At 27.2% G+C, this 60948-nt stretch overlaps 1 protein-coding gene across 1 annotated transcript; it reads right to left on the bottom strand.

The window, feature by feature from the left end:
* Positions 1 to 7919: 7919 nt before the first annotated feature.
* Positions 7920 to 41038, bottom strand: LOC145833840 (DENN domain-containing protein 5B-like). The gene is made up of 29 exons (XM_082941047.1): positions 40892 to 41038; positions 39896 to 39981; positions 38383 to 38548; positions 37675 to 37868; positions 36651 to 36873; positions 33929 to 34116; positions 31265 to 31390; positions 30802 to 30862; positions 28169 to 28227; positions 26344 to 26484; positions 25525 to 25650; positions 23953 to 24136; positions 23170 to 23306; positions 22774 to 22878; positions 22288 to 22418; positions 21680 to 21836; positions 19287 to 19380; positions 18898 to 18996; positions 18560 to 18623; positions 17930 to 18058; positions 17296 to 17417; positions 15314 to 15462; positions 14973 to 15083; positions 14510 to 14652; positions 12838 to 12990; positions 12182 to 12261; positions 11583 to 11676; positions 10767 to 10935; positions 7920 to 8427 (listed from the first exon to the last, which is right to left on the bottom strand). Exons 1-29 carry the CDS (start codon positions 40998 to 41000, stop codon positions 8275 to 8277), a joined length of 3753 nt encoding a protein of 1250 aa, XP_082797173.1. The 5' UTR covers positions 41001 to 41038; the 3' UTR covers positions 7920 to 8274.
* Between the last annotated feature and the right edge of the window lie 19910 nt (positions 41039 to 60948).

Genomic DNA, 60948 nt, shown 5'->3' with positions numbered 1-60948 from the left:
ACGAAATGTACAAAGACGTTTACGAAACGCAGGAAGAATGTCCTGACGAAAATGAGGAAGAAAGGTATACTCTTTTTTTGTGTACTTCATCTAAACTAGACATTGTAAATATGTTTTTCTATATACTCATTTTCATAAATTTATCTGCATTTCTTGCATGGTTCGTTATCTTAATATTTTTTTGTTACAGAATTGTAGCTTGATAATCCGTTCAGCGGTAAAACTTAGTTACTTAATTTGTCTTAACTTGTAGTATACATATTTTTCAATACTTAAGCCTTCATCTTTATTCGATTCCTTTGTTACATATGTTCAAACCAATTGTTTCATTGTATTTTCATACTTAGCTTAATCAGTCAGCAATTTAACAGGTCAGAAACGCAATCGGTAGGTTCAGAATGTGACAAGGGCAGTTGTGCCGATTCAGATAACGACAGTGCTGGAGAGACTCATTGTCAATCTGACGAAGACATATGTGGAGAGAACAACTTTTACGATGAAAAAATCAATGAAATTTTAGGGCAGAGGTTAGATTTAAATTTTTTGTTTATCAATTTTGATTGCCAATACTTTTTCAAATGTGACGATACAGTGCTGTTTTAAAACTCGTTATGATTATAACTATTTGAATAGATTTGTATGCGGTAAGCCGTTTTTTTGCTTACAATTTGCGTTTTCAATGTTTTTTTTGCAAATGCTTTAACATTCAGTATAATTTATTCTTATTTAAATACTTTTGAAACGAAAAACGAAAACAATGTAAATGATTTAAAGTAACCTTTCACGTTGTTTACTTACACAGATGGCCGGTTAGATCTATTGTAGAACAGTATGAAAGTTTCAACGAGGATTTTGAAAGCAACTGTAAGATCAATAAGTATGGAGAAATGGAAGAAGACTATGACCTGGAGAGCGATTGGGAAGTCAAAAACAACGAAAGTAGCGACGCAACATGCGAAACCGAACGACAACCGAACGAAACCGAACGGTATTGTTACTTTTATATACCTCTGAGATCCACTTTGTTGTTTTAGGAACTTTTTCTTTTTAAATACAGCCATTTCATGGCAACATACTTGTACCATTTGTAAGCACGAAACCTAGATCTATATCAACTGAATTAAAGAAAAATACGATTTGTTTTGATGCACAAGTTTTACACAATCAGATACCGTTTTATGTGTATTTATGCTTGTCTTGATGAACTTTTGTTTATTTTTAAACTTCCCAGAGAGCCAATCACTTCATTTAATGATGAAGACTGTGACTCGAATCAAGATTCGAACGATGAGTTTGAGAGTTCCCGCGAAAATTTGCAAGAGTATGAAAGCACTAGCAATGAAAAAGACGATTGCAGCGATCTTGAACCTTATTGCAGCAAAATGGAAGATAACTGCAGCAATCTTGAATCTGATTGCAGCAACCTTGAATCTGATTGCAGCAATATGGAAGACAATTGCAGCAACCTTGAACCTGATTGCAGCAATATGGAAGATAACTGCAACAATCTTGAATCTGATTGCAGCAACCTTGAACCTCATTGCAGCAATACGGAAGACAATTGCAGCAATAATGAACCTGATTGCAGCAATATGGAAGACAATTGCAGCAATCTTGAATCTGATTGCAGCAAATCCGAAGATGAATGCAGCAACTTAGAATCTGATTGCAGCAATCTGCAATCAGAAGATGAAGACGAACTTTATTGCAGCCGGTTGGAAAAGATTGACTTGAATGAGTTTGACGAAGAAGATTGGATCTTCAACGATGAAGACTTTCAAAAGAGGTAGTTTTAAAATGTCCCTTTTATTTTTCAAATTACCTATTGAAATCAACAAGCGCTTTTTTAGTATCAGTATTTGAGGTTTAAGGTCTGAACTTTTTCCCATTGAAAACTGGCAATAAATAGAATAGTTTATTTAAATTTTATTATTATTAGAAATAGCTATCGAAATTTACAAAAGTTACTTTTTGTTTTAGTAGTTTTTAAACTGCTTTTTGAATTAAAACTGAGATGACTTTTTAAGCCTCAGGACAAGCAAAATATCTACATTCGTTAATTAAAAAAGATATGCTAAAACTTTCTAAACCAACTTTCAGGTACAGAGTCAGTTCAAGCAGCGAGTCGGAAAAAAAATGCAACAAAAAACCAAACAACAACGAAGCGTGTGTTGAGAAGAAGGAAGACAGCTCGCCGGAGAGCAGCCGGGACAGGGCGAGCAAAGCGGACAACGAGCACGTGAAGAGCTTCAGGCAGCACAAGATGCAGGCTGAGAGGCACAAGAGGCTGAGGCAGGCGAAAGAAAAGAGGCTCAGAAAAAGGTTGGAGTTTTCAAACTTATGAAATAAATTATTTAATACTTATTGAACTTTGCTGTTTAAAGGTCGGTGAAACCGATAGCAAATAAAGAAGCCAACAACTGTGAAGATACGAACATTGAATCAAAAGACGGCAGTGGAAATGTGGAGAATAATCAATTTAAATCAGATTTAAGCGAGTCAGAATGTTATGGCAGCCAAGAAAGAGTTAACGAAGTAGACAGTGAGAAGTTAAGAAGTTTTAAACAATATAAAAAGAACGCTGAAAGACATAAAAACGCTGAAAAGAACGCTGAAAGACATAAAAACGCTGAAAAGAACGCTGTAAGACATAAAAACAATAGATACAGGCTGTCTATAAAAGATGGAAGACTCAGAAAAAAGTTAGTGTTTTTAGTATAGTAATAGTTGTCATTGAAAATTTTTTCAAACTTACTGAATTTTACTGTTTAAAGGTCGATAAGATCAATAGTAGAGGAAGAACCCAGCAAGTGTGAAGATACGAACATAAAATCAAAAGACGACTGTGAAAATGTGGATAATAATCAATTAAAATCAGATGCTAAACGGCTAGAATTAAGTGGGTCAGAAGATTACAGTAGTCATGAAAGAGAAGTAAAAAGTGACCAATTAAGAAGTTTTAAACACCACAAAGTGAACGCTGAAAGAAACAAAAGAGCTAAAAGTAGATCGTCTGTAAAAAATAAAAGGCTCAAAAAAAGGTTGATAAAGATTGTAATATTTTTAGGTCAATCCTGTTTAAAATTTGTTCAATTTTAAAATGCTGAATTTCGTTTAAAATCGATTACCATACATATAAATCAAACAACATAAAATGAAACATACTAATGGTGAACTGTTAGTAGAAGTTTAACCATTTTAACGGTATATTACTACTTAAATTATGGTAGTGTTAAGATATTATAGTTTGTTGAACGATAAAAAACGCTCAAAATGTTTGGTCCTAGGACCTGGTGCACGAAGAACCTTTCGGTTACCGAGTCGTACACCACGGATACTTTAAATGTCTTGTCAAAGACTAATTAATAGTTACTGTTGTTTCGTTTAAGTACTACGTATGATATATTAAATTATTTTGTTAAAAGAATCTGTATAGTAAATGATAAGCATTTTATTAACTCAACGTGACATAAAGTTTGATCAAGGCTTTATAACTCACATATAAACAAGTTAATAAAACTTGACAGAGTATTTAGTTTTGTCATATATAAAACTTAAACTTTTTCTACTTTATCCGTTGAAATTGTACGACTACAATGCAATAATTTTCAAACACAAAAATCAAAACCTTGCTGAAATGAACCATAACTAGCAATTCTGATTTAACAGCACCGATCAACCAGAAACCAGTGAAAACGAATCACAAGATAATTACAAAGAAGTAGGTAGTAATAACCAGGAAAAAATTAACAAATACGATAAGATCATTGAAGATTACTTGGATACAAAAAAGTTGCCGTCCAAAAACGACAAACAATCATTGTCAAAGTTGATTTTTTTTTGTTTTATTTTTATTGTCTTAAAAACAGTTACCAAATATTTTTTTCTACAAGAAGGGTATAAAATTAAAAATAAACGTTTATATAGTTCTATTTACTTCGATAGAAAAAGTGTTAGCGAGTACTTCAGAAGAAAAAAATATTACAGTGCATATTTACGGTTATAATTATAACATATGCGATTACCATGTAAAAAAAAGGTGTACAACGTTATTAATTTTATTTTTTTTACAGTAAGCAAAACAAACTTATGTTAGAAAAAAGCTCAGAACGAAAGAGTTTTAAAGAATTAAACAAGGACTTTATTGAAAGACTAAACAAAATTTCATCACAGAAACTTGATATCGAAGATGATGATATATTAAAAAGGTGTAAAAGAAAATATTTTAATTATTTTATCTACGTTGCTTCGCATTAGCTTAACTTCAATTGAATTAGAATAAACATAACAAAATAAGTCAATAGAAATTTAACTTGGGTTAATTAGTTAATTAGACTTGGGTAAATTAGGGTGTCTACTAGCATAAAGCCTTACAGCTTGTTAAGAAACAAACTTATAAAAGTATTTAAAGCTCATGTTATTTTTTATGATACAGCAATATGCCGAAACCATCGGACAGCTTGGAAACTTTTGATAAGAGCTACACGCAACAGAAGAACTATTCAGCAGAGAACTATGATGAGTCGAGAGAACTGATCAAGCAGTTCATAAAAAACAACTTAGACGAAAACAGCAAGGAAATTAGTGAAAAGCAAAGTGAAAGGAATACTGCAGAAGAAAGTTTACCAAATAGGTACGTTTTCTAAATGAATTAAACACTTACCCAGATAAATTTTATAAGCTGTATTGATTTTACAGCAATGATATGAAGCTGAAAATAGTCAAGGAAAAAGTCTGCGACAAAGAAAAGTTCAAAATAAAATGTTTTGAAAACTCTGAACACAATATCAACAATCTTGATGAAAATGAAGCAAGCGACTCTGTGAATGATGACGATGTTTACAAGTACGACAACAGCGAGTTACAAGAATACACCCAGCAAATTTCTGATGGGAAAAAGTCAGCTTTTGTTTTTTTTTTTTTCCTACAGAAAGTTATTCATAACAGTATAAAACTTAAATTTTCAACACTTTTATAAAAATGTTTCATTTACTTACAGTATCTCTTGCTAAAAACATAAGTTTCCTAGAAAACTTTTCAATATTTTTTGCTTTTTATACTAAATCATCTCATTTTTCAGTAACATTAATTCCTTTTTATTCTTAACATATTTAGTAAACTAACACCATTATTGAAACTTATAAAAACTCAACAAAAATATTTATTAACAGAAAATCAACGAGAATTCACATCACAAATGAGTCGCATCCTCCGAGCGACCAGTGTTCGATTATGTAATAAAAATTAAAACGAGTTTTTGTGTGCATGATTTATTTGCTACTATAAAAATTTTCAAACATGTGATATGCAAACTAATTGTACCACTCTGTTATTACTAACAAAACAATATATAAGTTTTAAATATTTTAACTGTTAACTTGTTATCAATATTATATAAGTAAGTGTATTTTAAAATAAAAAAATTAAACATATAGTCTGTTAATTTATTAACAGTGTTATCTAATTAAGTGTTAGAATGCTCGAATTAAAATATTTAAACATCTAGTCTGTTAATTTTTTGCAATATTCTATTAAATCAAACGGTTTATTCTCAATAAAAAATCATTTCTATAGTTTTCATCAGTGTTGTATCAGAGTTACAATGATAAAGAAACTAATTTCAGATTTTAATTTTTTTTAATAAAGTCAAAGATAGTCAATACTGTTATATCGAGCCTAGATTTTTAATGTAGAGTTTATAAAAAGTTCACACCGTTTGTTGATAACAGAAAAAATTTTACAGTCGTTTTTTTAAGTAAATGTGTTTTTAGAGTCAACTGAGGTTAGTAATATTGGAAAGTACGTCGGTCATTCGGCAGAATACTAACACTTACTATACAATATTTTAAGTTATAATACTTTTCTAGCTCATGTTAAGAATTGCTAAACAGTATGTAGAAAAAAACTTTTTGAAACATTAGTTTAAACTTGTTTAATTAATAAGTTAAAATAAAATCCGCAACCTTTTAATACCTGACTAACTACTTTACTAACTATTAAATATTTTGACAGTATTTAATAAATAAACACAACTTATTTATAAATTAAGTTTTCAATTATACTGTAGTAACAAATTATTGTTTTTTTTTAAACTGTTTTATTACAACAAGACCACAAATAACTTGAAACTCAAAAAGGTGTTCTTTTTTACTTTTTGATACTAACTAAATAAAACTAATTATCGCTAAAGATATTTTTGTTGAAACATAAACAGTTTACTTTATACAGATTTAAACAAATAAGTTAATTTTTTTTGGGAATAAAAAGCATTTTCCTAACCTTATGATCTAATAAGATAAAACTGAGTGAATAGCCTAGTTAAAAGTTTTTCAAAAAGATTCGAATAATTTTGAGTTAGAAAGTTGTAGTAATAAAACATAGTTATTTTTTCGTTTCTGGTTTAAATACCACGGTATTATATTTAATTTGACTACTTTTTCACTGCGAGACGTATTTTTTTATGTTCAACAACACACAGTACTTATACAGTCAAGTTTATCAAAAAGTTATTAAAACTTTAATCGATGTACATAATATCTTTAAATCTTCAGTTGTTTTTGTTTGATTTAAAAAAGAAAATAACTGCTTTATAGATTAAGTTCTAATATTGTTGCGTCAATGTTTAAAATAATGTATCACCGATTCACCGTATTAACTTTTAAAGAAAGAATGCTAGCTAGTAGAACTTTTATCAGGGTGGCTAATAACTTTTTTGTAAATTTCTTTTTAGGTTTTCTAAATTTCGTCCAGATTGAAAGAAAAAAAATTTGTTTCATTTTTAGTATAGAATAAAACTTAGGGTAACAAAAACTTTCTTAAATACTATAACATAATGGAAAATATACTGTAAAGCTGCTTTAAGTGTTTTTTTAATGGAAAAACTTTTAAATGATACAGTTTATTTTTGACTTTAGGATAGATTTTTTGTACCTTATCGTAATTTCGTTACTTAACACGTAAAAATAGTTTGAAATTCTAGGTTCTTTAAGTTTTTTAGCGATTTTTCTTCAAAATTCCAGGTTTTTGTTTTTAATTTCTCATTTTCCAGGTTTTTTTATCTAAATTGTCAAGTTCTAGGTTTTTCCAGGATCGGTGGTTTTTTGGCAACCCTGTTTTATGAAACTAACTTTATACCAATTAAAAAAATCTACATATTTAACGCTTTAGAAATTCTTAAACTACTTGATGAACAAAAAACAAAATGTTTTAGTATCTTAAATAAGTCATTGGTTTACTTATTATACTCATAATCAGATAAAACTTTTTTTGAAACAAGTTTATTATAAACACAATTAGTAAAACGACTGTGTGAAGACAAAATAATAAATTTGCTTTAAAAATATAAAAAGCTAAATATCAAAACTGTAATGGTCAGCGAACAAAAATGTTGGCAAAAAAGTTCAAATATTTTTAGTAGAAAGGCAGCAAAATATGTTCATATATAAAGAAGTACCTAGGCAGTTTGGAAGTGTAGAAATTTGTTCACAATTAGAAAAAAAAATTGTAAAATTTGATGTACTATCTTTTAACGTGTGAAGAAATTAGAACAAAACTTAAATTTTATGCTTTTCAACTTTTCAAAATATTCAAAAAAAAAAAAGAGGTATTCAAGAAAAAAAGTGTAATTCTACTGCTACAAGATAAAACTTTTGTTCGGGCAGAAGTAATATTTAGTACGAAGTTTTATAATATTTAGTTGAAACTGAAAAAGAAATCTTAAAACTGTACTCATTAATAGAACGAAAGCTTTATAACAGTGTTTAATAAAAACTAGTGTAACTTTTGAAAAACGAACTTAAATAAAGGAAGCTTTAAGTTTTAAAGATACTTGAATTAAAGTTTCAAAACAAAAAAACAAATTCTAAAAAAAATTAAACTTGATTTGTTTTCAAAAATTGTGAAAATAAAAGTTCAGTCGAAATAAAAACGGTCCTAAAAAGTTAAAACTTTGGAACAAAATTCAAATGTTAGTAAAACTTTAAAAAGCATCTAAAATACTCAAAGCTAAAATATAAGTTCGAAAACATTATATAAAAAGTGTCTAAAAACCTGGTACATTAAAATCAACTCCTTCAAATTTTAAGTTAAAAGAAAAAAAAAAACGGTCTCTAAATTTTTGAACACAATGTTTTAAACATAAGTCATTGTTTTGAAACATTTAAAACTAAATTATAAGTTTAAAAAAAAAGCCTTAAAACTTGGTACATAGAAAAAAAATCACTTTAAAACTGAAACTTAAAACCAACAAAAACAATATTTTCAAGAGATCAACACTCAATGGAGCCTGAGTTGCTTTTTCAAGCCCCTGCTCATGACGCCACTCAGCGGAATGTCGTGAAACTCGAACATGGACAAAATGTGGCGCAGAAAATCCACCGCCTGCCAGCTCCGCATGAATGCGTTTGCATTGTATATCGAGTCAGGTTGCTGTAATAATAAATATAAATAAATAAAATAGATTAAATTAAACAATTTTTAATGTCGTGTTTGAATGAAATATATTTACAGTTAGTTGTCTTGATATTGCTTTTTTAAATTGAATCATTTTAATTTGTTTTAATACAGTTTCTAAATTCTACAACTGTTTATATATAAGTGGATATCGAGACACGCTTATATTTAAAATAGTTTTGATATACTTTTTATATATCAAGCAAACAAAAAAAAATCTAAAAACCAAGTACACAACTAAAAAAAAACTCTTAGTAATATACTTTTTGTCTAGTTTAAAATACAGTGATCTTTTTAAAAGTAGTCTAGATTTACTAATGAATTTTGTTATAAGTATTGCAAATGCATTTCATTGTTTAAGAAATTAATCAAATGCATTTCAACACAGTATTTCTTCTTATTAATATTGCCGGTACAAACAGATTCAATTGTTTGGTTACTATAAACTGAAGAGGCTGACCACAGTAGGTTTAAACCAAATATCCGAATTATTAGATAATAGCTATTCATTTAAAACTTTATTTCGGCACGTACAACTACTACAAAAGCCTCTCTAGGTTAATTATGTTTTTTTATAAATTTTAGTTTTTGACAACACTTACTGTATTTTTTAGATGGGTGCACGACAATTTAAACTCTTAATTTTTTTTAAGGGCCAAACAACAAAAAGTAAACTATACTCGAGAAAAATAAAAAATACATGTTTAGGTATAGCTAATACCTACAGACAATTTTTTTCTTAATAATTTTTTTAGAAACATTTTTTGAGACATGGCTAATATTAGTTTTAAAATATAGTAGTCTTTAGTAGTTTAAAAATTCTTTTTAAGTAACTATTTTCAGTAAATTTTTGCTTTCATAAACTTATTAATTAGATCTACAACCAATTTTTCTGTTTCTTTCAAATATATATTACTTTTTGAGATATGGTCCCAAAAGCATTTTTTTGAAACTAGTAATTATATGATAATAAAATATTACTACTATTAACATTGAAACACTAAAACTTAAATCATAAAAGTTATCAAAACTATTTTAAATAGATCAACAATGAGGTAATAACTTTTATAAAAATACAAACTCATATTTACATTAAAACAAAGTAAATTGTTTACAGTATATCAAAAGAAAAACAGATATTTAAAATGTAGCCTTTACTACATGCCTTTGATAATTTAAAACTCATTTAACAATAAAATTGACTACACAAATATTTACAAGGTTTGATTACAAAACTGTATGTAAATATAAACATTATATATTTTTTGATTACAGCACTAAACTATTTTTTTTTTAATTCTTCAGTTAAGCATTTTTTTTAGTATTACTAAACGATATAAATTTTTTTAAATTACACTCTAAACCTACTTTTATTTTACAAACAATTACCTTATAAAATAAACACTTGATCTACAAAACTTACAAGTAAACAAAAGAAAACATTATATTTAGTTTTGTTAAGAGTTATCAGCCAAAAAATTACACGAAGTTTTAAACATACATCACGAATAAAACATTTGATTTAATTTGAATATATTTTTAGGTATACTTTGATACTACTGATGTATAGATACTCAGTTTAAAAAACTACTAGCCTTAAAATATAAACACAATCTAATTTTTCTGAAAGTCCTTTTTAAAAACAGATGCTATGTTTAATAAAGCACCGAATTTTTTTAAAAATAAGTTTTATACAGATAATGGTCTAAAACAGAGTTTGCCAATGAGGTACAAAATCATAGTAAGGAATTTTTAGCTTGTTCTTAATATATTAATAACTTAAATTACATACCAAAAAATGAAAGAAATTTACAATAATCACATATTTATTCTTACCAATATTAGACTTTTACTGACTATTGGTTTTCATTAAAATATCATATTTACACTAAACATACAGCAATAAAATTAACTTATTTTAGTAAACAAATAATCATACCTGATAAATGAATAATCAAAATTCTAATAAATTGACAATATAGTTACATGGTTGTCTCTACCAGTTTGCTAATAAAAACATTTTATCAATATATACAACAATGAAATATTTTAGCCAATAAATATTTAATTACTACCTTATAAATAAATATAATATAATAAATACCTTAAAACTTAAAAACAACCTAGTTTTCCTGAAATTCCGTTTTTAAAACATATGCTATGTTTAAATAAAACTTGTTTCAAACTAAATTTAAAACTTTTTAAAAACAATAAACAACTAATCAAACTTGTGCGAACAAAATACAAGTCAACAAATAGGACATTAAAACTAATTTAACAACAACTTTTACAAATTATTACCAATCAAATCGTACCTTTGCGATCAGGGACATGGCGGGCAGCCAGTTGCAGATGGAGTGCTCGTGCAAGCAAACGGTCAGCAGCAGCCTCATCATCTCGTCCTTGCCGATGTGGGGCTTGCTCGATCCGATCACGTGGTAAACCTCCATGAGCCTCTGCAGCGACTCGCGCTCCTTCATTATGCTGTGAGTTGCGTGAAATTGTGGGTAAAGTTTAAATGAAAATTGGAATGAACTCTAGTAGTGGTCTACCGAATCCGAATCTTATTTAGAAATTGGGATTCAGCCGGATCCGAGTCTTATTTAGAAATTAGGATTTGGCCAAATCCGAATATTGGATTCGGTAGATCACTAAAAATTTAGCATTTAACTTTATTTTCAAAAATTTAACTCTACCTACTATATTTGAATACGATACGCACGAGTAATTTGTTACTGCTAAAAATACACATGTTTAAGCTGAAGCTGATTTTTTGTGCCAAAATGTTAAAAAAGCCTATCAAACACACCATGAAAGTATTTTACAGGTTCTTCTCAAGGGTTAATAAAGCTTATTTTGAAAGTTTTAAACAAACAACAGCTTAGCTGCATCAATCATTTACAATATGCGGGGAAAACAATAACGCCGTTTAATTAACAAACATCATCGCAAACAAAACTAAATACTAATCTTTAATGGAATGCATGGCAAAGTCAACATAACACAAACGCAATTCAGTGAATGTTTCTAATCATTTAGTAAACAGTTGTTTAACTAACAACCAGATTAAAATAAACGTTTCAAATTATCAACCTAGATATTTACAATTTTTAATTAGTTATTTTACTAACCTCGCCTCCGATCTTTTACACCAGACGGAATCATCCTCTCCAGATAAAAATCCTTCAACTCTTGAGCTTCCGTTCAGCATGCTTGCCTTCTTACCTGATCATATAATGTTTTATGATACTCTATAAATTTTTAGGAAACTGGATATATTGAAAACCATATTCTAACTTACAAAATTAATGCATTAAATTAAATTGTTATTGTTTTTAGTTTTCTAATAAAAAATAAACTTTAAGTAAAACAATATTTTATTTTTTCCTGATTTAAATTTTAACAATACTCTGTTTTCTTACCTGATTATTATTTTAATGTTTTATGATACTTTATCATTTTTCGAAAGCTTGGCAACAGTCATTGCCACAGTTGATAAAAAAAGCAATGTATTAAATTAAGTTACGTAAAATCAATTTTGTATTATTAAATGTGCTTTATTTTTGCTTTCTAATAAAAAACATACTTTAAGAAAAAATATTTTAAAGTTTTTACAGACCTTTTAAGTTTTTTACAGACTCAAACAAAACAAAAAGATAGAATAAAATGTCTTAAAAACTAAATAACATTTTAAATACAAAGACAAAAAGAGTTAATAATTCAAACAGACCACTGTTAACTTCTGAGATGTAGTCGATAGAATCGTCTTTTATTTTGGCTAACTGATCCCAACTAAATAGTTTTCTTTTCCTGTATGTTATCATGACAATTTAAGAAAACACTGTTTTAATTGCTGAATGTTTATTTTATTAGACAGGTATTCCTGTTTTTATTAATACTTTAAAATTTAAGTCTATAGTTATTTGTTTTCTACCAAAACCAATTTAAAACTACAAGAAGAAGTCTTTACTCGTGAATAAAGTTGGCACAAAATTTATCATAGTGAAGTTTAAATATTGCTATAAAAAATTTAGCTTAAAGTAAGTTTTCAAAGTAACGACTACCAGATACTAAACAATCGCTTTAATTTATGTGTAAAATTGTAACTATTAAAACTTTAAACTAACAAAATAGAAGCCTTAATAATATCCTATATACAAACTATTAAACAAAAACGTTAACTACCCATCGCTTTCTAATATTAAGTAAAAAATAAAACATAAGCGATTAAATTCTAATTCGAATGAAACCTTAAAAACACCCAACACAAAAATCGTTCAACAAAAACAATAATCTTTTTTTGCGAGTATAAAACATGTTGGAAACTCACTTTCTAAACTTTTTTAACATTAAGTAAATAATAAACTGTAATAATTTGATACTCACACGAACGAAGCCTTGCTCTTCCTGATGCCGTGGTTGAAGGCCACCATCAGCGCCGACACCAACCCTCCTGCTAACAGCTTCGTGTAGTTGTACGATGACGAGTTCACGTTCGGCTGGTGCTGCTTCAGGTAGGTGATCAGGTTGTTCACTGACCTGTGGAAACAACAAGAACTTTCAAAGTATGTGTAAAACGTTATAATGTGTTTTTATAAAAACAATATTACATTGACATATGTTTCTGTGTGTTAAACTAGTCAACACACTTCAACTGAGCTCTGAGAAAATAAATACTGTAAGGTAAGAATAGAAGCTAAAGTAGGTACTCACATGTGTTCATTAAAAATAAAAATAATTGCTATAGGTATAGATGAAATACTTATTGTTAAATCCGATTGTTATGAAACTATAGAATATTGGTAATTATTCAGTCTAAATTAAATAAACTTTTGTTGAGTTATAGTATGTTTTATGCATATTTCTTAATTAGTTTTTAGGTCATTTAAAAAAGCCAGATTAAATAATGAGGCTTTAAGCACATCCTAAAAATAAAAATCAGTGTTTTACCGATCATCAAGTAAGCATTATTAGGTTTTTTTTACAGATCTGAAAATAAGTTGCTGATCTGTTTTACATATAAAACTATTTAATTCGTATTTAAAATTTAAATTTCTGAATTTGTGTTAACATATAAAGTTACTGACTTATCTAAAATACTGTTTAGTCATCTAATATTTGGCTAAAAAAATAACAAGTACGTTTTATAACCTAAAAAATAAGTTATAAAGCTAATCATTGATCGAATAAAAACTTCATAAAGTTTTTAATTAACCTAAAAACAAATTGCCAAACTGTTTATAGATCGAAAATAGTTTTTTATATCATCCAAATATTTAACAATTTAAATTAACACTTATATAACCATATGGTGCTTACTAACAGATAAGTGAGTATTTTTTTAAACTTATCTATGTATTATACACCTAACAGATATATAGGAAAACAACTCTTCAGTAGTATGATTATCAATAGACTTTTAGTAGTATGATTAAAACTTTGATAATTTTTTTGTTCGATATAATGACAACTACATTTGGTTCTTGTTTTCAAAACTAAAACCGTAGCTATAAAGTTGCACTAATTAAAAAAACATAAAAAAATATATATTTCAATGTTTATAAGCATAAAGTCCTTTAGCTTTAGAAACTAAAAAACGAAAAATAAACACTTATAAAAAGTTATAAGTCTGCTAAAAAAACAATATATACAAAAACTAGCAATCTACAGATAAATGAGTTATGTTGTAACATTTTACATTTAAACATGCAAATTTCTCACTTCAGATCTACTCTAATTGGCTGCAGGAATATAAGCACGTCTAAATATTTATAAAATGTGCAAATTTATTTTTGTGAAAATCAAAAACCTAAATCTTAATTTAAGCCAAATCAAAGCTATTATAAGATTAAATGTTTTTTTATAAAATAATTTTATAATGAACTCAAAAAAAAAGTTATTATTTGATAAAAAAAATTCAATTCATCGTACTACTATTTAACCAATTATAAAAATAAAAACTATTTGTATATCTAAAAAGTACATTAAATAACTTAAAAAAAAAAACCAATCTACACACCGACTAATGCATGCAAGTTGGTTCATTATGACTTCATACCTGCCGATGGTCTCGTGAATCTGCGGTATTGTTACGTCATCGCATGACGCAATCTGGTGGTTTCTGTTGGCAACCAGCAACCTCTCGAGGCTTCCGTCGTCGGAAGACCTGCCTAGCGACCGTTGGCATGGAAACTTGTAAGCCTGAAACGGGCGTATAAACATTTATTTAATTAATGCTGTTTTTTCTGTAACATTGTTTCACTATTCTGTTAAACAGAAAAGATACTCAATCAGTTAGTAAAATAATAAATAAGCCAAAGTATATATAAAAAGATATTTATTTTCACTCTTATTTGAGTATTAACTTAACATTAGTAATATACCGTTATGCATACATATAAAACTTAATGCTTATTTTAGAAAATTATTAAAATTAAAAAAAGCGTAAAGATTATAACACAGCAAACATTAAAAATTTTTCAAAGTTTACTATTGTCAATTAAACACAAATGCATTCTAACCTGCCCCGTGACTTGGTTGGTGATCACAACGTTGTCGATTCTCCAGTTAGGGAAAACACCGTTGTTGTCGTGACCAATTGTGAGCGAGGTTATCAAGCCCAGGTTCTGGTGCTGTAGGAAAAAATTTGTTTAAAAATATGTACTGTTAAAAATTATATTTCAAAAAACTCAGGTGCGATAAAAAAATCTTTATTAAACACTTAGATTAAAAAAAAAGAAAAACAAGTACTTATAAACTAACAAGTTTAAACACCATAAAATAAATTTTTCTTTAGAACAAACTTTGATATTAAAGAACACATTGTTTAAATTTGAGTTAATCAAAAATTTACTGAATATACCTTGAATGTGAAATCTAGTGAGCCCTTAGGTATTTCAATACTTTCGGTGTCCATGTTTTCCCCGTGTATTATGACGTAACAATTAGCCGTGGTGCCCCCGCTAGTGAGCAGCTTGCCAGAAGTGAAAATCTCACATCTGTACTCTATTTCTGTAAAAAAATTAATTATTACAAATAAAGGGGTTATGTAAGTGTAAACAAAAATTCTAAACTAAATGGATTTACTAAATTAATAAAAAAATGTAAATCATGTTAACTGAATTTAACACATCACACAATGACCAAATCAAAAACATAAAAGTTAAAAAATACTTAACTTATTAAATAGAAAATCTATAACTCTAGTTGTTACTAACAAGTTATGTTTTTATATATAATAAATAATAATATACGTTATATTATAAAGCCATAATATACATCAGGATATCTAAAGTTCAATTTTATTTTCGACTAATTGGCAGTAACTGAAAAATCGCCAATCCCATTCAATTTTCTAAAATTTAAACATTTATTGTCTTCTGATATCCAAAATGGTACTCAAGGGAACGATATTCTATCAACGTTTTGAGTAAATCACAGCTAGTAGAAAACTGTTTAAAATTGGAAAACTTTGGGTGGGAGAGAATCTGAATAACGGCAGTACTGTAATAACCAGGGTTGCCAAACTTTTTCTGCAAATTTTCCCCAGGTTTTCAAAACTTCCTCCAGGTTTTTTAAAGTACACATTTTCGGGTATATTTTTAGTTTAAAGCTTAAGGTAGGAAACTGTGTTAAATACTATAAAAACATTAAAAATATGCTGTAAAGCTACTTAAAAGGTGTTTTTTAATAATAAAATATTTGATGATGACGAATACTTTTTGTTTGTACGATAGATTTTTTGTGTCGAATCGAAATTCTAATTTTTAATATATTAAAAATTTCAGGTTTTTTTCAAAATTTCTCAAATTCCAGGTTTTTAGCCTGAACTGTCAAATTCAAGGTTTTTTGGCACCTAAGGGTTTATATAATATTTCATGAAGTTACTTGTTCTATTTTATTTTGATGACGTAAGTATTTGACATAGGCGTTGTACGAAATTCGCGAATCATTGAAGAGTATCATTTCAAAGTTCTATGGATAAAATCTATGTGTCAAGAGTACTAAAATGTCATCACAACAGTAAATTTAAATTCTTATATCTATTTCAGATTTTGCTAAAGATGTTAAGTTAATTATTATTAAAATTTATAATTAAGACTCTTATTTTAATATGTAAAACTTAAATAAAAACAGTACAACAAAGCTATGGCGAGTAGTTTTTAAATGATAAGCAAGTGTACATGAGCAAGATTTAACAAGAATGTTTAATTTTATTACGTGATTGAAATTCAAATTAATCTTTTACATAGTTTGACTAAAAATAAACATAACTCAACTACTACCGTTACTTTCATGTAGACAGGTCGTGTAGAATTTTTGTAGTAATACTTAAAGAGAAATAATTTTATTTTATATGATTTTTTTTATACATGAAAATTTACCATGATAAGCCTTTTAAAAAATACACAACTTTTTTTAGAGGACTTTATATATTTGACCATGCAAAAATGTTTCGTTGTCTATACGTGTTCAAAGTAAAAAAAAAAAAACTTTTTTCCACCAGATTAATAATATCACGTAAATTTTCTTGTTACATAAAAAAATTTACAAGGTCATGCTTTATCGTGACTCTACTGTAATTCGATTTCTATTGATTTGTGTTGTTGCCAATGCATTTAAAATTAATACCTTGTTCTAAAAAATATCCATTGAAAACCAGTATTATTAAAAATTAACAATAACTTATATTGTTTATATGCTTGAAAATAATATTATGTATTTGTATTTGCATATATACGTAGTAGCAAACTTGAAAATTAACTGAACTTATCAGAAAAACATTCTAAAAACAGCTCTAAACTTTACTATTTCAAACTTATGTACAAACTTTTTTAAACTTACCACTTTTAGGAAACGAGTTGGTGAACGAGTTGAACTGAGCAGTTTTTAATATTTCCAGAAATTTGAGGAACTGCTCCCTTTGTTCGTCGCATTGCAAAAGCGAATACTTCTTGTACATTTTGCTGTAAATTTTTGTTATTTACTATAAAGTGCATTTTACTGCAAACTATTATCAATTTTTATTTTGTCATAAAGCAAGCTTCGCAGTATATTATGTTCTATTTTTGGTCGTAAAGCACATTTTGGAGTAAATTTTTTTTTAATTATGAAGATAACTTTGGTGTAAAAAACGTTTTTCTAACGATTGAGATGAAAATATATAATTTACTTTGAGGCACAGATTATAAAATTCAAAAAAAAAAGCTGTAATTTTTAATATTTGTATATTAAACACAATGTTTGCATTGGCAAATGAATGCAAAAATTAAAGACAGGGGTTCCCAAACTCATAATCGCCCACTTAACACAGGCTTTAAAAAATATCTTCATTTTAATAAATATCTCCCTTTTACTGTTTATTTACTTGTTCAACTTCCAACTTACTGTTGCCCCCTGACAGCCTAACTTTGTAAAACCCCGGTTTAACGTACAACAAACTGGAACACGTATATCAAGTTGCAACAACGTGACTCACTTCAAAAGGTCTCCGTGCGAGAGTAGCGTGTGCAAGTAGTTGTGAAGCTGCCTCCTCTCCAGCGCGAGTCTTATCCACGCTCTGCTCTTGCCCACGTCCGTGCTAACATCCACCATCTGTATTATCCGCCTGTCGTAATAATAACAATTGTATGACGTCATAATAACAATTGTATGATGTCATATCAACAACAATTGTATGATAGTATATTTGTAAAACGCGAACGCTATACTTTTGTTAGATTTAAAGTACCCAGTGAATACTGATCTATTTATAAAAAAGTTTTAAAACAAAGCAACTAAACATATCTTTAAACGTTTCTTAAAGAACTAAATAGAAACATACAAACTGATTTTATTTTCAGTCTACACTGTCGTATGTACATTACAAAAAAATTACAACGATCCTTTACAAGTATGCAACATAAATTGATAAATTTTATTTTGTAAAACTGCACAAGTTTTTAAATTACTTAGCGCACATATATTTAAACACTTCTTACATAACGAGACAAAAACATACAAGCTGAAATTTTTAGGTGTGAAACGTTGTATGTTAATAGCGATTAAAATTTAAGTTGACAAGTATGCAACAGAAGTTGATGAATATTGTTAATAAATTTTGACTTACTTTATGCTGGATTGTAAAACTATTTCTGCATTGTTTAGACTTGGTCTCCTCACAGGGCTGACATCTAAAAAGTTATTACATCAAGAAAATCTAATACCATAATCGTTACCATTTAAATCTTTTACAAATTTTTATAAATTTTATTTCCTAAATATCAATCTACTACAAGCAGCTTAAAAAAAGAGGAATTTGTATATTTTTCAAAAAAAAATCATAAAGAAACTGAAAATTATCTATAACAGTAAATTCAATCAACATCTCATAATCTTTTATATAAATTAACTTTTGATAGTGCATTCGATCAACATTTATAAAATTTAAAATTTAAATTGTCTAACCAGGGGAGTTTTTCTTCGTGGCACTCAGGAATGATCTCGGGAGCGATCTGTAATCTGATTGGATTGTAACGCTTTTCTCACTTGGTGGCGTGTTTGCGCCTGTAAATTAGTTTAATGTTGACTACATGTTTTCAAGCAACAAACAAAAACATAAATGTGTTTGCTTTTTTCTTCAAGCTTATAAGTTCGTCTTTTTATTTAATTTAAGTCAAAACATTTAAAAGCTCTTTTAATTTAGTCACATAATTTTCTTGATTAACAAACAGCTTTCATGTTCTTGTTCTTTTCTCTTTTAATAAAACATCAAAATTATACTTGTGATATTATATTAAACAAACGGAAAAAAAATACACACTGTTTATATGTAATAAATAAAAGAAATAACTAACCGCTCATATGTGGATAAGTGTTGCTTTCATGTCCGGTTATTTTTATCGTTTTTGAATAAAATGCGCTCATATGACACCACAAAGCAGACTTTCCCTGTTAAAGTATTATAATTAAAAAAAAATAATTGACTTGTTATCAACTTCTTTAGTTATTATGGAGTTTTAAACTCAAAATTACTGCATAAGTAGAAAATACATGATCCATTGTAAAATACAACTTTACACATATATGTACATATAGTTGGTATATAGAGTTAAAAGTAACAAAAAATTTAAAAGTAGTTAAAACATTTGGTAGTTTCAAAATCGTTGTTTTTGTGTTCGACCAAAATAATATCACACTTATTGTTCAATTGGAACTTTTCTTAACAAAATTTTGGTAAACAACCAATATTTAAAACGTTTACAATCACAAACGAAATTGTTTATTTAAAAACAGTTATATATGTAAAAATAAACAGTATACATATTAGCTTTAATTAGTGATGTACCGGACTCACTATCCTGGTCCGGCAGGATATTGCCATTTTTGTCTGATATCCGGATCCGGCCAGATTCTAATTTGAAAAAAAAGTTCGGATCCGGTTCCGGCCGGATCCTAACAGAGATCCGGCCGGACCCGGATCTAGTTAGTAAAAAAGAGCATACTGAAAAGTATTTTTTCAAAATCAAACCCTGTGTAAATTGTTAAGAGTCATTTTCGTCAGTTAAAATTAAACACCTACCGTGATTGGCTCATTTTGTACACGTGACTAATTTACATTTGTTTACATTTAAACTATGAAATAAACATTTCATGAAATGCAACTCTTTACGTATGTTGTAAAATTGAAAACTTTGGAATGAATACTTGCATTATTTATTGTTTAAAGTTGAGCTCAGAGAATATTTAGAATTAATACGGTTGAATGTACGAGCCAATGAGAATCATATGACGAAATGTTTCAAACTAAATACTGATGCAACAAAACATCAGAACATGAAACAGGCTATTTATATGTAAGCAGTTAGTTAGTTTGGTGTGTAGCTTGAAGCAACAAAATATCTTGAACGTTTTTGTGAATGCTTATTGTAAGTAGTGTTTTGTTTTAAAAGTGAATATTTCAACAGGAGTTTAATTGTTTAAATATTTAAGCCAGGTTTTTAGTCTAATAGTTTATTAAAAATTTTACAGTTTCTTGTTTACTAAAAGTTTTATTTAATTTTTAGTTTTTTGTTTTAAGTCTTTTGATATAGATTTAAATAGCTTCCAGTTTTTAAAGTGTTACCAAAGTAATTAATAATTTTGTATATGCTAGTATTTCTTGTTGTGTTTTATATAAAAGGTTCATCACTCAAAACTGTTGTGTCTGATTATAGAAAGTAGTCTCAGTTAGAATTGAGTATTTGTTAGATTAAATAAGGTAGGATTTAATTATGATGGGTAGTACTAATAAGTTAAGTGCACCACAATCAGTCCACAACTTTACTACCAAATTGTCAACCTTTGCTAGCTGTTCTACTGATTATTAGATTAAAGTATTTTTTTAAGTTTTAAAAAACCTCATTCTGACTCAGGCTTGTTTATACTCACTCTAGCTAGTTTTATTGACTTAAACAGTGGCAACCCTGCTAGTTTGAAAATTTTTGGGAATTTTAGAAAATTTTGAACTGCCTCAGGCTAGTTTAGTTTTTTATAAAAACTCAGGCTAGTTTTCTTTTAGACTTTGAATGAGTTTGAGCTGATCCAATTTTCAATATTTTGTAATTTTCTAGTGTATTTTGTTCAAGAACTTGATTTCAGATTTTTAATTGTAAATAACACCTAAATTTGGAAACCTTGTGGCTAGCTGTTCTACTTATTATTAGATTAAAGTTCTTTTTTTTTTCGTTTTTAAAAACCTCATTCTGACTCAGGCTAGTTTATTCTAGTGATGTACCGGACTCACTATCCGGGTCCGGCCGGATATTGCCATTTTTGTCTAATATCCGGATCCGGCCGGATTCTAATTTGAAAAAAAAGTCCGGATCCGGTTCCGGCCGGACTCTAATTTGAAAAAAAAGTCCGGGTCCGGTTCCGGCCGGATTCTAATTTGAAAAAAAAGTCCGGATCCGGCCGGATTCTGATTTGAAAAATAAGTCCGGATCCGGGTCCGACCGGACCCGAAATTGTGAGTGGGTCCGGTACATCACTAGCTTTAACACAACTAGTTGATACATATCTGTAGTTTGTTTAAAATAACAAACTTTAACAAAAAAGCTGTTTTATATACAAGCAGTTGATATAAAGAAGTAAGCTTTTCAAAAACAATTTTTCAGTGTTTGCCATACAATCCATACCTAACATACATGAAAAGTCAATTAATCTTATACGTTTCTAACGACACAAAGCTGTAATACTTTATCAAACAAACTTTTCTGTGTTGCCCGTACAACCCGTGGCCCCATATCCTCTCCAGTACGTCGCACAACGAGGCGATCCAGGTGTTCTCCTCAATGCAGGACGATGACGTGTCCAGCTTCCACCCGCATTCGAGCGCTTCGTTGGTGTTCACTTGCACTATCAGTAGGCTGGTAGGAAATATAAACGTTTAATTATTGAATTAAGCAAATAAATATACAATTATGACAAAAGTTAAAGTTTGTTACTTAACAATTGTTTCACGCTAGAGCCAAATATGATGATCACAAGTAAAAAATAAATATATATAAATAATATATTAGAGTTTAAATAAGATACTTCCTTCGTGTTCACTTGCAATATCAGTAGGCTGGTAATAAAAAATAGGTGTATTAAAATGGTAAGGTATAAGTTGGTAGAAAAATAATCAACAATATGCTTTTAATATTTCAAAATCAATACAATGTTTTCCTCCTTTAGTGGTCTAAAAGAGATCTTCAGTTGACAATTAAATCTTACTCAAATAGAACTTTAAGTGTTCAAAATGCATAACATTAATATTAAAACGTAAAAAAAACACCACAAAATTAGCAGATTACACATGAAATCATGAAAACAAACCGTTTAGTTTTCACCCTGACTTCTTCCAGCAATGTACCCACAAAGTTCCAGTTGCTCCTGGCAATTTGCTCGGGAGAGAACTCTGTCAAGTTGGGTGCGGTGTAAAACTTGCTCGCTCCCACCCCCTTCCTCTGTATGTAGAAGTAATTAAAAATTACTATGTTTATTTGCGTTTGTAAACTTTAAAGCTACACATTTCAAGTTTACTCAATGCAGCTATAACAAAGAAAAGATTCATTATTGTTTAGTATAGATTAATTGACAGAAGTATTTAAGCATTAAAAAGTTTTAAAACGTTATTGATGCTTTTTTAATGCTTTAAGTAAATATAACTGTCAAAAGCTTTTTGAATATTTTAATAATTTACTTAAGATTTAGTTCATCTTATAAAAAACTGTATTCTTTTTTTTTACGTATAAGTTTATACTACATTTTAAATAACTAAGTTAGTTAAAATTAAGCACAAATTATTAAAGAAAAATTTACCCATTTGTCAGTTCTACTAGAATGCCTTTTGTATGATTTTGCACAGTTTTCGTAATTTCTTCTGAACTTAGCTTTTTTCACATCAGTATTTTCAAGCAAGTGCGTCTGTTTTAATTAAAGCAAATTTTATTTTTGTTTATCAAAGTTAAAAATCATCAAAAAAAATTAATTGAGTCTACCTTGAATGTACCGAAAAGTAAGCAATAGACAGTTTATAAGATTAACACTCAAGCTTTTATGATCTAAACTAAATGACAAGAGTTGTAACTTAAATATTTTGTTAGCTAAAAACAACCTAAACCAAATAAAACCACTTTTTCAATCAAAATTTTAAAAATTCATACAAAAAAGTACAAGTAAAGCTAAACATTGAAAATAAAAAAAACAAAAACCAACGTTTATTTTTGGCAGGCACCCTGGAGCCTTCTTGTCGATTATTACGTCACTGTCTTCTTGTATGACGTCATTATTGAAAGTTTTCAGCGGGTTTGTGACGTAATCGCAAGACGTCATGCGTTTTCTGAATCCCTGCACTGTTCGAAGTAGAAAATTAATAGTTTATATTATTAATAAAATTTATTTTGAGCAACTGTAATTTTAATTAAAATTAATTATAAGTTTATTAGAATCAATTATAAAACATTGCAATCAGTTAAATAGAGTTAAAATTTGTTATTAATGTTTTGGGTAAAATTGCATTTCGCGCTATATACAAGTAATTTGTAAAACATTTTGAGGTTTTGGACATAAGTTTAGCAACTTTAAAATAAAAAACATTAGTAATGAAATCTAGAGAAAAGGAAAAGATTAAGTTGTTTTCAATAAATGTAAAGTCTCTATACAAGTAACTAAAGTAATAAAAACATAATTTTTTTATTGAGGTTTTTCCGATCAACCAAAAAAACGTAAAAGTTTAATCTTAAATTAAACAAAACAAGTAATTAAATATTAAAAACTAATTACACTTTTTAAATAAAAAAAGAGTTAATACATGTATCTTAACAAGTAAGACAGTTTGAAGTTGACAAAGTACCATTTGTAAGTAAAACTTTCTGAATTAAAAAACCAAACTTAATTTAAACAATCAAGAGTTATTAATCTACGTATCTTAACAAGCACTCCGTAAAACTAAATTCAAGTGTGCAAATCATTTATTTCAAGCACATTTAACAAACGAACGCGAGTTGCTGATCCACGTGTCGACGTGGTGGTTCGAGTTGAGCTGATGAGTTGTGGTGGCTGTGGTGAGTATCCGCAGCTTGGCCGAGTCGTTCACCCGCCTCTCACCACCTGATGACGAGTTCATCCGCATCTGCTCGTTCAGCTGCTCCAACCGCTCGTTGAACAATAATAAGTTGTTGTCCTGTTTAGATTTTATTTGGTGAGAATTTTTCGTTTTATTTGCAAGTTTCACTCAAGTGTCTGTTTTGTTACATATTGTTGATAACAAGTTGTTGCCATGCATTTGTTTGTGTTATACTGTTGATATAAAGTTTTTGTTTTGTTTTTAACGTTCAAATGTTTAAATGTTCAGTTCTTCTGTTAAAGTCGTGCAGGGTTTGATGTTCAGCGTTGCACAATAAACAATGTTTATAATTATAAAAGCTGCATGACTTTGTATGTTAGAACTAATTAGTGCCATTAAAATATTAATTGTTTTTACTGCCAGATATAAACCATTCGTCATTAATAAAATTCTTGCTTCATTTAGTAATACTCACATTTATAGTTTTTGATTACTATTTGAAAAAATAAGTTTTTTTAATAAAAATAGTAAAATATATTTATTAAATTTCAAATGGAACCGTTTGAGAACACAAATTAGTTCACAAAATAATATAAGAAATAATAAAATCCACTTACACAAGTTAAAAATTTCCAAAACATATAAGTAGTACTATAGCAGTTCTAATTTGGTAGTTAATGTAGTTTTATCTTAAAACAAACAGTTAAAAAAATATTCAAATAAAAAGTAACTTAATTCTAACTCTTTCAAAATCTCGCTTTTAAAATTTGCATATCCTATTTACCATAAGATACAACACATTCAATAAAAGTTTTCTTTGTATATTAAACTGTTTTAGAACATTAATTTCTGATTATACTTTATCAACTTTTTGTATAAGTTACAAACTTCAAGAGACGACAAATTGTAAAATACAATTTTTAATGATTAAAAACAACTGCAAGCTTGGAAAGTTGTTTAGAAGTTCTTAACGCTTGTTTTTTTTCTTTAATTATTTATAAAAAGTAGTTTATCGTCACAAACTACTTACATGTATTTAAATTATTCATTTATAATAAATAGTTTATTACAAAATTGTATAAGCATGTCCTTGAATACGGACTTTTAAAAATGACATCAAAGATAAACGTGTTTTAAATCAAAACTTTTTCATATAGTTTAATAATTAATTTAAAATTACTTTTTTAACAATTTTTCTATTCAGAAAAAAAAAGCTTATGTTAATAATTCCAAAAATTGAATTAAAGGACATTGTAACACTACTTTGCTGAGTAAATTAAAACTTACAGTATTTTAAAATTAAATCTATCATTGTTTTAAATTTTATCACAGCCTAGATATTGTTGTTTTACTCAACCAAATTGTTAATATTAAGCATAGAGGAACCCAACAATTTTTTACAAAAATAACATTTGCACTTATTTTTAATTAAGAATTATAAACTATAAAGTAAGTTTTATTAAAATTAATTAATATATGAATCAGTTTAGTAAATGTTAATAAACCTTTTCGCCGATGTTGTGCAGTTGGTTATCAACTGAAGCGTCAATGAAGCATGTGAACATTTGTGTTTCCAGGAACGGCAGCATAAACTGCAGTGTTGACTCGGGCTGGTCGCTTATGAACGATGTCTGTCAATATTACATTTGTTTGTTTAATAAGTAAGCAGTTTACACGATTTGAGCATGCAAATTTGAAAAAAAAGTATTTTTTTACAAAGTGTTCATCAAAAAAAAAGTAAGAAAACTTAAAGTAATAATGTTTAAAACCACATTTTATATGACAGTTCGAAAAAACTATATATGTGTATTTAAGCGAACAACTAAACTGATAATAAATAAAATTTCCACATGTTCGCAGAGATTTTTATGAGGTTTTTGTATCAAACATATGTTGCTTATGAGTCAACATACTTTGCTTTATAACTAGTGACTTCTTTAGAAGTATTCATTATAGTATTAACTAAATGGAAACTTTTTTATGACAATTTTAAAATAAAAATTTCCAAATAATTAATTTTATTTTTAATAATATCATACTTTAAAATTTATAAATCAAAGTAAAAATCTAAAATTATTACATTTAAAAAGTTTTCATAATACAAAACTGTCAAACATGTGTTTATGAGTCAACATACTTTGCTTTATAACTAGTGACTTCTTTAGAAGTACTAATTAAACTATAACTTAAAAGGATTTTTTTATGACAACTTTTAGAACTTTTTTTTTCCAAATACGTTAAAGTCTTATCAATTATACCAAACCTTAAGACTTTTAAGTTTAAGTGAGCATCTAAAACTAATTTTATTTAATAAAACGTCAAACCTTATCGAAGGTGGCGTTTTGTTCTCGCTCGTCGACGGTGATGAATTTTTCGTACTGGTGGAACATTCTGATGAAGTTCGCGCACATCGCCTCCCTGGTGCTCGTGTTGAACTTCTCTTCCATGTACCGGTGCGAGTCCATCTGCAAAGTTTGGTTTGTTTGTAATATTTTTTGTTTTGCACATTTACACTTAACAAATTGTTGAGATTCGTCTACATTTTATATCTTATTATTATTATTATTTTACATTTTAAGTGTTAGGATAAATAGTGGATAATTTATAATTGAAAGTTTATACACAACCAAACTTACTTCTAATGCTAAACTAAGCACCATAATTTTATGTTTATAAAAAAATAAATAGTTCTTTCGATGTTTTATAGGACCTAAAAGCTTATAAAGCATATGGAAACAAAAAAAAAAACAATTTTGTAAAAAATAGTTTAAAAAATAACGATTTTTAAAAGTGTGTTGACTCGTTAACACACAGAAACATATGTTGGTACAATAACGGAATATTACTGTACAATTTGTTTTTATTGATTTTTAATTGTTAAGATTATATTTGTTGAACTTTTCTCATCATAGCATTTTAACTTATTCATCTTAAAATTTATATTTGAAATATGTAAAACGCATACACACTTTTGTATTTTCTTATTCTGACATAATCAAAAAAATCCGATGCTAATGTAAAAATCGCGACCTTATGATAATGTCAAATAAATGCAAGTTTTGATGATACAAAAACATAAAATTAAAATGTAAATGTCAAATTTTTTTATGTATTTTTTGGCAAAACAAGCCTGGGAAATTACACATTACTTAATGCGATAAATATGTAAAATTTTGTGTAATAGTTACTTTGAATTGCAAGTCAAATATTACACATATGTGATTTTAAAGTTTGTTTGCTAAAAAATAACAACACAAAAAATAATTTTACACAACTAAGACTTAAAATATTAACTTTTAAAGTTTATAAAACTTAATGGATAGTTTATTAGATATGATTAAATTAGTTTTTATGTTTTGAAAATTTTTCAATTTAAAACAATTAGGTCTTTTTATTTTGTTATTATCTCTAAAACGCAGAAACCGAAAAAACAAGCTTTAAGGTTTTCTTCAAGATTAAATCAAGATTTATCAGATGGAAATCAAGGGTTTAGTGGGGTCTATTTTTCAACAAAACCAAATAAACATTCAAAAACTCGAATAAACTTTCGCTTTAGTGGTCACGCATATTTCATAAAACAAAAAACAAACACCAAAAACTCCAAAGTCCAATACTTTACACACTAGTTTAAATAAATTGGAAAGTTTTTTTTTAAATTTAAAGCGAAATGATAAAGTTTCCTACCAAATATCAAAACTTGGTCAAATCCGATTATTTAATCGAAACAAAACAATATAACAATTTTAATCTACTTTTTTTATTCCCAACGGTTATTTTGTACTTGCATACCATAATGTATGAATAATTTATTTATTTTTTTTTGTCAGCTACAAAAAGGTTCTAATTTGTCATAAGAATTAAAAAATAATGAATATTAACTGTGTTTAAAATTTTGATAAAATATTTATGAACTTTAAAAAAATCTAATTAGTTTAATACAAACAACTTATAATAATCATTACCTATCGTTTTTAAACAACTAAGCTTTTTATTGTTTCATTGTTTGTTTTAAAATTTAGTATATCAACTTCAAAAAGAAATTCAAAAGAAACTAAAGAACTTATACTTTTGATTAAAATAAATTCGTTTGAAATTATTGTTTATTTACTTAACATAACTTAATTTAAAGTAATAATTATAAAAACTAACAATATTATTCTTATTCTGAACTGCGTGCAAAGATTCTTCATCTTCGTTTAAATTTCCATCTAAAACAGACAATTAAATAAAAATAAACATAACATACCAATTAATTTTATTAAAATCAGTACTTTCATTTGTGGGTTTAAATTTTTTAATTTATATATATGCAGTTTGAATACAAAAACTTTACTTTACCCATCTGTGTAAAAGTGTAATCGATACAACTGTTTAATTTAAAAAAAACTTAATATGACGTAACGTCAATTATTAGACGTATAAAAACTTAACTTGAGTGATTAATAAACTATTAACTTTATATAATGAATTATGTCAGTTAACTATGCCCAACGAAAATTAGTATCATAATCAAAACTGCTGTATATATACGAAATACTAACATTTGAATAAAAACAATTATATTCTTAAAGCTATTTACCAATAGTCGGAAAATTTTTATGATATATTGATACAATCTAGTGCTAATTCATCAATGAAAACTGTTATAAAACCATGATAAGGTCAGCTGATTAGAACTAGCATATTTCAATTAGTAACGCTCGAACAACTACAGTTTGGTGTTTTGCGGTTATTACGTAAATGCGAATTCCTACAACTTGTTATTGACATAAACTTGCGCGTTGGTGCACGGATATTTTGTGTTAAGGCTTTGTATGACAAAAATTGACACAGGCGTTCTAATATAGGAATACAAATTATAAAAATACTAGGTAATTGTAAAATTTGAGTAAAAACTACGTTTTTTGTTTACAACAAAACAAAAACTTTTGCAAAGATTAGATCAGTGATTTTTTCATATTGTTAGTATAAACTAAAACACTTAAAAACATGATATTTTATTTAGAGAAATTTCTTATAATTAATCGTTTTAATGTCGACATCGTATTGTAATCTTTAGATATAACTTATTGAGAATTAAATTTTAATACTTAATTTTACTTATTTAAGAACAAACTGTTGTTCTATTTAAAGCTAAACAGGAAATCCTGTTCTTTATAATTTAATTCTCAAATTTTATAATTTAATTCTAGACAAAATGTTGTTAACAATTAGAGAATAATGATAGTGATGTTTAAGGAAGTAAAACAAATTGTTAAGTTAAAAATAACGTAAATGTTAACTTTTGTGAAAAAATAAATTTCTATAAAAAAACATCTCCAAAAGTGTAAAATATTAAATTACATTTTAAAACATATTACTTTAGAAAAAACTGCTTCATGCAACTGGAAAATCATTTTATTATTGTTTTAAAACAAAGTAGAGTAGTAACTTAACACAAATGTTTTATTAACTTTTTTGACAGTGCACACTGTATTCTAATTTCTATAAGCTTTCTATATTAATTTTTCTTTTGATTTAAGATTTACATGTGCTCAAAAGGTATAAAACTGCAAAAGTTGCAAAAACAAGTTTGTTTACTTGAAAACAAAATGTTTTTCATCATACTTAATTAACGCATAATGTCTTTCATTACACAGCATTAAACATTTTTAATAAACATTACAAAAATCCTAAAATAAAGGTGTTAGGTAATAAAAAGCACACGCACATATTAAGTTTGATGAAAAACATTTATTTTTCCGTAAATAAACTTAAATTTTAACTTATGCATTATATTGTTTTTAGTTCTTGAGTGAAAAACAGATGTACTATAAAAAACAGAATTATAACATTAGTTTAAATTGAGTTTGATGTTTAATGTTTTTTTTATCAAACTTTATCAAAAAACTTAAATCAAAATTTAGTTTAAAACAATGTTTAAGAGATTTATAGTGTTTCACACAAACGACTTATTTTACTTCAATACAACTAACACAAGTAATTTTTAAAGATAGTTATCGTTTATAAGAAGCTGTATAAACATTTTAAATTGAAAAATCATTTTACGACTAATAAAAGAGAGATTTTTAAGCAACAGAAATATTATGCAGTGAATAGTTTTTAGACAAAGCAAGTAAAATGTCAGTATTTGAAATTATTTAACAACGATTATAAATTTCCTAATTAGTCAGACAAAAAAGTAATGCTATAAAATAAAATAAATTGGCTTTGTGTTAGATAAAACACATCTTAAGCTTAACTCTTATAGCAACAATTTTTTTTTACTTCAAATAAAGCGAAGCATTTAACATAATAATTCAATATAAACTAGACAGCAACATTGAACTGTAGAAATTTTATACCATAATGTCTTAACCCAAGATTAAATGATTAATGAACTACTACACTATTACTCTCTATAACAATTTACACATAAATTTCATCTTTCAAAGTTTTTGATAAGAAACTTAACAGTTAACTTTAAAATAAAGCAAATTATATAGTTTAAGTTACATTTAACCAGTTTATAGTTATAAACTTTCTATTTTAAAAGAAACCAGTCTTAAATATTACATTATATTCTACAAGTATTTATTATTTTTAATATACAAAAGTAGAAGTTTTAATTTTTTTAAATTTATTTCGCCACATAACATTTTTGAATTTTATGCAGCAAATTTTGAAATTAACACTGACTCGTTATTTAAAATTAAATTATTATATTTGAATTATGAAAATTTAATTAAACTTTTTATACTTAAAATTTTTCAATTTAATAAAGACTAAGCAAGTAAGTTTACCTTTTACGAAGTCGTTTGAATTTTTCGAAATCATAACTCCATTCCCTAACACTGACAGCTTCTGATAGTAAAAATTTTCAATTATCAAAAAGCTCTACATAATTTTCAGTACAAGGAATATCGAAACATAAAAATTAACAATCTACCAACTAGTCATTCAATATTAAAGCTTAACTTTACTAACATTTACTGTTCATCAGTAGTTATACAACCACACAAGTTGTTAACATTTTCAAAGTAAATCTGTTCTAGTTTTAAACTAAATTTATTTACTTTTATACTGTAAGTTTCATTGAAACAAACATAGTACTCTTCCTGATGAATACGCTTTTGAGAGCAGAATGCTTTTTATTTAAAATGTATTTTTCCATTAAGACTGGCATTTCTTAGGTACGCACATTTAGGCTGCGTTTAAAGTGCGCACTCAAACAAATACTACTGTAATTACAAACATATTACCAACATCGTCGTTATAGTCATCAACAAACGCCTGTATCTTCGCAACTAGTTGCTGGTGGTTGGGTAGCAACGGCAGCCCTTCAGGTATTTCCAACGTGTTGTGGTCTATATCCACGTAACACTGGTTTATCTGTTAAAATAATTCTTATTGGTACCTTAGAAATTTATTAAACTACATTACATTATTTATAAATGTTTAATTCAGTTATTAATTTTTTTCAAATCATATTAAATTCAGACTTAATGTTGCATAACTTAAACAAGTAATGAATAACTTAAAGAATGTCTGGTATGATTGGTATTAAATCGCACGAAACACATAATTTATTTTGTTTAATTATATTGTTGAAATAATTTTTATTAGTACCTTTGAAACATATTAAATAAAAAGTTTATGAATGTTGAAAATAACTTATTAAATTATTCGCATGTACTTAAATTTGTTTTAAATCAATTAAAACCCAGACTAATTATTACATAATTTAAACAAGTGCAATAAAGAATGTCTGGTATGTAAATAATTCAATACTACAAATCGTACGAAACACATAATTTCTTTTGTTCTTTTTAAGCTTTGTTGTATCACTGTTTATGAAAAACAATTGTAAAAATCTTAGTCAGAAAAATACTTTGAACTAATAAAACATACATGTAGTAATGTAAATAAAAACTTGCATTATTTAGAGGATAATAAAAAAAATATTGTCCGAATGCTTGTTTAAAGTTTAACAAATTAAAACTAATACCTGATAACTAACGATGTCAGAATTATTAAAGTAATTCAAAATCATTGCATAAAAACTCTATTTAATATCATTAAAATTAACTTAAACATTTAAGTACTAAACTTCATGCAATTAATAACAATTTCATAAAAAATAAAATTTCCACTTAGAAATAATAACTCATATCGTTCATTGGACTACTTAATAATAAAAGTCCCTATTTAACTTGCACAAGTAGCTTTTAGAACCACTTAAAACGTTCAATTGCAGACAGAATAAAATTTACGAGCCAAACATGGAAAACAAGCAGATAATAACACGTAAGAAAGCACGTGTTAACGTCTGCAGATGCATTAAGAATTTAATATTTCAATGCACGAACTTTCTCACCACTTTGATGAAATCATGAACTTGACACTTGTACTTGCAAGCAAGTAATGTAACGTTTTTTTTTACTAAATAAATCAAAAGGAGAACATTGTTTAAAGTTTTGTTAAATAAATGCTACTAGTTTTATTTTGAAACTTAAGCTCAACTTTGGTATTAAATGCAGTAATTGTGTATAAATTTTTTTGATAAATCAACAAATTGTTTTTTCATAATCTAACAGCTTTTATTTTGTTTATTTGTGAAACAAAAAAAAATATATATACCAAAACTAGATTGAAAATAAAACAGAATACAAACCTTATTTATTACTTTATTGTTCAGGTAAATTTTTCAGGCACAGCAAATAAAGTAATTAACTTTGGAAAAAAAAAAATTAACGTAAATTTTCAAAAACAATGTAATTTTTTGTGCATAATATAAATTGCAGTTTAAAAAATAAAAAAGCTTTTCACACGTAAACATATTATCTGTAATATTATAAGTTTCATCAAGTTACAGTTATGCTTCTATAATGCGTCTACACGAGATTAAGTTTGTACTTACAAAGGTTTGTCTAACATAACCTAATAAAAAATTGTAATGAGGATAATTTTATTTTTGCTGTACTTTATGTTACATCTCATCGTTTTTTTATTCGAATAAAATAAACTTTTAAATACAAAATTTATGTTTTAATTGTATTTTTAAAGAAACAAAGAGTTTTAGTAAATTCTATTTTATTAAAAATGTATAAACTTGAACAAATAAAACTTAATTTGATAAAAACTAAAATACATTATTTAAGTTTAAAAGTATTATGATTAAAAATAAGGTCTTCCACAAAAAATAAATCAAGTATACACTAATTTAGATAAAGCACATATCCTTGTTAAAAATTATAAGAACAAAACTATTATCTTAAGTAGATTTAATTACAAACTATTTTTTATAGTGACTTTTCTATAATTAAACAACGACCAATTTCCAATAAGTAAAAATTAGCAATCTTAAACTACAACAGTTTTAACTTCCCCTTCTTAAGATAAACATTTCAAATTAGTAAAAAAACAGTAGGGGTTACTTTGTACAAACATACACTTTTTGCTCATACAAAACCAAAACAAACCTTTAATCCCGCAAATTAATAAACAACTCACATTTCATAGCCATAACGCAACTAAACCAAGACAATATCCAGGGTTGCCAGTCGTTTTTTCAAATTTTTTCAGGTTTTTTAAGTTTCTTCCAGGTTTTTAAACATACACATTTTTGGGTCTATTTTTAGTTTAAAGTTAAGTTTAAGGTAAAAAACTGTGTTAAGTAGTATAAAAACATTAAAAATATACTGTAAAGCTACTTAAAGGTGTTTTTTAATATAAAAAAATATCTATGATGACAAAATTTTTTATTTATATGGCAGATTTTTTGAGTCAAATCGAAGTTTTACTACTGAACATGTGAAAATTGTCATAATTCCAGGTTTTTTTTTTTTGCCGAAATTGTCGAATTCCAGGTTTTTCCAGGTAAAGTGGCAACCCTGAACAACGCAAAAAAGTCTAAAAACAATCACGAACCTTCAATCCCCGCCTGATGTTCATCTTGTGGTGCTGGTCGGACTGCACGCATATTATGTAGGGGAACGGGGCGTCGAATATCTGCTGGGTGTCCTGCAGGCGCATCACCGGCACCGTGGAGTACGGCCACGCGAACGGGAACAGCAGTGACGTCATGCACTCCGCCACCACCATCTGCTTGCTTCTTTCTGGTAATTAAGTTGTTGATATTATCAATTTAATTTTTTCTTTATGAATTAAAAAGATTCAGTGATTGTAAGTTTTATTATGAAACCTACAATTTTGCAGTGGTATTGCTACCAGTGCTCATCAGTCAAAATAAACTTGCAAAATCACTTTACATATTGAAAACGAGTTGGTTGAATGATTGAAATAATTCCTAATAAATTATACAACTTTTTGAAATAACAAAAAACTGGATTTCGCTTTTTAATTCCAGAGTTACGGCTTAAATTGGACACTTTTTATCAAGGCTACTATTATTGTTCAAAACTACTAATTACATAATAATGAAACTTATGCATATTAGGTACACGAATTTGTTCGCTTCTGTCTGTGAACAAAAAAAATTGTTGTATAGTTAACTAAAAAAAACAACTTTTGTGTTAAAAACTATTTTAAAAACTAAAACATGTAAAGTTTGTTTTTGTAGGCTCTAAAGTTTTGCAATGCTTATTAAAACTAGGAGTAATTGTTTAAAATGGCTTGAGTTTTAAGAAAACTGTTTAAAATTTTTGTACTTAGTTAGTTAGCTAACTGAATCTTGTTTTAGCTTGAAATTTTTAAGGTATAAAAGTAACCTACAGGCTTTTTAATTCATGTTTAAAAAATATTTCATAGCACTTAAGTTAAGGTAGAATTACTTGATTTGCTTTAGCTGCATGAACTGACAAAAAAAGAGTTAATAATTTATATTAAAGATAGTAATGCTTAATAGTTTTTTAGGTAAAACTTTTAAAGCTTACCTGTATAAGAAACAAAAAGTTTATTGTTTTTATATATAACGATGAAACAGCAACGACAAAAACTAAACTAAACAAAAAACGAATTTTGGTTAAAACATTACTTTTGTTTTTTATAACAACAATAACCTTTAACTGCAATAGCAAATCCAGCATTAGTTCTTTCGAAAAGAAAAACTAATTTTAAAAATATTATTCTCTTTATCTAAATTTTAAAATAAATTGTGTAAACTATACCACACAAAACAAACAGAAGATATATCTCGTGCCAGTGAACTTTGTGCGTACAAGTTTGAACACACATCAAAATAAATGGACAACATGAAATGTCATGAGCTTACATGAATGGAATTAGGGTCAAGCTAAATGACTTGTTATTTACACAACACAAGTGGACGCACTTATCTTAAATTGTAAGTTCGTTTAAAGGCAACAGGCATTCATATAGTTTTGTTATTTTGTATTGAACCTCAGCTCTGCAATAGCTTTTTAAAATTGTCGCTGATAACTAAATAAACAATTTTTAGACTAAAATTTAACAAATTAAATGCGTTTTTTTTACTAAAGCATGTATAATGATGTTAAGTAGTTATTAACTTAATGTTAGTAAACTAATTTTTATGCGGACATGAAGCTTTTAAATGTAATAAAAATAATAAAACCTTGGAGAAACAATAAGTATAAACTAACAGTCTAGAAAAAAAAAACATAGCCCAAGTTGTTAATGATAAAAATAAACAAAAATTCTGAATATAAATATATATCTGCATAATATACAGGTTTAATATCAAAAATAAAAAAAACTAAGCTCTAGTTATAAAGGTCGAAAACTTTTAGTTGCAACTTTTTAATAAATTATTCACTAGCTGTAGTACTACCTTGTGTATAGAGGTCACAAAGAAGGGAAAACACAATTTTCTTTAAACTTGGAAAATCGATTCTAAACAATTTTATAACTTATCTAGCAACTTGTTAAGTTTGAGTAATTTTTTATGAACTTAATTCAAAAGCCCTAAACATATTGCAAACTAAATTTTGAAATATGAATTTGTGGCTAAACAAATTTTAAAACGTTTATACGTTTTATGAATAAATAACTAATTTTTAAGTTCAAAATTTAATACTTTATTTAATTCTAATTAAGTTATAAATTAATGATAACTTGACATTGTAAGTTTTAGCAAAATCTATTTAATTATTTTTCTTAATAAAAAACTCAATAAACTTCCCCACAATACTTTAATACAAATAATTTATAACCAATAATATTTTAATAAAATTACGAGATTAAAAATTAGAACTAATACAAAATAAATCTAACAAAGACACCATAAAAATACAAAAATAAATAAAGTCATTCGAGCCTTATATAAAAATAAATGCAAAAAAACAAATTTATATGTAACTTATTGAAGGCTTGTAAAAATTCACAAATACTACAAGTTAACCTTAATGCCTTCAAAAAAATACCAATTTACTTCTAAACAAAACAACATACGAATCTTACGAACTCTTGAATAAAAAACCTAACACACAATTACGAACAACGTAAAACTACAATTTTTATACATGACCTATTACCATTGAAACCAGCTGCAGTTATAACATGAAAATATTTTTTAAATACTTTTATCAACAAATCTATTTAGTTTATTTAGTTCAACCAAGCTGTGTGATACGACGATAACAGGTTTAATTTTTAATTATTGTTTGATCTTAATTTATCTAAAATATTTACTCAACCCAAACAAACGACCAACCGTGTGAAACGACGAGGATTGATTTCTCCAACAGCACGCACGTCAGCAGGTGCACCAGGTTCTCCGCCCCGCCCAACAACCCGACCACCTGCGACAAGTTGGCGTCCATGTGCGGAAGCTCGTTCCTCCCCGGTCGCTGTATCACAACCGGGAATTTCCCGTGAGCGGGAGTTGTTTGGACGAAGTTGAGCTTGCAGCTGCGGTTGTACAAGAGGAGGGGCACCTGTAGGATGATCGAGGTAAAAGTTTTTATTTGAACTTATTTAGTTGTAATTTGGCTTCTTTTGATTGATGAAAATTTATACTTAAAATATTGAATACACCGGAAGAAAATAATGTTTTGACAAGACAGTTAAAAATAATAAGGTTAAAATACTACATAAATCGTGACCAAGTTTACAAACTAAAATGTTATACAATAAAAAGGATTGCAAAATTTTATATTTGTTTTCTAATAGCATAAACTTAATTTGTAAAAACATTATTATGAACATTTATTGCATTCTGATTTAATAGAGGGCTTCTTAAGTTTAAAATTTCAAATCTAAAAAATAATTGCTATTAATATATTCAAAAATTTAATTTAGCATCAATGTTTTAAATTTATATTGAAAACAAGAAATATTTAGTTACTACAATAATAAAATAAAAATAAAATAAAAAATTTCTAAGAGTAACTTCTTCATTTGTTTCTTTACAGACAATCTTTAAATGTTTTGAAAATAAAGTGCAATAAGGTACAAATATTATCACATAAAATTAACTTTTAGAAACAATTTAAAGTATTGAGAACGAGATAAAATAAAAAAGGTTTTTAAATTGAAATTAGCTTTCAGTAAACAAACATAGATACCAATTTTCAAAACTATAATAACTAGAAAACAGTATCTTTTTTGTTATATTTCAACATAAAATACTTATTTAAATGCTAACTGAATTAAACAAAAAGCAGTGTATTTCCCATACATATACTTTAACTCGCTTAAAATTGATTTTACAATTTAAAAAGCAATCCAATAACAACCTCGTACAGCAAATTGTAGATGTAACTTTCAATGGGGTACTTGCCAGCATTGTTCTCAACAAATTCCATGTGTATGTGCTGCAGTATCGCCTCGCATGAGTTCATGAAAGCGTTCTGTGTTATGAATCCAATGCATTTTTCGACGTACAACAACTTACTGGTGGATTCTTCGTCAGTTTTATGGTTTAAAGCATCTACATTTTTTGGTTAAGATTATTTTCGAGTAAATAATCATCTTTAAATAAATACTATTTTTTTAATCATAAAAAAATCATTAATGTCAGAAAAATCTTAAGACATATTATTAATGTGTTTAAAATCAGTTAGTTATTTTAATGATTGGAAGAAGGTAGTAAAAAAACATATACATCGTAAGTAAAAATATCAAGTTTGTTTATTTCTAAAAATACTTATTAAAATCAACTGAACTGCAAACAAAACATTTATACACAAAATCATTATACAGTTTTCATCAAATAATTTTTAACTCCATGTTGTACATAGACTTACAAAACAGACATTTACTCCTTACTTTATCAATAATTACAGTTTTTATTTTCAGTTCAACTTTATTAGGTGTTCGTATAAATCTTAAAGAAGCATTTCGTATGAACGTATAAACAAGCATTTCGTATAAATCTTATCAAAGATATTTATCTCATCAAAAAAAATTAAATTTCATAACAAACAACTTTATTTTCAACCCACCCAATATACTGCTGCTGACTGAAGTGTCAACCACAGGTTCATGGAACGACATCACGTGACCAAACAGTCTGCTGCCGTCCTGCTTTGTCAGCACAAACATGTGGTTTGAAGGGGATTTTACCTCATCTGAAACTGTCAGCCCATCGGGCATGCAGAACTTCTCCAGCTGCAAAAATATTTATAGAATTTTTGATTAAATTTTTATGGCCTGAATTGATTAGGATATATACATAATACCTCATAAGTTTCAATTGAACTCAACCAAAAAATCTATTGTTTACAAATAATAAACACTTATATACATTCTAATAATAAAATAATCTTCACTCACAATAATTAAGCATTTTGATTAACAACACAGTTGCAAAATAACAAAAATGTCTAAAATATAGTATTGAAACAATTTTGATATTTTTACAGTAATTATTTAACAGTTATAACTTTGCAGCTTATATGAAATAACTAATGTATTATTAATGATAAGATACAATAAACAAAAGGGCAGGCTGTATCTTTCTTGTTCCTTGTAGAAATAATATAACAAAATGCTTTAAAAACAACTCGTTAAAATCAAACTAAATTGAGTATTTTTAGAGCTCAAGATTTCAAATTTGTAAGAAATAATTTTTTTAAAGCTCAAATTATTTTAACAATTAGAATTTTTTGAAGTATGAAAAAACTATTAAAAAACTATATATTAAAAAATTTAATTTTTTAATAAAACAAAATACTTTTTTTTTCTTAAACTAAAAATAAACTGTTGTAAAATTTACTTATTAGTTATGGGCACACAGTGAGATTTTGAAAAAATGAATGAAAATAAGAATCAAAAGATAGATTTTTAGTAAAGTAGTCATTTTACACCTTGTTAGTTCGTAACTTACTTATACAAGGAACCTACTGAACTCAATAAGTATGGCCCCTTAAATTTCAAAAATAGTTTCAAAATTCTTTAAGCGGTTAAAAGTGTCTGACAGCTTGTACAGGAATATATAAAGTAAGATCAACAAGTTAAAACAAGGTAAACCTCCTAATGGCCTTAATGTAAAAAAGTTGTTAAATTTAATACATCATAAAAAATGTCTGCTAGCAAACTATAGTATATTATATAACACCAACAAAGCACATTGTAACTTTCTTAAATACATCATAAACCTTATCTGTAATAAACATAACTTTACAAAAGCAATAAATATGTATCAAATTTTAATAAAATTAAGATAAAAGTACTTTAAATAACTCAATGTAAAAATATTTGTAAAGACTTTAAGAAATGGTAATAGTTAAGCAAAATTTACATTTCTTATAATCTTAACTGATGAATAATATAAGTTTATCATCAAAAATTCAACTAACTACAAACATTATTCAGGCACTGTAAAAAAATATTTTTTTTTGCTGTCAGACCAAGTAAAAAAATACTACAATTAATTAATAAAATTATATTTAGAAACTTAGAACGTAATTGCATATCAATAATTAAATAAAAGATTACAATAAAAAAGTTACTAACCCCTGCAACATTGCTCCATGGGTTTTCAACAATGTTGTTTGGAGAATGTTGCAATATGCTAGGCATAAGTCTGCTAGAATTTATATCTGTAGAATATTTATTGTTTAAAATACTGGTTAAAATTTGGTGACTAAAACTTGTCAATAATAACTAATCTCAGTTTTTTAGTTTTAAATTATTTTTTAAATTTAGTCTTTTTTTTCATATATTTTTTTAAATATATTATTTTTAAAGTAAACATATAAATAATTATAAAAACAAAGACTTTGTATTCTATTTAAGTCAAATATAAGAATTAATAAATGTAAACGTTAAAATGTACACTTAAGTTCATGTTTAAATGAGTAGCAGGTTTAAAGTTAGCAGTTTTTACTATTTACTGTTTTATTAATAGCTAGTTTGAGTATCAAAATATAGATGCTGTTTTTTGTAATGTAGTATTAAATTTTGGTATTGTTTTAACAATTGTCAGTTTTAAGGAGATTTTGTTGTATAAGGTTGAAAACTTTAATGGAAAATATTAATTAAAATAAAGTTTTTAAGTACTATTTAAAAAAAAAATTTTTTGAGCTTTTTTCAATTTAATACCTTAAAATACTCTATTTATCTTTTAATAAATGTTTTAATACAATTTTACAAACTTACAAATTACAAACTGCTGACAGTAAGATTATTAAGAATTTTATTTTGATGCATTATTTATAAAGATTTATACTGACATTTGGGTACTTGGTTCAAATTTAAGAAAATTTACAAAACTTAATAAAACACTAATTGAAAACTTTTTAAGCTTTTGATACATATGGAAATACAATTACTATTAAAAAAAAGATAACTTTACTACTTCAAGAATATCTAAAAATACAATATATGTAAATAGTACACATCAAACAGTAATTTTTACATCAGAAACAAATAATATTGATTTCTTAACACATTACATTGATCACCATGAAATCTTTTAACATATGTTAAACAAATAAAACAAATTAAAACCTGCCGAGGATTGGTTGCTGACTTTAATGGAGTTTATGTCCAACCCACACACAAAAAAGTAGTCAATAAATCTCATCACATCACTCTTCTTATCTTGGTTTATTCCCATGTTGTTTAATTAAATGGCATTTACATTTAAATATTTAAATCTTAATCTAATGTTGTGTGTAGTTGAAAAAAATGTGAAGGCAACTAAGAACATTTTATGCACAAAGATGATATTCTTTTAGTTTTGGATGATATTACCCAAGTCAAGATACAATATATCAGGGTTGCCAAATGTTTTCTGAAAATTTTTCCAGGTTTTTGAAAGCACTAGGTATTTTAATCTATTTGTAGTGTAAATTAAACTTAAAGTAATAAACTGTCTTCAATAATATAAAAATATTGAAAGGATTGAAATACTACAATATGTGTTTTGTAATAAACAAAATTCTAAATAATAGAAAAAAGTGTATATGATAGATTTTGTGTATCTATTCTAATTTTTATCATTTGCATGTAAAAGTAGTTAAAATTTAAGCTTGGTTTTGAAACTTAAAAAAAATAAGGTTTTTAAAGGATTTCAGGTTCTTTGGCAACCCTGATATATGTTTATTCTTGTTATTTAGTTACTTAACTTAATAACTAAAAAAATTATTTAAAACCTTGAAAACTTTCTAATAGTTGTACTTATTTAAGATATTCAAATGTAGTTTCATAAATAACTAAAGCATACTTTTAGTGAAAACTTTGAAAACTATGAACAAAATAAATTATCTTTACATGTTTTATATCAAAGCAAAAAAGCTTGAATCCTAAATAAATATTTCATTTAACAAAAATCAAATTAAGCTAAAAGAAAATATACTTCACATATATAATAAAATATGCCAAAAAAAATAAAACATTGTTATTAACAAAAAAACAATTTCTAAAAACAAATTCAAAAGCTTTCTAAAAAACTTACTTTATCTTATTAAATTTAAAACTTTATCATACATTGAGTTTGCCAGAACTTAAGTATGCTACAACTATTCAGTGAGTCCAGAAAAGCTTTAAATTCAGGTGACAAAAAATTATATAAAAATTATAATCAATTAAACAAAATAAAATTACATCTGAAATGAGGTAGTTAGTTTTACACAACTTACATCCCATAAAAATTAAAACTAAAAGTCATTAGACTTTAACCACTTACTTAGTAAAAATAATTTTATGGCCTATGTAAATATTATTTAGGTCTTTTTCTCTAGCCCAACAAAATTAAACATTTATAAATAATAACCTACACAAACCTAAGTTTAAATTTTAGAGAAGGTGAGTTTAGATAAACTCTTTCAATACTTTAAAATTATAATAGCCTTTATTGGGTTTTTGGAAAAAAAATGTTATGTAAAACCCAAGGTTGACACTCTTTGAAACAAAAAGCCAAACTGAATGACCAAACCTGGCCTGAGTCAACCTTAGTTTCTGTGAAATTGAAATAAAAAATGTAGCAAAAGCCAAAAAAGTAGAAAATTACTGTTACTTATATCAGGGTTTCCCAAACTTTTTTTTTCAAATTGCCCCATTTAAAGAAATTAAAAAGGCTATTGCCCCCTCCAACAAGACTACCATTTAAAACACCTAAATCTTTATTTTTTTTCTTTTGCTTTTTATATGCAACTCAAGAATATCTAGTGTAAGTTTCAAAATTACTAATAAATAAACTTAAGACCTTTTTTTTGCTCTTCATCTGCAACTCAAGAATTTCTAGATTAAGTTTCAAAATTGCCCCCCTTTTGCCCCTTTACTAATTATTGCTGTCAACTTACTAAAATTGCCCCCAGGGGACAGTACTGCTAACTTTGGGAAACCCTGCTATACATGAATACTAAAAAATGTGATAGTAATAAAAAGTACATTTACAATAAAAAACTCACTTTGTTTCAAACATTTTGGAATAAGAAACAATTTAGTATAAAAGTGACAAAAACTAGGCTGAGATTTTTGGATAAATCAATACTAACTTAAGTTTTGCAGAAAACTTCAAACAAGCCTGAGTTTTTGAGAACATAGCTTAAACTTTAACATAGTTTAAAGTGTGGCAACATAGTTTAAGTGTGTACTTTTTAGAATAAAAAAAATTAAACCTTTTAGTATTAAAAACTTCAAAACATTTAAGTAAATTGAATCTTTTTAGAAAATTTTAAATAATATTTTTTAACTAAACATAATCATTTAAAATAAAACAAACATTAATTAAATACTTTGTACATCTTTATCTTGCAAACAGAGGAATTGCATTACATAAACAGTAATGTAGCTTACTTAACAATAGTAGTGAAAGAGAATAGAATTACTAAACAGTACTTTAGAAGTTTTCTTTGTTCAACATTCAACTAACAACTAGTAAACATGTTCACGTGCTCGTTCTCATAAGATTAGCAATATAGGCTTATTAATATTTCTTAATATCAAATGTGCACAGTGCACACTATCTTTTATTAAGTTTTTTTTTATTTAAATTTATTAAGTAACTTAACATCAAATACACAATAGTTTACTAAAGATAAGATAAATAAAGTTTTGAATAACCATTTTTTATCAGGATTAGAACAAGGATTGCCAGATTTCCAAAAATAAACAGTTCTGAGCATTGAATAACTTATATATTGTAAGTTAAAATTGCATGCTTTAATAGTTGTGTTGTTATTTTATAATAGTAACAAATTTATACAGTATTCTTTTTATAATAAACTAAAACATATTTTTGTGTGTTAACAAGTTAACAAACTTCAACGGAGCTCTGTAGAGTATTAAATACTGTAGAAAAGATAGAAGCTAAAGTAGGTGTATATATTTCTTTATTAGGAATAAAAATAAATACTATAAATAATTCTAAACTACTGGTCAATGACATATACAATATACTATGTTAAATCAGATAGTCATAGAACTATATAAAACTTCTAATTATTCAATATAAATTTTGAAAAGGTAAATTAAAAAAAAAACAAATCATAATAAAAAGCACTCACAAAAAAATTGTAGAAATACTGATACATAAAACTAAATAATAAGTAAATAAACATTCAAAAAAATATTTAACAACTACGTTAATATTATGTTTTTATACATTTACATTAGAAAATGTCATTTACCTTGCATTGCAACATAGATAATTTTTTCTTTATGTTTGGAAAAAAACAGTTAGAAACTTTAATAAAAAATAATTTTAAGTAGTTTTAAATACATAGTAAGTAATATAATGTGAACAAAAAAAAGTAAAACAACAAACATTAATTACTGAATAAGTAGATTCAAATAGAAGTACCACGAAATGCTGTTTACTTATTATTTAATTATTGTTAACGTAATTTAAGCTTTAGAAACTTTGTGTGATATATATTTATAAAATTTTTGTCATGGTTAAATCTATATAATGACATGAGTAAAGTTGGATACAACTTAAAATAAAAATTACAAATGTTGAAATTTAAACCACTTACATGCAGACTAGGGTGTATTTGTTGCCCAAACCTTGAAATTTCGCTTAGTCCATTTTCTGTAGGTGGGTTATTACATTAATAGACAGCACATAAAAATAGTTTGCTAGTTTTTAAGCCTGTTTAATCAAATTATTTGAAAAAGTTTTGCTTGATATCGCTATTTTGCGTACAAACAAGGAATAGGTAATTTTTTTCAAGAATAGCTTTATTTTATAAAGTTATATCCAAGCTATAAGTTTCTTATTACTGTTATTTGATAATAAGCTTATTTTTAAAATATGAACAATTAAAGTTTGTAAATTGATCGGTTTTTTATAGTAGAAGTAAACTAAAACAATGATAAAAAAGGCAAACTGTATTTAAAATTTATCTTCTCCTACAAAACATATGAAATTTGATTTTTGTGAAGTAAATAATTACAACCTCCTTGTGTGCGTGCAGTGCAAGTGCATTTTTATCCGGTTGAATGTCAAATTGAACAAAATGGCTCAAAATTGACCTATCAAAATATGAAAGAGTAGAGGTAAAAATGGTTTCTTGAAAAATGACCTACGAAAACATACCAACAAAATGGCTTAAATAAAAAATTGATTTATTTATTCTTAGTTAGTTAGTTAATGTAACACTACGGTACAGGGTTTCCACACAACCACATACTTAGTATACTTAGCATAAATCAGGACAGTTCATTTTAGATTTTCTAATATAAATTAAAAACGATGAGTTTAAGACACAGAAACAGTAATTATATTTTTATAAGCTTTTATTACTGTTTTTATATTTTTAATGTATTTATAATGAAACTGGTTAGTCTGTTGTAATTTAGGATGAACTTAAAATAAAAATAAAATCTTTTCTTGTTAGTTTATTTTTTTATCAATTTTAATTTTGTTTTAGTTATCAATTATAAGAAAGATAAATAGTAATTTTTTTAATATAAACTGTATTTGTACTTTGTAAACAAGTGCTAAAACAAAGCTGTAAACACTTTTTCATTTTAAAAATGATAAATAATTGATATTTCACTGATAAAGTGAAATTTTTGCTACCACTTGAAAGGACCCTATGCCACGAGCGTGAACTTAGCTTGAGAGCTTTTTTAGGAATTTAATAAAAACGTCCAAGCTTAAGACCCGATTATTTTCCTTATCTTTATAGCTAATTAAAAACTTTTATTTTATTTTAAAAAACGGTCCTATGTATTTAATAAAAAAAAATCATTGAATTGAGGTTTGACTCTTTTAGTGGGGCCTATTTAAAAATGTTTTGCTCATTTCTTTTTTTTTTATTTATACAACCTTTTCTCCTAAAATAACAATTTTATTTCAAATTTTCATTTAAAACATATTTATTGAAATTAGTTAATAGATGTTGTAGTTTTTTTTTTCAATTTTTTTATATTTATTTTTTATACCATAAGCATGAATAAACTTTTCAGAAAAAATCCAATTTTGCACAATTTATGTTTTTCAGACATACAACTTTTTATGCATAATAAAATAATTTTTAGTTGTATTTATTATTAACAGATTTGTATAGTTATGTTTTATAATGTTGTGAAATTATTTTTTTAGTTTATTATTGCCTTTGAAATATATGACCCATAAAAGTTGTACCTAAATTCTTAGCAACGCTGTTTAAGGGATTTCTTGCTTAAGTGCTTAGAGTTTAGGTAAAACTTGTATGGGTCATGTATTTTAAAAATAATAACAAACTGCGAAAGAAAATATCACAACACTAAAAACATAACTGTACAAATCTGTTGAAAATAAAAATTACTAAAAAAATATTTTATTTTTGCATAAAAGGTTGTAAATCTAAAAACGAAAATCGTGCAAAATTGGAATTTTTCTGAAAAGTTTATTCAGGCTTATGGTACACAAAAAATATATTGAAAAAAAAAATTACAACATTATTAAACTCATTTCAATAATTATACTTAAAAAAAAATTAAAAAAAAAATTTTTTTTTGCAGAAAAGGTTGTATAACTAAAAAAAAAGAAAAAGCAAAACATTTTTAAATGGGCCCCAATTAAAAAGTCAAAACTCAATTCAATGATTTTTTTAAATCAAAAACATAGGACCGTTCTTTAGAATAAAAAAAAAAGTTTTTAAATTAGCTATTAAGATAAGGAAAATAATTTAGTCTTAAGTTTGGACATTTTTATAAAATTCCTGAAAAAGCTCTCAAGCTAAGTTGTTCCTATGCCAACCAAAACAAAATATGCGCAATTTGTCATTAAGTAAACTGTTATGGTTGAATAATAATTGTGAATAAGTTTGAACATTAGAAAACTAATATTTTTTACTGTTCTTACTGTTTATGTTTTCTTAGTTTATGTAAATTTTCTGAACAATAGGAAATAGAATTTTTAGACAATAAGATGGAATATAAATTTATCTATAAAGTATTTAACTACTCTTAAGTTCTCGTCTAGTGTAAAATAACTTTTATACAGTTTACTGCGCACAGTTGCAAACTTTTAAAGGTTATATTTAGCAGCATATCAATTATTTTTTCTTATTAATAGTATTCACGTGATGAAAGACTTATTTTTTGCTAAAACATCTAAGTTAAAAGCACATACTTTTAATGTTATAGAAAAGAAGTTTAAGGTAACCAGTGTAAATACTGAAAGAATTAAAATGGATCAATTTAAATCAATGTTTTGTAATTTTTAGTCATTTACGTCTAAGTTTGTTCTACCATAACCTATTTGTATCTTTTTCAATCCTAGTCTAGTTTAAATTATGTTTTTAAGTGTTTGGTATTTAAGTTGTATAAAAACTATTTAACTTAGTTCAGTTTTAATTTTTTTTTCTAACATTGTTACTAGCAATTACTACCTAAAAATATTCAGTCCTGAACAAGACATTAACTGTATCCGTGGTGTATGACTCGATATCCAAAATATTTTTCGTACATCAAATTATTGAAAAAAAAACTTGATTTTTTTTTATCGATCATTAAAAAACAGATTATAAACTAATAAACTAGTATATTAGTAACCCATATTCAATACTGAGTTAGTAAATTTTATGAACATTTTTCTTTGTTTTCAATTGTTAATGATATATTTGTCGCAGTATGCTTTTATAAAATATAAATCTACTGAATTAAGTCCTTTTTTACTCTTTAAAATATTAAATTGTTTAAAGAAGATAGACTTAACTAAAAACTATGCAGTTTAATCAAAAATAAGTCTTTTAAAATTAAAAACTCATTATTGTTGTGTCTATAAAAATTCAAAATTTAGCTAATTATTAACTTTTCTATGTTGTTAAACTTTTTTAAAGTTTAATTACGTTTCAAACTTAATTTATTCAGGACAGCTCAGGACAGTTAATTTTAGATTTTCTAATATAAGTTAACAATGATGAGCTTAGCACACAGGAATTGCATATGCATTACATATTAAGTAAGATATTTATTTATTAATTTGGAATGTGAATGTAAAATAATTATAAAATAACAAGATGGTTATTACTAAGTATAAACCTGCAGTAAAAAATTCTCTCACTGATCTTTTTGGTAAAGTATATATTGGGTAAAAAAGCATGGTTTATCTTTGATTTGAATACAGGCTTCTAAATAAATTTTAAACAAAAAACAATAAGGAACATGAAAACTATATTTAGTTGAGTAAGAGGCAAGTAACAGGTTAGAGAATGAAGATTAACATGTATCAAAATAAATGTATAAACAACAAAAAATATGTATAAGCTTAGAATATAGAATTATAATAATATATAATGTTAATTATAATATATAATTATATTAGCAATGGTGTATTAAGTTCCAAGTTTAATTTAATTTTTTATTAGTAGTTTGTTAAGTAACTAGGCATAAAATAGAGAAATTATGTTATTAATTAACTTTTACTACTGTTTTTATATTTTTGAATGTATTTAGACTGAAACTGGTTAGTCTGCTGTAATTTAGTCTGAACAAGGAACTAAAAAAATATTTTGATATTATTTTTTTTATACATAATAAACAATTAAAGGAAAGATATATAGTTATAGTTTTTAACATTAAAACACAAAGCAGTAAAAAACTCATTTTAAAAAGATAAATAATTGATCTTCCACTGATAAAGTGAAGTCTTTGCCACCAATTTAAAGGCTCCTATGTAAGCCAATTTAAAATATACGCTGTTTGTTATTAAGTAAATTGTTATTGTTGAATAGTTAATGTGAATAACTTTGACCATTAAAACACTAATTTTGTTTACTGTACTTATTGTTTATGTTGTTTTAGTTGTTGTAAATTTTATAAAACATTTATAAATATAATTTTTAGACAATAAGATGAAATATAGACTTGTTTATAAAATATTTGGCTACTCTTAAGTTCTTGTCTAGTGAAAAATAACTTTTATACGGTTTATTGCGTACAGTTGCAAGATTTTAAAGACTTTTTTTAAAAGCATATCAATTCTTTTAAGTTATTAATAGTATTCGCATGGTAAAAGACCAATTTTTTACTCATACATCCAAGTTTAAATCACATAACTATAACTATGTAGGAAGCTAGTTTAATTTAACCAGTGTGTATTCTAAACAAATTTATTTAGATCAAATTAAACTAGTGTTTTGTAGTTTTCAGTCTTTTATGTCCAATTATGTTCTAACATATCTTATTTATTCAATTTTGATCCAAATCTAGTTTAAATTATATTTATAAGTGTTTGATATCTAAGTTTTATAAAAATTATTTAGCGTAATTCAGTAACTTTTTTTGTTTAAAATTTTACTAGCAAATATTACCTGTAAAAATTTAGTCCTGGATAAGCCATTACCTGTATCCGTGGTGTATGACTCGATATCCGAAAAATTCTTTGTACACTAAGTTATTGAAGCAAAGTTTTGAAATTTTTTTTCGATCATTATACAGCACATTTTAAATTGAAAAATTTTATGAAATAAATAACCTATATTTAATGCTGAGTTCAGTCAAATTTTAAGAACAATTTTTTTTGATTTTAATTGTTAATGATATCTTCGTTACAGTTTACAATTATAGAATATAAATCTACGAGATTAATTTTTTTTTACTCTTTAAAGTATTAAATTATTTTAAAGAAGGTAGGTTTAACTAAAAATTATGCGGTTTAATTCAGGTATTTTAATAATCATTGTATCTATAAAACATAAGATTTAGCTTATTATAAATTTTACACTATTGTTAATCTTTATTAAAGTTTAAAGTTCATCGACATATTTCTTTAATAACTATCATCAATAGAGTCAATTTTTACAAGCATTTTATTTTAATATTTATATTTAATAGTTGTTATATTTTTAAATTAGATGTATTTTACAAATTTTTGTTAATCTTCTAACTTATAACAACATTTCTGTTTGGCAGAGTAGATAAAATAGAAAACGTGTTTTTCGAGCAGCATAAGTTTAAAAATTAAACTGTATAATCCAAAAAGAATAATATAAGTATAAACATATAGTTATACTTATACAACTTTTATTTTACTTAAAATAATACGTTAAGAAACATAACTATTATCACTTTATATTTCAGATGGCTAATATAATTAAAATGAACGACAATGAAGATGAAATCTATAACCAAAACTCCAGTCAAAACACACAGAACGAAGACATATCTTTCGAAGATCTGACAAATCAAATGGGAAGTGATCAAGAGTGCGAAATTTTAATAACCATAGATGAAGAATACGATGCTGAAAACAGAACCATTTCTGCTGTTGCGGATCACGCACCTACGAGCATGACAGAAAAGTTCCCTTGTCCATGGTGCACCAAGGTTTTTCCCGCCAAGCTCAACCTGAAGAGGCACAAGAAGGTCCACGACGAAACTGTGTGCCCGAAGTGCGGCAAGAAGTTCAGCTCGAAGAACGCCTGCAGGAAGCACGCGCAGCTCCACGATCCGAACTACGAGCACCACGAGTGCAAGGTGCGCGGGAAGAAGCTGAAGCGCAAGTCTCGAGATCCACATGCGGATCCACACGGGGGAGATGTGCTGCGCGTGTCCCATTTGCGATAGGGAGTTCAGACACGAGCAAGGTGAATAGTTTGTGACATTTTTGAATCATAAAATGGCATTTGTTGACAATAATCAACTAAAGAATAGATATGTTATTATCTTTTTTACTTAAAAAAATTAATTCTTTCACTAGTGTTTGTTATTGTTTAAACGAGTATGATATTGTTAGGTGTTTACAGTTTTGTTTTAAAGTTATAAAAAACGTTATAAAAATTAGTTTGTTGTTATTAAAATCTCATAAAAGTATATAAAAACAAAATATTGTGTTTGAAAGTTGTGTTTTTTTGTGGTTTTGTTATATAATAAAAAGTCTGTATCTTTAAAACATAAGTTAATCTTTTTTTACCTAAATAATTTTTCACATAATAAATTCTATAAAAACTTGTCTTTAACAAATACCACTATAAATTTTGTTGAAGCAATTAATTTATCCTGAAATTTTTAAAACAGGATTGAAAGAGCACGTAAAGAGAACACACGAGGACCTCGAAAACCCGCTTCAGTGCGTTCACTGCCAACAAACTTTTGAAACTTTCAAACAACTGAACAAGCACAGGAGAGCGGCCCACCCGAAGCCGAAGAAGGTCGAGTGTCCAGTTTGCCGCAAGCGGTTGTGTTCAAAAGAATCCCTCAAGACGCACATGCTCATTCACGACGGGGTGAAGAAGCACAAGTGCTCGTGGCGCACGAAAGCTTTCAGGCACCCGCAACCACTGAAGAAGCATGAGCAGCTGCACACGAGATAGGAGACTGCTTTCACGAGTTGTTACTAACATCTTGAGCTTTTTCTGAAATAAACTGACCCTCACAAAATGGTGCATGATTTAGTGCAAGCGTACTTAATTTTTTTTATAATATTTTTTTATGTTACAAAAACTTTAACAAATATTATTCAAAATTTAGTGGTTGAAATCAGTGGCGTCGCGTGGAATTTTGGTTAGGGGGTGCTAAAAATTGAAAAGAACCCAAACTTAAAACTTTTACCTCTACTTGAGTTTTCCATGCTTGACGTTTTTCTGCTCGAGTTGCCCCTGTTAAAGTTGTCTCTGCTCGTTGTTTTCTTGGTAGAGTTGCCTTTGCTCGAGTTTCCTCTGCTCAAGTTGCCCCTGCTTGAGTTGGGTCTGCTCAAATTTTTCTTACTCGAGTTGCTCTTGCTCGAACTGCCTCTGCTTGAGTTGCCTCTGCTTGAGTTTCCACTGCTTGAGTTGCCCCTGCTCGACTTGCATCTTCTCGAGTTTCTTCTGGTTGAGTTGCCTCTGCTAAAGTCGCCTTTGCTTATCTTGCTAGAGTTTCCCTTGCTTAAGTTTTCTCTGTTTGAGTTTCCTCTGCTCGAGTTTTCTTAGCCTTGTTCTCGCGTTGTAGTGAATTTTAACAATTTTCATGATTTAATTCATATGTTTCTGGTATTTTTGGAGCTCAAAAATTTAACTTTTCAACATTTTTTTTATTGAAAACTTGTATACGTCTAAGATGCAACTGACACAGATAGAGCTTGTAGCTCTAATTTTACGAACATTTTGAATATCAGATAAAGAATTTAAAACTATTTTAGAAGGGAAGTTAACGACGGTCTTGTATACATTTGGATGTATTTTTTGTACAACTACATAATAACATAAATTTCTTATTTCTTAAACTAACATAAAATTTTTGAATAATTTTTAAGCTCGATTAAGCTTTCACATAAAATTGTTTTGATTTAGTTTGAGGAGGTACAGCTGAAGCAAAGCCCCATTTAAAGCAGCTTGTTTAAAAGCTAAAATCTAAAACTAAACAATTTTTTTTCTTAGGTGCATCAACAGCTCCAGCGTCCCACCCCACGCGACGCCCCCGGTTGATATAAAAGTTAGCTAATTCATGCAACATTTTAAGGTGTAAGAAAAGTATCTAAACTATATTACGAAGTATAAAACCTTTTAAGAAATAAAAGAATTTGGTATTTCATAAAGAAATAACGTAATGGATTTTTCAAAGTTCAAGGAAAAATGCAGCTTAATTTTTTTTTTCCTTTTTTAGGTTTTACTTTTGTTAATGCTTTGTACCAAACAATTACATGTAAGGTATTTCCATTTTTAAATAATTTTATTCAAATTTTCAAAATAATGTTACAAAATTTTAACATTTAAGTATACAAAACTAATACTTTAACAAATTAAAAATATTTTATCAAAAATAATTTTTACTAATTTAGACAAAAAATCTCCAATAACTCATCTTTTATAGAGTTAATTTCACATACAGTTAAAAAAAAGTGAACCAGTTAATACAAGTCAATAGAAAAATTATATTTAAAAACGTACATAAAAACTGGTTTTGAAAAGTAATACCCTTGAATGTAAAAATTATAATTAAAAATTTGAATAAGTTAAAAGTAGTCAGATTGCTTTTATCAACTCCAGCATCATGATTAAAAATGGTAAGTATATTTTTATCCAGACAAAGTTTTTTTTTGTTAAGGTTTTATACTTTGAATTAGACATTGCTTATACGAATGAATAACTAGTTTGGTCGAAAATTTAAAAAGCCCGCTTTTAGTCGCAATCGGCTATGCATAATTGTGCCTAGAAAATAAAAATAAATGATAACTATAACCCACCCGAAGTCGAAGAAGGTCGAGTGTCCAGTTTGCCGCAAGCGGTTGTGTTCAAAAGAATCCCTCAAGACGCACATGCTCATTCACGACGGGGTGAAGAAGCACAAGTGCTCGTGGCGCACGAAAGCTTTCAGGCACCCGCAGGCACTGAAGAAGCATGAGCAGCTGCACACGAGATAGGAGACTGCTTTCACGAGTTGTTACTAACATCTTGAGCTTTTTCTGAAATAAACTGACCCTCACAAATGGTGCATGATTTAGTGCAAACGTACTTAATTTTTTTATAATTTTTCTCTTTGTTACAAAAATTTTAAAAAATCTCGTTCAAAATTGAGTGGTTGATTTCAGAGGCGTCGCGTGGTATTTTAGTTAGGTTGTGCTGAAAATTGAAAAAGAAGCAAAACTTAAAGCTTTTACTTCTACTTGAGTTTTCCATGGTTGAATTTCCACTGCTCAAGTTGCCTTTGCTCGAGGTTCCCCTGCTTGAGTTGTCCCTGCTTGAGTTGGGTCTGCTCGAGTTGTCCCTGCTTGAGTTGGGTCTGCTCGAGTTTTCCCTACTCGAGTTGCTCTTGCTCGAATTGCCTCTGCTTGAGTTGTCTCTGCTCAAGTTTCCACTGCTTGAGTTGCCCCTACTCGAGTTGACTCTTCTGGAGTTTCTTCTGCTTGAGTTTCCACTGCTTGAGTTGCCCCTGCTCTAGTTGCATCTTCTCGAGTTTCTTCTGCTCGAGTTTCTTCTGGTTGAGTTGCCCCTGATTGAGTTGCCTCTGCTAAAGTCGCCTTTGCTTATCTTGCTAGAGTTTCCCTTGCTTAAGTTCTCTCTGCTTGAGTTTCCCCTGCTCAAGTTGCCCCTGCTCGAGTTTCCTCTACTTGAGCTGCCTCTGTTCGAGTTTTCTCTGCTTGAGTTGCCTCTGCTCGAGTTTCCCCAGCCTTGTTCTCGTGTTGTAGTGAATTTTTAACTACTTATATGATTTTATTCATTTGGTGCTGAAAGTTTATGCAGCTCAAAAATTCAACTTTTCAACTTTTTTTTTATTTGAAAACTTGTATACGTCGAACATGCAATTGACACAGATATAACACGCAGCTTTAATTTTATGAACATTTTGAACATCAGATAAAAAATTAAAACTATTTTAGAAGGGAAGTTAACGACGGTCTTGTATACATTTGAATGTATTTTTTGTACATCTACATAATAACATAACTATTTTGTTTCTTAAGCTAACATAAAATTTTTAAATAATTTTAAAGCTCGATTTCTAAGCTTTCACATAAAATTGTTTTGATTTAGTTGAGGTGGTACAGCTGAAGCAAAGCCCCATTTAAAGCAGCTTGTTTAAAAGCTTAAAATAAAACTGAACCATTTTTAACAGCTTTTTTTTTCTTAGGTGCAGAAACAGCTCCAGCGTCCCACCACACGTATATAAACTATATTTATATAAACAATATATAAACTATATTAATTAAATATAACACTTTTTAAGAAATAAAAGAACTTGGTATTTCATCAAGAAATAACATATATGAATTTTTCCAAGTTCAAGGAAAAATGCAGCTTAATTTTTTTTTTCCTATTTTTTGTTTTACTTTTTTTAATGCTTTGTACCAAACAATTACACGTAAGGTATTTCCATTTTTAAGTAATTTTATTCAAATTTTCCAAAAAAGTGTTAAAAAATTTTAACATTTAAGTATACAAAACTAATACTTTAACAAATTAAAAATATTCTGTCAAAAATATTTTTTTACTAATTAAAAGAAAAAATATCTTTAATAACTCATATTTTAAAGAGTTAATTTTACATACATTAAAAAAAAAAGTTAACAATTTAATACAAGTCAATAAAAAAATTAGATTTAAATACATACATAATAGCTAATTTTGAAAAGTTTTACCCTTGAATGTAAAAATTATGATTGAAATTAGAATAAGTTAAAAGTAGTTAGATTGCTTTTATCAACTCAAGCATCATAATTAAAAATGGTCACTTTATTTTTATCCAGACAAAGTTTTTTTGTCATCAAGGTTTTATACTAGGAATTAAAGAACTTTAATACGAATGAATAACTAGTTTGGTCGAAATGTTAAAAAGCCCGCTATCAGTCGCAATCGACTATGCATAATTGTGCCTAAAGAATAAAAATAAATGAAACATAAAAATCATTAAGCTAAATGATGCAACATATAAAACAAACAGGTAATAAATAAAAATACAAAAAAGTGAAAAAAAAAAAATTCTGCTTCTCATTTTTTCATTTTCTTCGGTTTTTAAAGTATTCCTTTTCTCTTTTTCGTTCAGTCTTATGTGTACAGTAGATCTCCATTTGGAGCGGTCATTTGCAAGCGACTCTAACTCATCAGATATTATATTCAAGCTTTTAGGCCGCGCTTGCACACGTCCTTAAAACATATTTTTTGACAACCTCGGTTGCGTTTGCCAACGACCCACTCGCCATACAACAGAGACTTTAAGATTCGCTCGGCACCCATCCTCAGAATATGACCGAGCCAGCAAAGCCTGCGCTGACTGAGAAAGCACATGGTGATGAGACTAGTGCGTCTCAACACTTCCTCGTTGTTGATCTTTTGTTGCCATGCTGTTGTAAGGATGCGACGAAGGCATCGTGGGTAAAAGGTGTCTTGCACGCTAGACAACGTTCATGTTTCACTACTGTACAGATAAACGTTAGCCTTTGTGCGAACGCTTGACTTTTAATTACCCAAATTCTTGCAGTCAAACAAGCGAAAATGCCTGAGGCCTTACCAAGGCGACTATTTATTTCTTTGTCCAATTATGCGTTTTAAGCAACATTTCATATAAATTATACAATTTTTTTTACATTTTCGATATCCTTGCTTTTTATTTTGATTGATGGTAAAAGATATGTTCCTTGATTTAAAACTCTAGTCTTCTTAAGACTTATCATGAGGCCGAAATCCGATCACAACTGCCTCAGTAGTGTCGAAATGTTACTGCATCATATAATAAGTGCGATATGCTGATTAGTTGTTCGTTCACCTGCTAAAAATGTTAATCTATCTTTTCTTTGCTATCAGTTTGCTATTTCGCGCTAGAAAATTTAAAATATAAAGTTGCTAAAAGCTAAGTAACTATATGGCTTAAAAGTTTTCAAAAAGGTATAATGTCAAAAAATATAGCACGATTATTAAGTCGGTACGGAACTAACACCTTTTTTAGAATCTGATAAAAATGCTTGTTCATAAACATTATACTTTTTAAGCACAAAAATTGAACTTAAAACTTTAATCAGTATTGAAATCTAATTAATTAAAATATGCTTCATTGTAAGAGCACTAGTTAAAAAACTAATTTTCATTTGGTCACGAGATCGTAGCCTACATATGATTAAAGTAGAGTCGTTATAAATAAAACTATCTCAAAATCTAGCGGGTTTAAAACTGATGCCATTTTTACTAAATTCGTTTAAAATAGGTACATAAACTAAGACGAAAAATGATATTACATATAGCTAGATTTATTAAAAGTCAAACACCTAAGACATATATCTTCATTTGTTCTTATTGTTGTTATTCTATGTTTACTGCATTAATTTATACGAAATTCCTTGATTTTCCAATTAACTTCTAAAGTAGTAGTAGAAAAAAAAGTCACTCAATCATTATAAGCTTTATATAATGCGGACTATTCCAAGTAAAACAAAATTGAAGATAAGTATAGGTAGTATTTTGTAAAGTTCTAAACACGAAATCTAGTTATTTGTATTTTATTAAACAAGTGAAGCGTAAACAGTTAACTAACAGGTCACTATGAAATATAAAGTAACTTTTCTTTTTGTAAAAATAAAGTAAAACTTAACAGGTTTCAGTTTTTCAAAACTTATAAATGTTTATTACAAACTTTTTTATATTTATATCTTTTAAATTACAACTTTCATATTATTTCAATTAAAGCTGACCCAGTCATACAAAGTGCAAAGTCAAACGTTTAAATGTGCAAGATAATTTATATTTTATTTAACAAACTATCAATAAGCACCAAAAATTTTGTATCTGTCGCCATAGTAACCGCGTGTGCAGAAAAGCGTGCATTTTTGTACACGTAGACTGAGGTGTGGCCCTGACGACGGTTTAGACTAGGGGTGGGCAACGTTTTTTAATCAACGGGCCGGATCCGAAAAAAAAAGTCACTTGCGGGCCGGAGCATCTCGAATTAGTTATTTACCGGATCCGGTAGCCGAATAATGACTTTTTAGATCCAAATCGGACTAGATACTAACTTTAAATCGAGATCCGGATTCGGTCGGATTCTAGCTCAAATAAAAGTTTTGGATCTGGCCGGAATCTAATTTTATAGATACAGGATTTGATTCCTTTTTTGAATTCTTTAAATTCACAAAACTTTTTAAGTCTGACAGCTTAAGATGTAGATTGAGACATGTCACATGTTCAAATAATAACTATAATATCGTTGACATTGTAATATACAAAGGTACGTAAATAAAATATCGTACATAAAAAAACACTTTGCTTGAGGTAATGTGACAAAAAGATATTCCAACTAAGTTACAACAACACAAAATATTAGGACAAAATGGTGTATTTATTAGTGCATACTAAATTATAAAGTCATTTTTTTGCATTATAAAGTAATTTTTTAGCATGTTTTTAAAGTTTTATAAAAGTTTTATAATATTGACCCTTTGCGGGCCTGTCACTATGAAGTTTGATGAATCTTATTTAAATTTCAAAAACGGTCGGGGGCCGGTCATTTTCACTCTGCAGGCCGGATCCGGCCCGCGGGCCGTATGTTGCCCACCCCTAGTTTAGACGGAAGCACTTTTTTATTTGCTTGTCAACTGTAAAAAAAGTGTTATGGTATTTGACAAAGCATCATACACTTTTTAACATTATTTATTAAAAAATTAGCGAAAGCTGGAAATAAAATGTTTTAAAGTTGTAATTAATTAAGTTTATCCATAATTAAATTAAGTGCTTTTGCAAAAGCGAATTGAAATTAAAGTATTAAGCTTATGTACTTATCTGAATATGTAATATTACTTACATTTCTTAAATTTTTGCGCATAAAAGTAAAGTTGCTTTAAGCTTACACTCTCTTTAATAATCTTAGTGCATCTACATTTATATTTTTAGTAGCTTTACATAATTTTTAGTTTCAGTTAAACATGTAACATTAGATTGTAAATATTAATAAATAGCAGGGGCGTAGCGTGGGGAGGGACGCTGGCGCATGCGTGCCACCCAAAAAAAAATAACTAAAAAAAAATGCAATATCTTTATCCCTTATTGTTTTTTTTTTTTTTGCTTAATTTGCTTTTTTTTAACTATGTTTTTCTACTATTCGAAAAGTAAAACGAAATTTCGAATACCAACTAGTGACAAGTTAGGGAAATTACCCAGTATACTGATTCGATGCGTAATTGCAAATGCGCACCGATGTTGATGAAAAACTCTATAAGGAAAAATTTTATAACTTCATTAACTTCATAAGAATTTAGACTCAAACAGTACGCAACTAGTTAGTGCACCGCAGTAGTATAACCTTATGACATATTTTTTTAGATAGACAAATGCTAACATTTTGTTAACAAACCATAAAGCTAAACCTGTTTTATAGTGATAATCATTCAAGAATAAACAAACTGTAGTAAAAATAGCAATAAACAACTGCTAATAAAATAAAATGAATTGATAATAAAAATAAAAAATACTAACAACATAATTTAAAAGAAAAATAACAAAAAGAAAAATTAAAACAAATAATAAACAAACAGTTAATACTGTGATTACAGTTTTAATCTCACTTTACAGAAAGTGTTGTTTAAATTAACTAAACTTAAAATTTTTTTTTAAGTATTTTTTTATTATTATGATAACAAACAAATCAAACTTTGTTATTTTATCAGCCAAAAGGTTTAAAAATTAATCAATTTTTGTAGCAAGTTATTTTAAAATTTCCTTAGTCACATCATGAATAAATTTGTAGCAACTTGTAAAACAAAATTTTTTACAATCAATTTTTAGTCAAAAAGACATAATTGATTAATTTTAAAATTAAGTTTATTTTGTTTTAAATCAAATTTAAAATGATATTAAAAAAAATTTTCCTCTACCAACTGTTTGTAGTATTTAAAAAATGCTATTCCCTAAAGATCTTAGAAAAACTGACTTTAAGATAAGTAAAAAGTTATATTTCTTGTGAATTTTTAAAAGCATTGAAAAGGTTGACCAAACAAAATTTATCTTCCAAACATTTTGTTTTGTATCAGAAAAATTTAGTAAAATCTTTCCACACACTCAGAAGTTTTGGAAAACTTTAGTATGACTCAGTAAATATCATGATAACTCTAAATGTTTTAAGTATTTTTAAGCTCAGGCTGACTAAGGATAGACTTGTTTTTTTTTTAACTCAGGGTAGATTTAGTGGTTTTAAAAGCTTTGTTATAAAGCTTAGTTTCTATTAGTTTGAAAACAATAAGAAGAACTTGTAAAAGAATTTAAAATGTTTATGATGACACATAAAATTTTTAAATTAACTCAGGACAGTTACTTTGACTCAAAGAGTGGCAAGGCAATCCTGATATCTTCAAAGTTAATTGTTTTTTTTTTTTTTTTGTAAAATATGTTTTATAATACTAAAGAAAAAGTAAATATTTATTTTCATTAAATTTTAGATTATTATGCAAAGTAATATTGTATGGAATGTTGCAATTATAAAAATATGTCAGGTAGGAAAATTATCTGAAGTTCATAAGCTTGAATTGAAAGTAAGCAGACCAATTCCAGAAATTACTATAACTCAAGACTGCAGTTCAAGTGGTATGATATTTTTTATTTTAATTTTGTTTATATTTCAGATTTTCTTCATTTATTAGGATTTATTTTTACAGTTTTACACTGTAATATAGGTAAAAATGTAGAAGTTAAAAAAAACTAGCTCTTTAGACTTCTCCTACAAAAAATTTAAAGTTTTCAATTTTAATACTAAAGTTTTAACATTTTTATATAAAAGATAAAGATAGTATATTAAAAGCTGCAACAAACTAAAAGTATGAGTTATTTTGAGTTTAATATAATTCTTTTTTGTTGATATAAAATAGATATTGAACATTATTTAGAAATTGCACAGAGAAAAATCCTTTGAGGTATTAATTGTTATACTTAGTTGACTATTTATTTGTAGTTTAAGGCCATAGGGGGGTTAAGCCATGTTTTTTAGAAGTTGATCATATTTGAAATATTTCTTTTTAAGCTTTAAGAAGCTTTTTATTGTTTTAAAACTTCGAATTATTTTTTGAGATATGACCAGTCAAAGTCGGGCCGCATAATAGGTTACCTAAAGGAAGGGAAAACTAAAACAGCGAAAAAAGACTAGTTTGTTTAAAATCTATCTCCTCCTACATTTTTCAAGCAAACTTCTTCAAACTTTAACAGTTTAATCTTTATTCAATAACAGAAAAACCTTAATTGTGAATTTAAAAATTTGTCGTAAAAATATATTTTGTTTGAAAGAAAAAGACTTTTTTTAATTTTTTTGTGATAAAACTTTTATTTATTTTAATTATTTAAATATATAAGTAACATTTTTTTCTTGTAATTTGAGAAACATTTTCTAAAATTTGAAGAAGATTGCTTGAAAAATGAAGTAGGAGATAGATTTTTAGTAATTTTTTAAATTTTCGAGAAAATTGACCCCTAAAAATTTGCGGCCCAAAAGTTTTAATTTAGGGGGTTTTTTGAAAAAAATTGCGCACCCCCTGACTAAAATACCACGCTACGCCACTGATAAATAGTATTATAAAATATAAAAAGCAATAATGTAACACAATTTAAAATACACACATTAATGAATATTAAGAAAGCTTACCGTGCTTTCCGATAGACTTATCACAGTAGTACGGTGAAGCGATTGTATTCATTCTGTGCTCGCATTCGTCTAAAAAAACGTCTATAAGTCTGTACCTG

This window comes from Thalia democratica, chromosome 4 (genome assembly GCF_965202585.1).
Source record: "Thalia democratica chromosome 4, ktThaDemo2.hap1.1, whole genome shotgun sequence".
Classification (NCBI taxonomy): domain Eukaryota; kingdom Metazoa; phylum Chordata; class Thaliacea; order Salpida; family Salpidae; genus Thalia; species Thalia democratica.
Note: the sequence above shows the minus strand (reverse complement) of the source record. Positions and strands in the feature narration are given on the sequence as shown.

Bases quoted from the DNA above. Each gene is read 5' to 3' on its own strand.
- LOC145833840 (XM_082941047.1), bottom strand. From the start codon at position 41,000: ATGGGAATAAACCAAGATAAGAAGAGTGATGTGATGAGATTTATTGAC. The intron at 37,869-38,382 runs GTGGGTTGAAAA...CAAAAAATGTAG, and splicing joins AGTCAGCAGCAGTATATTGG to ATGCTTTAAACCATAAAACT. The intron at 34,117-36,650 runs GTTGGTCGTTTG...CTTAATTACCAG, and splicing joins AATCCTCGTCGTTTCACACG to AAAGAAGCAAGCAGATGGTG.